At 29.1% G+C, this 60,948-nt stretch overlaps 3 protein-coding genes across 4 annotated transcripts; all 3 read left to right on the top strand.

The window, feature by feature from the left end:
* Positions 1 to 1,594: 1,594 nt before the first annotated feature.
* LOC129975258 (zinc finger protein 227-like) lies at positions 1,595 to 54,196 on the top strand. 2 transcript variants are annotated; one of them, XM_056088307.1, is made up of 2 exons: positions 1,595 to 1,692; positions 51,746 to 54,196. In XM_056088307.1, exon 2 carries the CDS (start codon positions 52,269 to 52,271, stop codon positions 53,853 to 53,855), a length of 1,587 nt encoding a protein of 528 aa, XP_055944282.1. In that variant the 5' UTR covers positions 1,595 to 1,692; positions 51,746 to 52,268; the 3' UTR covers positions 53,856 to 54,196. The 2 variants fall into 2 exon arrangements, with proteins under 2 accessions (XP_055944282.1, XP_055944281.1); XM_056088306.1 differs by lacking the exon at positions 1,595 to 1,692 and adding an exon at positions 39,868 to 39,932.
* LOC129975259 (zinc finger protein 569-like) lies at positions 8,233 to 14,990 on the top strand. The gene is made up of 2 exons (XM_056088308.1): positions 8,233 to 8,276; positions 12,934 to 14,990. The coding sequence occupies exon 2, from the start codon at positions 13,463 to 13,465 to the stop codon at positions 14,714 to 14,716; it is 1,254 nt and encodes a 417-aa protein (XP_055944283.1). The 5' UTR covers positions 8,233 to 8,276; positions 12,934 to 13,462; the 3' UTR covers positions 14,717 to 14,990.
* Positions 23,790 to 28,232, top strand: LOC129975294 (uncharacterized). Its single transcript, XM_056088348.1, has one exon. It carries the CDS (start codon positions 23,790 to 23,792, stop codon positions 28,230 to 28,232), a length of 4,443 nt encoding a protein of 1,480 aa, XP_055944323.1.
* Positions 54,197 to 60,948: the final 6,752 nt, after the last annotated feature.

The following is a 60,948-nucleotide window of genomic DNA, read 5'->3' as shown; positions in this document are numbered from 1 at the left end:
TATAAATTTTTTTATATTAAAAGTATGAATAATTTTATCTTATATTTTTTTTAACAAAGGAAAATCGTTCAGCTTTGATTGAACAGCGAAAATGATTTATCTTTCATTTACGATATCGTTGAAAATCAATATTTAAAAATTTGTTAAAATAAAGAAAGAATATCATAAGATTTTATAATAAAAAAGATATATGTATAAAGATACTTTTATTTTAAAAATGAATTAAAATCTTTTTTAATCTGGAAACGTTTTTGGAAGTTATTGTAGAAAAACATTAAACTTTTTCGCTGTTTTTAAATAATAAAAATTAAAAAATTGCTGTAGCAGACATTACACTTTCCCACACTCCTAAACATATTTATTCTTTTCTGCATAGACATACGCGCGTTCTCTTTTATTAGAAAAAAAAATTTATGTAGTAAAAAATTTATATATATATTATATGGAGAGTCCTTCCAGCCAAATGTTATTTCGAATCGTAATAACATAAAAACATTTATTTATTCAAATTTTGTATGAAAATATTTCTATTATTTTAACGACGTTTGGAGACGTTTTCTTGAAAATGAAAAATAATTATACAATAATAAAATAAATAAAAAATAATAAATAAATGCCTTTATATTTTTAATAAGTTATTTAATAAATAATAATTTTTAGCGAACGTCTTTAAAACATTCTTAATGAATAAATACATTGCAATAAAATAAAGAATGTATTTGCATCAAATTCAATTTAAAGTAAAAAATTATATGATAAATTTCTAAAACAGTGTAAAAGAAACGAGTAAAGTTTCAGAGAGAGTAAAAGAAACGAAACAGTTTGACGATCCAAAGTTTTGGCGGAATAAAATAAAAAACAAAATCGCGTAATATTAAATGAAAAAGATTGGCATAATTCTCCACAAATATGCTTCTTTGCCAAATCTTATAACACCTATTATAGCTAATCCTAGAATTGAGATAGTTCGTGTTAGCGCCTATAGATGGCTGTCGACAGCTGGCGCTGTCAACAGACACTAATTGGAAAATAGCTTGATCCTTCAATACTTTCTCCGGCTAACACTACCCTGACATGACTCGCTAATGACATACATTCCTTTCACTCTACACGCGCCATCTATTTGCAGAATAGAGAACTAAAGTGAACATTTTAAAGAAATAACTTTTTTTTATTCAATTTTTCAGAAAATGGCTCAATACATCAACTAAATTAATAGTTTTGAAAAAAAATTTAAATTAAAAAGTAAGCTGAAATAGATAAATTAATACAATCACACGTTACTTAAAATTGTAAGTTACGTATTAATTACAATTAATAATTTCAATTTAATTTAATTCTAATTTTAATTTCAATTAGTTTTAATTTAATTTAATTCTAATTTTAATTTCAATTAATTTTAATAGTAATTTAATTTTTTAATTATATTTAATTATAATTAATAATTTTTAATTAATAATATGATTGAAATAACAGATATTTGGAACGAATTTTTAAAAATAACAATACCAAAATGATTTGTTATTCAAAAAATCATGGATTATGCATCTCTTGTTCCGTCTAGTTGAATGCCAGTAAAAACTCTTGGAAAACCAACGCTACTAACTGCAACTTTTGGTATACAGAGAAAACATATTTGGTAATAGATGCCATAGTTTGAATTCAACTTCTTTTCTTAGCTTTGAAAAAATAGTAAGTAGGTTTTAATAGATTCAAAACTCATTTTTTATTTCAAAGAGCTTATTTTTTGAGGAATTATAAGTCGTTATATATCGCTAAAATAAGATAGTTGTTGTATTGAAAATTTAGTGCTTGCTTCTTCAGTCAATAAATAGCGCCCGAACTATTGTTTCTATTCTTTTTAAGATATATATATATAATTAATTAATGTAAATGAAGCGAATTCAAATTTTTCTAAGGTTAATAGTTAGATGAAATTAATCGCTGTGAAAATATATCATATAGGCGTAGAACAGTTTACAAATGAGAAAATAATCAATGGTTGCTTTTCCCACACCATGTTATTTACATTCTTTCTCTTACTGTTGTTTTGAAATTATGCTGTATAAATTTCAATTTTCAACTAACAATTTTGATTACTCATATTTTAAAGTTAATCATTTTACATATATTTCAAAATATAAAAACATAGAATGATTAGTGAATGTAAGAAAAATAAAATGTATTAAGTATTTACTTGAATGCCAGAGATGTTATATTTTCTCTTTTATGTAATCCACTGGTAAACTAGAAATATTTCCAAAAATTTTAAGCCCAAATATTATTTAGAATTCCAAAACCTGGAAGAGTTCTCACTGGTCTGTTATAAGAAACTGACTGGCCACAGCAGAAAATAGACGTTTGATTATTCTCGAATAGTAAGTTTGGAAGGGGTTAGTGTTCCAGGACTGTAAAACAACTATATTGTTTCCTCAGAAGTCCCAGTAGTGTCTTGCTCCCCTCTAAGCATGAGAAAATCATTCAATCTGGTTTCTTGTGTCTTCAAGATATGCTAAAAAGATGTGAGAGCTGCAATAAACATTACTAGGATTATATTTGGCAAGAAATAGTCTCCAAATAATTCAAACACTGAGGCTCTCAGTGTAAATTAAACCAAATATATCTGTTATGTAGAATATGTCAGTTCTGTTTCATTAGTTAAGAGACAATATTTCTTTGGAGATTAAGAGCCTAATTTAGAGAAAAGTATTTATCCATCATAATAGTATTAACTATTATAACAATAAAACCTCATTTCCTAAACCTCATTTGATTTAGAGACAGGAAGGTTTTTTTGAAAATTAACAGTATTGCCTTTTTCTGGGGGAAGGTAATTTTTCTGATGTTTGAAAGAGAAACCCATGCATTCCAGAAGAAACTGAGCTCGAATATTGTTAGGAATAAGAGAATTTGAAAACGGTTATTGAAAGTATGAAATGTTACTACATGTGTTTTTTAGAAGTTCTGCATAAGTATCAATTATAAATTTTTATGAAATTTTGATTAAAATAATCACAAAAGAACTATCTGAATTTACATGTTCTCCTGTCAGTCATTGAATGATTAAACTTATTTCAATAGTAATATAATAGCAACTCTTTTAATTATAAAAATAAAAAATTTGCTGTGAAAATATTAAAGCTATTTGAATTATAGTAGCTCATTTCATTCTGCTAGAACAGAATAATCAGTTAATTCTATTATTCTAAGTGATATGGTATCTAATTTTAATCTATCTAATTCTAAGAGAATAAAAACAAGGAATCCAAGTTTAAGAATTTCAGAAATCATACATGTTTGACTTCTTAAATGAAGATGATGATTTCAAGTTGACAAGGATTAATCTGCAAACAAGATACTGAAAATATTTATTTTTTTCTGCCATTAATACTTGTTAAACATTTAACATAAATCACTTCTTTAAACATAAATTTGTGTGTATTTGGAATAATATGGTTGAATTCTTTTGAGATTTAATTATGAAAGCAATTCTGATCTATTTATGATATCAAAATTTGATAACATTCTAGATATAATATGATAGTAGATATTTGTATGGTAATATGAAAATTATTAACTTTCTTATTAACTTCTCTACAATAAGTTTTTTTGTCTTGTTGTTTTTTGGGTTTCTATTCTTTTCTTTAATAACATAAATTGTGGAAACACACACAGAGACACATACACACACATATATATAGATATATATATAGACAGAATAATTTGCACAGATGCATGTCTAAAAAGATAATTCTTTCAGAATAAATTTCAATTTATTTTTTGATGGGAAGGCAAACTTTGTACATGGGTTGAAGTTAGAATGTGTCCATTCTCAACAAAACATATGAGGAAACTGATTTTGCTAAGGAAATCTTATAGAAGTTCTTTGACACATATCAATTTAGAAAATGAAATTTTGATTAACTTTGAAAGGAATGTGTGTTTGTATTTATTATCCTTTTATTTGTAGTGTGGGAAACACAGTATTGCCAATTTTTTCAGGCATGTTTGAAATAATTAAATGAAAAATTATAATTTACACAAGGGAATAAGAGAAAATTCTAGAATTAGGTTAATTTAAGATAAACATTAGGAAAATAATGAGGGTTTAAATTAAGTTCAGATATTATTCAATTATATATATATATTTAAATTCTACTACACACATGCATATATATTTTCATGAATAATGATCTATTTAACGATTAATTGAATTATTTTCAAATTTAAATAATCTGTAATAACATATTCTATTGGGTTTTAAAATGATTTTTGTTTGCTATTATATATTGTAAAACTTGTGACTAGATGTTCATAATGTATATTTTTAGTAAGAATTTGCACTATTAATGTACTCAATTTTCGTTATAAAAATTATTTTGTATTCCTGCATTCTATTAAGAGAATTAAATTCAGTTATTAAGAAGCAGAATTTTTTTTCTTATATAGGTTTTTATCGGTGATAAATTTGTTAATATTTGAAAAATCTTCTATACTTGAGTTTGATTTGATACAAAATAATATAAAATCTCTATCATGTGCTTTTTTTTTTTTTTACACAATACTTGCCATATCTTGTATGCATTGTTTTGTGAATTTAAGCTGATTTATCATCAGGTGAAAACAAAACATACTAGTTTTATATAGTACAAAATCCTACTTTAAAAATTTTGAAATATGCTAATTAGCTGAAGATTTTTCTAACTACAGTTTTTAAAAGTTATATTTATCTTTAATTTGCTTATATTGCATTTTGGTAACCATCTTCAGCTTATCTTATTTGCATTTAAAAAAAAAAAATTAAACTAGATGATCGCTATGAAAAGCAAAATGTATTTATTTTAAAAGGTCAGAAGTGTAGTTTACAAATACTGAAATATGTTAAGGTAATATAAATATAAATAGAGTAGGATGGAGTAAAATGATCTTAAAATTAGTTATTTTCAACTTTATGGAGATCATACCAAAGACGTGGTATAATTTTTTTCTGACAATGTGAGGTTAGGAAAAAAGTCCAAAAATGACCACTTAAAAACGGACAAGCCCTAAGAAGTAGATTGGTATAGAGTATGCTGTATAATTAAAAAAATAATAATAGCTCTTTTGTACTGGATTTAATATTACAGAAGAGTTTTTGCAAACTTGCTAGCTTGTCTGGTTGGAAATGAGTCCTTAGTATATGAAACAGTATGCTGTTTCTCTATCAAGATTTAGTTAAAAAAAAACAAACAAAAAAAAAAAAAAACAATCTTTTCCATGCTATAACGAGCTCTGATTTTTACTGTTACTACTCTTTAAAAGATTTTTGTTGTTGTTGCAAGAGCATTATTTTATTATCATAAAAATTAATCTTTGTTAGTCTTTTAAAATGAAAAAAAAAAAAAATGAACCATTAAAACCGATTACAAAGATTCGATAATGGAAAAAAAAAATGTGGGATAATTATTTCATCATGTATATAAATAAGAGGAGCGCCAATTTTAATGCGCAGATCTCGGGTATTTTTTTAATTGCAAATTGTGGGAGAAAATAATATTTCTATTTTTGTTCACCAGAAACCTGGCACAAAAAGGAATAATTTTGCAATTCATATTTTGTCTAAAGTGTGCAGTATATGATGCTCCAACTTTCATTCTTTCTCTGATCTTTTTCTAACTTGCTGCACTAGGTTTTTTTGCCACTAGATTTTTTAAACACTTTACATTTACATTCTGAGTCCTCTTTTTGAAGACAAGCTGCAACCAGATCTGATGTTAGAACTTCCTTGCATTTTTTTTTCTATTATTTTTGCTTCACTCTAAGCTGGAAGTAATAATTTTGAAAGCATATAGATTTTTGATTCTTTCAAAGAAGATAAAATAGCTGAAATGGCACTATTGTTTGAAAATTTTAATGTACAGTACATGATTTTTTTTTCTTAGCTCCTAAAAGTTTACATTTTTATATAAGATGAAGTCAAGATTTTTTAAGAAAATATAAATACTAAATTATTGAAAATTCAGCTCTTGTTGGTTTGTTTTCTATATCTTTTAATTTTAGAAGACTTCAAAATTTAAGAATATTTTTTCAAAATGGAAAGAAAAGGAAATTACTTAGATTATGAAATTTGTCTGTATAATTGACCCCATTAAAAGAATCGAAGGAATATTTTTCAGACAGTTCAAACAGGTTTATAGTCATTAATTATTGTTATCGAGAACACTCCTCATATGTCTTTACTTTCTAAAATATTAATCAAGAAAAATCATAAACTGACAATATTATTCTGTGTGCAAATAAGAAGCTGCAATTTCATAGCAGATTAGGCAACCCAAATAATTAACTGGAGAAGTTCCAACCGTCTCCCTTTAGCTAATGTATTTACTTTATTATTTTTTCCCCTTCATTATTTAATTGCATATGCACAATATGAAGTTTTGAGATGTCAGGGAACCGTTGAGTCCAATTATTTATGCCATTTTTTAAAATATGACGAAGGGACAAAAAGGTTACATGCACTGTATATCATTTATTTTCTTCCTCCTTCTCCAATGATAATTAATTAATTGCCCATTCATTCATCCCCCCCCCGTCATCAATAAAGGCATCCCATTTGTGAGGTGTAAAATGATTCTTACAAGGGGAAGGGAGAAGATTGTCTTTATAATATCTAATTATTGAAATTGTTTAATGAATCAATTGAATAAATTTGATGCATTCCTCGGCTGCTCGATTATATAATTCAACAATCTTTCAAATATATAATAATTTAGGTTTGCTTTATAATATTATTAAAACATATGATAATCCGACTTCAATTATATTCTACATTCCTAGTAACGTTATTCTTCGTATTAATTACCGAAATATTATACAGAATCTTTCTTTCTTTACAAACCAAAAAAAAAAACAAAACAAAACCATATGACTAAATATTTGACGAAACAGTTGAAGCAATTTGAATTTTTTTGGGACGAACACCATTGTCGTAAATTAGTTAAAATATTTTTAATAAATTGCAAAACTTCGCCGAAGAAATTGGAAGTCTAACAAATTCGTGTGTGTGTTGTTTCTTATGGCACTTGCATGGACAAGTCCGCCGTTACGAAGACAGCGATTAAAGCCGATAGGGGAACGTCTCTTGTTTTAGTAACGCCAACTAGGGCCAAGAGTTCGACCTTGCCTCGCACGCATCACTTATTCGCTTGCACAACCCCTTTTTATAGGAGGGCACATTCACACATCTCACAGATAGAACAGAGGAAGAACAACCATGCCCGAACCGGAACTCGAACCCAGGACGCCCTGATCACGGGGAAGACGCGCAACCCCTATGCCAGGACGCCGGCAACATTTTCGTGACTTGTAAAACACAATTTTTAAAAAGGCAATAAAGTATATTTTAATTGTAAATTAATTGAAATGTTTGTGTGTGGGTTGCTCTTTCCTACCACCGAAAATATTTGAGCCGAATTTAAAGTGCTCAGATCGAACTGTTTGTCTGTACAGCTTATACTTCTCCTCCATTATTCATAGAGATAACACAGATTAATTTAAATTCAATGAGAATGGATGTTTGTGATTTAAAGTCTTGCATAATTTGCTTTCGATCTATTGAATTTCCCCGAGATATACTTCGTTGAAAAACGGTTGGCACCTGTTTTCGTTGTTGTTTTTAATAAAACTGAAATATACTCTTCGGGGTTAATTTCCGCAACTGATATTGTGCAAAAGATGTTTTAAACTTTATTTTTAAATTCTACAGCTTGCCTTGTCGATGAATGCGGGATTTAAAATTCGGTAGTTTACATCATAAAGGTTTAATGAATGCATATCTTTCTGCCCTATTTTTAACAATATTAAATTTTAATTTTTAATATAATATGTAAATTTACATCCCTTTCTTGTAGGAAAATGTATTTGAATTTTTAAAAAAAATTTTACGACTGCCTTCTAGTTTTTCAAAATTAATTCTTTGCATTTTAAACACTATATTTCTGAGTGATCTTTTTTGCACAAGCTGCTTATCGTTTTTAAAAAAACATAGTCTAAATTAATGTGATTTATTTTCTGAATGTATTCATCTATTTAAAAGACAAAATTGTTTATGTATAAAAAATTTTAATATGTATTAAGAAATTAAAAAGTTCTCAATTTGATTCCTTTGTCTACGGTGGTAAGCTGTTGTCATATTATGTTCTAAAATCTAAAAAAAAAATCCTTACAGTTACTCCCTGAAGTGGTGCGAGGAAACTGACGTATACAGCATGTAAATCTTGATAATTTTGTGTATAGAGGTATGTGAATTTTAAATCTTTAGAAGCAAGAATAATGGAAATAGTTGTTTTAGAGAAAAATATATGCAATAAATTACATAATTTTCATATACTTTATGAGTACAAAATTTTGAAAAAGTAATATAAAGTGAGTTATCTCAACGCCGTTGGCTTCATAAATGTGGCTAAATATTTAATGGCCAAAATTGTGGAAAAAATTTTTGGGGATAAAACTCCCCTCATTTTTGAGATTTGATGCCTCACCAGTTATGCTTCAATTTTAAGATCATTTTACCAAGAATTCTCTAAAATAATTTTTGTGATGGATGTTTTTATTGAAAAAAAAAACAGTGGTAAAGAAATAAAAAGGAAACAGAAATAATGACATAAGCAAAAAGTCTTACTTATGACAGTTAATTCTTATTTGGGTAATTTTTAGAACCGATTACGAACTTGAATGTCGTCCCTTGTAGTTCATAAGTGCTTTTAGTTCTTCAGCTGTTATGAGGTGAATCATTATTTCATTAATTGCGTTTTAATAGCTAGATTACTTCTGTGCAACAAGTTTCTTAGTTTGCTTCATAGATTTTCTGTTTGGATAGAGTTGCGAAATACGATTGTCTTGAAGTCAGTTTTTACATACAATCGCTATATAACATAGTTGATTCCTGATAAATTATAAATTCTTCATTACCTGGGAAAGACCACATACAGAAGCCGGCAGTTCTGGAATGAGTATTTCATTTATGAACTCTGGGACATTTATATTTCTCATCAATCACACTAATTCTGCCCATGAATTTGGTTGCCACATAACCCCAGATCATAACACTAACGGGATGTTTAAATCGGTGTCATGTAATCAGGAGTTACTGTTCTTTTTATTATCTTGAGACGACCACTTTTCGACTATTCTATCTTACTAATGGGTTAGACGCGGAAGAAAGTACGCATTTCAGGAATTAGCTTAATTGCTAAATGCAAACACCCCTCCTTTCATCTTTCCTCTCACCCCTGTTTGGCTGAATTAAACCCATGCTAATGCATGGGCAAAAACGCGAATGGTTTTAGAATCCGTTGGCAAACAATGCAACACACAATACAAACAATTAACACTTTGTCATTTTTAATGTACTGAATGGCACATATACGCATGAGAAAGATTCAGTTAGTGTGCAAATAGTATAGCATGCGAAAGAATCGGACTTTGAATAAACATTTGTTTTACTGATCAAAAATATTCTAAGTTTGAGAAATTTCACGTTTTTTCAAGAATAAGCCCCCAAAAGTAATATTTTTTTCATTTAAAGTGATATTTTTTATGTCAATATATTAAATTAGTCTAAAGGCAAGATATAATTAATCTATTGAACAAAAAATAGATTAATTTCAAAAAGAATACAATACAAACAAAATGTACAAGTTATCAGTATCGGAGTTCAATTTGGTTCCCCGGAATAAAATGAAGTGAAGGAAAAGTTTCAAGTTCTGTTGATCAGGAAAGATAAGAAAAGTGTTCGAGTTAAGTGAAAAGCAAGCTATGTTTGGTTAGTTTCCCTCTGACTTCAATCGCAGCATCCACTTTGTTACACATTGAATCCACAAGGTTTTTGTAACACTGTTTTCTTTATTTCATGGTGTCAAACTTTAATTATTGGTTTTTGAAGTTCTCGTTTTATTCTGGAAAGGTTCTGAGATATTTTTTCCCCCATTATACTCTATAAATTCTCAGTGAAATTTAAATTGTTCAACATTCCTGGTGATAAGAAAAAATTAATACAATGTTTTACAAATGGAGTTTTAACAAGAATATCTCGATATAGAGCTCAGAACTGAACTGAAATGAAATTTAAAAGTAATTGTAAAGTTTGTATTATCTTTTTCGATGTATGGTAGGTGACTAGAGTTAGCGGAAATACCGATTTCTGCCTTGGAAACATGTCACGAGCACTACGAAGCAATTGATCCTTCAGTACACCAACATACTTGTCACAATTCATGGTTTCCTCTACAAAATGAAGTTGTCCAATTGACTGATTTGGCATGCACCCCCACACCATTATGCATTCTGGGTGTTATGATGTACAAACTAGGCATTCTGGCTTCATAGTCTCATTTGCTTTACGCCAAACGTGGCCAGGCTTGTCAGATATTAAAGAAAAGTGACTTTCGTCTTGCAAATCTATTTTTATGGCACGATGTTGTCAATGTAGCATCAGCATGTTTAAAAGGAATATCGAACGACCACGTCTAGGCTTTTTTTTATCTATGGTTCCTTCGGTTTTGAATCTCTTAATGGAGCGTGAAACAGTCGACTCATTGCAGTCGCACCGATGAGCAGTCCTAACATTTGAAATTTTTTCTTGGTGCATTAAAATAACGGGCTGGCAATTCTCATGAGTTAATTCAAACTATTTAAGAAGAAATGAACAGTTTAAATTTAAAAGTAATGCACAGCGAACGCACATCGACTGCTCAAAAAATGAAATGAAATCCTTCGCAGTCGGAGCGATTTCATAATAAATTGCCAGGATGACACAATCATTGCAGATGAATGCTTCATAAGGAATGACGCAATAGCTTGAAACCTCTCCACCACATTTATAGTAGAAAATATCATAATGAAAAAATATTACTTTTAACGGCCTTTTTCTTTAAAAAAAAAAAAAAAGTGAAATTTTTCTAACTTGCAATACATTTAACCAGTAGTGTATTTCATTGTACGCAAAGTATTGAGAGAAAATATCCATCAATTTAAGATACTTTGCATATCCTTGATGAATATGATAAGTCTTTTCTTTTGGATTATAATTTAATAAAGACACTTGCTCTGATATAAGAACTTCTTCAGATATTATTTCAAACTAGCCTCTTTTGACGACCATCTGGTGCATGGAGAATATTGACTGTTTTTCGTTTCCAATTCATTATGCATTACTTAATGTTTCATTTTCTGAATACAATATCTTTAGGTACCAAATTGTTGCAGACATTACAGCCGTGTTATTTCAGAATCAATATTTTGTTTTGTTCGTTGCGTATGAAGTTCCATGCGATCATAGTGTTATTAATTTTGGCTTCATTTGTTTTCTAACATTTGTCGTGCTGTAACATCGCTTAGTTATTTCTCAAACACGCTACTCAAGTATTTTACAAAATCATTTTCCGTGATATTGCAACAAAATGCATTATTTCCTTTGCAACAAAATGTATTGTTGAAAAGTAGATATGAAAAAAAAAATTATTTTCATCAAACCAAAAAAAAAAAAAAAGTCGCTACTCATTGGGGGGAAAAACTGCACGTTAAACCAATTGGTATCGTGGAAAAGAAAATTTTTATATTATTATTTTAAAATATTTCATAAATTAGTTTAACAAAATAATATTGTTGAGAGTTTGCAGGAAAAATACCAAAATTTAACTAATTTTTGATATTTTCAATTAATTAAAATTTTAAAAAAGCATTAATTGGTGCATATTCTAACCCGCCAAACAATATTTCTGCCAAATTTCGTTTCCCTTGACCAAACAATTTATCCTGTGGCACGCCAACTCACACATGCGCGTTATCTTTTATTCTAAGTAGATATACAGAGTGCAGTTCATTTATCTCTTATGACACGGGATGTTAATAGTTTAAAGGATGTGCTATTTCTTCTGCAATTATCAAATTTCTTTCAAATGTTGTGCGTGAAAAAAAGGTTATAAAACTCTTATTTCTTTCTTTATTAATCAGTTCCTACTATTAGTTCACACTCTTTCTTTATATATATATATGTTCAAATTTTCAATCGTTAGTAAAATACTTTTTATTCATGCATTCAAGTTCAAATACATTTTTTGAACCTGTAGTGGTTGACACTTGATGTTAATACAGTTTTTTCAAATATTAATTAATTAAATAAATTTGTCCATTAATTTCTATTTGATTGCCAATGTCGCCAAATCTATCGCAAAATTGTCAAGCTCTGAGATTACTGACGAGTAGGAATTCAATTAAAAAAAATTTTACCAATTAATATTGTAATTCTGTCATATTTATATATATATTTATATTAATTCTAATTATTTAATAAAAAGTAACTAAAATAATTTTTTTTGTTGAATTAAGTAGGAATTGAATTAAATTTTTTTATATATATTATTTGTTTCCTTTATTATTTCTCTCGCTCTCTTTGTGCGTACGTTTGCGTGTGCGTGTATATTTTACTAAATTGAACCTTGCTGTTTTTCAGGAATATCTTAACAAAATGTAATTCTACTACGAGTTTCTTTACTTTACCTTAAAATTCAATTGTTTAACATTTACATTAATTGAATTTAATACATAACCTAATTTTAACATATTAAAGCGAATTTTTAGTAAAAATATACTATGAGGGATTTACTTCCTGATGTGAGATTCGATTGATTTTTTTTATATATATTTATGCAAGCATTTATAACTAAGACGTGAAAGTACTGTATGTTTTATCTATAATACATATTATAATAAATAAGTAGCACAATACGTTGGGTGTTAAAAATGTATTGCATAGTGCGTTATATACAAAATATATATTATCATAAATTGTAATAAGTTGTCAAAATATTTTTAATTTCTGTAGGCTTGTAATTTTGTTAATTTTGTGAACGTTTAAATTAAGGTGCAAAAATTAATAAAATTTTCTTTTTTTAGGTTATGGAACCAACGGACAGACCAAAAATATTGCCTATAAGTCATCAAGATTAAATATATGAAAAATAGATTTGACAATTCCTGCTTAGCAGCCAATACGCTTAGGGATAAATATATGCAGTTAGCGCTCTACTTTTTAACAAGGCTTACTATCTCATCCACTCAGTGATTGAGAAGAAAAGTTATGTTATATATGCAAAAAAAACCAAATAGTTCTTTAAAAAATTAAAAATATATTTATTCTTTCGATTTTTGTAAAATATAAATAATGCGCAATATCAGCATATCTAATAGATGCTTTTGCTTAACTTAATACATATGTTTTAACATAATGAAAACTTTTAATCAGATCTAACTTGTGTTGCAAAAGGTTTTCTAAAACGCATGCCTTAGCGAGTCATATTCTAACACCTGTGAAAGAAACACCTATCTGAGGATCATACAATATAAAATATTTATAATCAAAGGACTCAAATTTGGAATATATGCAAAAGAATAGAACGAAAGATATACGAAAGAATTCTGCAAAATGTGTACTAAAATCTTTTCTACGCAGGAATATATAATACCACAAATTTCGACGGAAATTAAAGAGAAACAATTTGTTTGTGTTTGCAATAAAGCGTTTTCTTTACTGGGAACTTTAAAGACACATTTAAGGACGCATACGAAAGAGAAACCGTATGTTTGTGAGATTTGCAATAAAGAATTTTCTCGACGAGCACATTTGAAGACACATTTTAGGAGGACGCATACGAAAGAGAAACCATATGTTTGTAAGGTTTGCAGTAAAGCGTTTTCTGAGCCAGGAAGTTTAAAGAGACATTTAAGAACGCATACCAAAGAGAAACCATATGTTTGTGAGGTTTGCAGTAAAGCGTTTTCTCGACGAAGAAGTTTGAATGTACATTTACTGATACATATAAAAGAGAAACCATATATTTGTGATATATGCAATAAAGCATTTCCTCTACGACAACATTTAGAGACACATTTGAGGATACATACGAAAGAGAAACCATATATTTGTGAGGTTTGCAGTAAAGCGTTTACTCACAATTGTGCTTTAAAGGTACATTTAAGGGCGCATACCAAAGAGAAACCGTATGTTTGTGAGGTTTGCAATAAAGCGTTTTCTCAACGAGGAAGTTTGAATGTACATTTATTGATACATATTCAAGAGAAACCATATATTTGTGAGATTTGTAAGAAAGCGTTTTCTCTACGACAATATTTAAAGACACATTTGAGGACGCACATGAAAGAGAAACCGTTTGTTTGTGAGGTTTGCAGTAAAGCGTTTTCTGATCCAGGAAGATTAAAGATACATTTGAGGACGCATACCAAAGAGAAACCATATGTTTGTGAGGTTTGCAGTAAAGCATTTTCTCAGCGAGGAAATTTGAGATTACATTTATTGACGCATACTAAAGAGAAATTATATATTTGTGAGATTTGCAATAAAGCATTTTCTCGACGTGAATGTTTAAAGGATCATTTACTGACTCATACGAAAGAGAAACCATATATTTGTGAGATATGCAATAAAGCGTTTTCTCAACGGGGAAATTTAAAGACACATTTAAGGACGCATACGAAAGTGACACCACATATTTGTGAGATATGCAATAAAGCATTTTCTCAACGGGGAAATTTAAAGACACATTTAAGGACGCATACGAAAGTGACACCACATATTTGTGAGATATGCAATAAAGCGTTTTCTCAACGGGGAAATTTAAAGAAACATTTAATGACGCATAACAAAACTATAAGTTTGTGAGACTTGCAGTAGAGCGTTTTCTCATAAAGTAAATTTAAAGAAACATTTACTGACGCATACGAAAGAGGAACCGCATTTTTGGAATGTGTGCAATAAAACTTTTTCCGTTGGAAACATTTTTTATTAATATTTCATGACGCATGCGAAACAAAAACCTCTGTGTGTAATAAAGCATTTACTGCAGAAGAAAGTTTGCAGTTCTATTTACCAACCTATTTTAAAGAGTGACTACAAAGAGTGGCTGGAGTGTTTGTGATGGGTGTAATAAAGTATTTTCTGGTCAAAGTGTGTGTCTCTCTGTTTGTGTTTTCATAATTTATGTTATTTAAGAAAAGAAACCCAAACAACAAGATTATAAAAGCTTATTGTAGAGAAATTAATCACAAAATTATTAATTTTCATATTATCATACAAATATCTGCTATCATATTATATCTAGAATATTATCAAATTTTGATACCATAAAAAGATCAGAATTGCTTTCATAATTAAATCTCAAAAGAATTCAACCATATTAATCTAAATACACACAAATTTATGTTTTAAAGAAGTGATTTATGTTAAATGTTTAACAAGTATTGATGGCAGAAAAAATAAATATTTTCAGTATCCTGTTTGCAGATCAATCCTTGTCAACTTGAAATCATCATCTTCATTTAAGAAATCGAATATGATTCCTAAAATTCTTAAACTTGGATTGCTTGTTTTTATTCTCTTAGAATTAGACAGATTAAAATTAGATACCATATCACTTAGAAAAATAGAATTAACTTATTATGTTGTTCTAGCAGAATGAAATGAGCTACTATAATTCAAATAGCTTTAATATTTTTCACAGCAAATTTTTTTATTTTTATAATTAAAAGAGTTGCTATTATATTACTCCTGAAATAAGTTTAATAATTCAATGACTGACAGGATAACATGTAAATTCAGATAGTTCTTTTGTGATTATTTTAATCAAAATTTCATAAAAATTTGTAATTGATATTTATGCAGAACTTCTAAAAAACACATATAGTAACATTTCACACTTTCAATAACCGTTTTCAAATCCTCTTATTCCTAACAATAATCGAGCTCAGTTTCTTCTGAAATGCATGGGTTTCTCTTTGAAACATCAGAAAAATTACCTTCCCCCATAAAACGGCAATATTGTTAATTTCCAAAAAACCTTCCTGTCTCCAAATCAATCTGGGTGAGCATTTTCAATGAACAAATTATATGCCATGGGTATTAATCACATTTAGCTACTGACAGTTTTGATACAGCAAATCAAAAGAAATCTGCATTATTATCTGAAAAATAAATTTTAAAGAAATATGTACAATAGAAAATGAGGTTTTATTGTTATAATAGTTAATACTATTATGATGGATAAATACTTTTCTCTAAATTAGGCTCTTTATCTCCAAAAAATATTGTCTCTTAATTAATGAAACAGAACTGACATATTCTACTTAACAGATATATTCGGTTTCATTTTCACTGAGAGCCTCAGTGTCTGAATTATTTGGGGACTATGTCTTGCCAAATATAATCCTAGTAAATTTTATTGCAGCTCTTACATCTTTTTAGCATATCTTGAAGACACAAGAAGCCGAATTGAATGATTTTGTCATGCTTAGAGGGGAGCAAGACACTACTGGGGCCTCAGAGGACAGTTCAGTTGACAATGCATTCAGATATTGAGTGTTTAATTTTTTTCTCAGTGCTTTGAAAATTTTTTAAAATCTTATATTAGAAACGATGATTGAATATTATATTACTTTTTACTATTTTTATTATTTATCATTATCATTTTTTTATTATGAATGTTATTGAAATATGTTGGTTATATTAAATATAGCACCTTTATAAACTGTCTTGCTAAATAATCACTTGAACAAATATCAAAAAAGAAATTGCATACTATACATAAAAGAAAAGTGCTTCATTTAGAGATATTTGAAAATAACATCATAATATTTATGATTTGTGTAGAATAGTACTTGTGATATGAAATCAGAATAGAAATAAACTTTCCACTTTCTTTTTGTTTCTTATATTAATTCTAAGTAAATTTATGTATTAAGATTTAATTTTTTTAACACATCAAATGAAGAGTTTGTACTATAATAATTCTTAGTATTTTCGATAGGTTTCCTATTCTTTCTTTTATTGACTAATTCTCTGTTTAATTTTAAAATCTTATAGAATTCATTTCAAGTCATTTCTTATTTGTGATTAAATTGGCTAATGATGTATGCTGCCTTGAAACAAATATTTCATATTGAATAGAACATCTATACTTATTTTATAAATAATAAATATGTGTATGTGCAAAAAGATTTGTATTATAAGTTATACTTATGAATTAAAGTGGTCTTTTCAAATATCCAGATAATGTTCTGCCAAATTTTAAACAAATGTTTTCAAGTGAATTACTGATTGAAATTCTTCACCATTTTACATTGGTACTGTTTTAAACAAAACTATTGATACTTCAAATAGAAATAAAGTTCTTCCTGTAATTAATAGCTTATGTATTAAAATAATTTTTAATAAAATTTTAAATATATTATAACTTTTCCTTCTATAAAAGATGAGATTGTAATTTCGATAACATTGTCATTTCTCAAAAAAATTGGTGATATTCCTTAAGTCATATATTATAGTATTATAAAACTATTGTATATTAATAATATAGTTTTATTAATTAAATTTCAAGTTGAAGTGCTTCTGTAACTAACTGAAATGAATTTAAAATGTTGTATTACAGAGGAATTTAAATAAACATTTCATTCATCAGTTATTTTCAAACATGACTCCATTGCTAGAAATTAAATTAAAAAAAAAAAAATACTCTTCTTAAATTATTGTACACTGTAAAAAGTTGCCCCCCCCTCAAGATGTAGATTTAAGTTTTCATTTTGCAAGGAATTTCTCACACTTATATTGTTTCAATGAAATTCCTTTTTCATGTTTGATAATAATTATAAACCCCATGATCATCTAAACAATATGCATGTTACAAATTAACTTTTTTCATCATATATTTTAATAATAATTTTAAAAAAGAATTTGTGTCCTCTTTATTGAATAAAAACATTTGTAGACATTTGAAAAGGAAGAAGAGAAAGGAATGTCATTTGAAACCATCATAATGTACATTAATTTTATTTTATGTATTATTTTATTTTATTTAATTTTTACCAATGAATTTTAAAATGCATAAAGCATTATTTTGTAATAGTGAGTTTTGAAATATAAGGAAATTTTAAGTAGACATTTTTTAGAAAAATATGAAAATTAATGTAAATTAGCTATTTCAGAGAAGTGTAAATGATGAAAAAAAGTATGCCTAATGATTTAAAGGATTAAGGCACTTTTTCTTTCTTTAGAAATACCATACAAAATCATACAACAGAATTTATAAAAACAAAAATAGCTAAATAATAAACAAGCTTTGGTGAAATAATAAGATTAGATAAATTTTATTTCTACTAGCTGGAATTAAGGGTTGCTATAAAGTAAATATTTTGTGAAACTGTCTTAACGAGTTCCTTAACCAAATAATTTTACATTATTGAACATTTACAACATGAAATTTACACATACCATTCTGAGGTCCATTTCTTGTTAACTGTGTATTTCTGCTATTTATTATTCTTTATTAATTATTTCTTAAAACAAATGGTAAAGAATCATAACTATTTTCAATATATTCAGTTTGCATGTTAGGCAGTTGGCTGTCTATGTTTTCATTTATATATGTTTACTTTATATGTTCTCTATGTACACAATTCTTCTCTGACATTTATTTAAACAAAATCTGGAAGATGAAAAGCATACCTTAGTGACAGAGTTTGAATTTGGTTTTGAAGCAGTTGTAGAATGATTCAAAGCTCAAAATGACAAGAATAAGTATTCAAAGAAAGAAAAAAACTAGAAAGCTTATTATTCTAGATTCATTTATATATATATATATATATATATATATATATATATATATATATATATATAAATGAATCTCAAAGAAATAGACCACATTTTTTTTCTAAATTTTACTTATTTATTTATGCAGTTTTTTTTATTACTACTCACTCTAGATTAATGAATTTAGAAAGAAGTATGAGAGAAAAAAAAAACTCCTGTGATGCAAGTGTAAAAAAATCAGAACAATTTACTAATATTGTTTCCAAAGGGACCTCAAACTTCTTATAATCGATCCTACCTATTACCACAACCTTAATTTGCAGTTTGATCAAAGAAAATAAGCTGATGCTTTTATTTTTATGGTTATTATTTTTTAACAATATACCTTCTGCACATCTATATAACTCTCAACAATGATAGATGGAATATCTTAGGATCTTCCTTTCATGGCAATGTCATGAAAAAGTAATAAAATATTCAAAAAAATAGTTTATCAACACTATTTTGAAATACTAGTCACAAGCAATCAAAATTTTCTTCTTTTCTTTTGCTTGTTCAAATTAATTAATCTTGTGAATAGATAAAATGAATGAAATCCACACCTTTTGAATCATATAAACAATCATTGAAAATATAATTTTTTTTATTATTTTCAGTTTTTCAAATCATACAACTATTAACTATTTTCATCTAAATATTACAATGACTCATTTTCACAATAAAGTAATAATAAAGTTGAATTATGAAAAAATGAAATATACTAACCATCAGTGTAGATTTATTTTATAACATTTCGATTTTTTTTCTTTAAATAGGATTAATATTAATTAGTTTTATCTAATATGTATAGAGACTGAAAGAGAAAGGATACTTTCGTAACCAATTGGTTCGCTAAAATTAATGATTGCTAGAAATTACGATCAGATATTTTATATAATATGTCCATGTATACCTTAGCCAAATAATATACCAATATTATTATGTAGTATAACATACATCCCAAATCTTTCTATTTTGATCATTAACAATGGAGGAAAAAAACTGCAATAAAATAACAATAATGAAAATGATTTAAGAACAACATAAAGTATTATTGAAAAGATAATTTTAAAGAATTTTATTATGATATAAAAAATTCTTTTTGTCCTGTAGTATTTTCGTAAATTATTTCAGAAAAACGCAAAAATTTTGTTTAAATTAAAATTTCTAAGGATGAGAAAACTCTCCAAGGGTTTCACTTCTTTAAAATATTTCTCCAAGTTAAGTAGCTCTTGGTGGATTGGTCTGGCCTTTAGAGTAACAACACATGACATTCCTATTTGTGATTATATATAAATAGAGAGAGATTAATAGATACAGGTTTATTTGATAGATAAAATGAGTTGCTTTCTCTTCCATACTAGACCCAGGAGGTGGAAAGTTCTGGTCAGCTTTTTTTTCAAATGAATTGTCAAAATCAAATTTGAAAATTCATCACAGAGGTGTCCCCAATTAGAAATCTAATTAGGCCTAGTCCCCATCATTTGCACAGGTATGCAAATGTTATCACATAAACATAAATTCAAATTATGTCAGCACTCGAAGTTTTCCGTAATAGTTTCAAAGATGAGCTCTCTGAAGTTAGTAGCATCAAAGTTTTCATCGACTTGTAAATTATGGTATTTTTATATGCAAGAAAAAAACAAACAAACAAATGAAGACTTCGCAGTTGTAGCTATCTTTTTGAATCATATGACGTGGAGTAATCAATTTCCAGTGCTCCTTTGTCTTCAAAGGTTATTTAATTAATGCACTCCATTCACGAATTAATATGCCGACATCTTCATTTACATTTGGACCTAATCATATAATTCATCATTAATTCATATCATATAATTCAAGTATTTTTTCTTCTATATTAGCTAATAAAAGAATCCAATGATTATTTAAATTCGCCGGAATTAATAAAAAGTTCATTTTCTGTACATCCTGAATCACTGGAAAGTTCAAGATATCTTTTTTATGGAAGAGTAAAGTTGAATGAATTGAGTCTATTGCTTTAAAGGATTCTAAATCTTTAGTTAATTTGAAAAAAAAAAAGGGGGGTGAGGCATTAATGATTCCATCATTTAACCATCCTATCTTAAATGATGGAGAGAGAGATTGCAAATATTTTTCTTCTTCTGTTGTGACACTTAAGTCAAGCGATTTCAGCATATAAATGGAAATGTTTACATCATTTATTTTAATAATTGTTTCACATGGGTTCTTCGTAATTTTGTTTAGTTTAAAAAAAAACATTATTAGTTTTTTTGCTTGAAGTATCATCCGTTTTTTTTATTGAAACATCACCCGTTAAAGTGTTAAAATAAGTATCACTTTCTTCTTCCAAAATTGGTTGATTCTTACTACTAATTGGAAAATTTTCTACAGAATTAGACATTTCATTTTCAGTTTTATTTCCCCTACTGCCTTCATTCGATATTCGTTTTTTCTTATCGCTAATGATCAAATCATTGGTATTTTTCCTTTTTATAAAAGTTTCAGTTAGATTTTTTTTTTTTTTTTTTTGCTTTTTGTAAACTTTTTTTTATTTCTCTTTTGAGAAGTTCTGTAAAATTTCATCTGGGTCGTCATTTTCTTATTCGATGGCACTGAATAATGAGGCATTGGAGAGCATTTCTTGAGGCTGCTTTTTATTTTTGCGGCTCCATGGTATCCTTCAATGTAGATATAACATTTTTAAGCATTAGTTCCTGAACATCTGGATTTTCTATTAATTTCGTTAATTCAGAACAAAGATTTTGACATTGAATAATTTGTCTTTCTGTAGATTTTATATTTATTTCTTTTGCAGAAATGGTCATATTATCTTCATTGATATTTCTTTCTTCTATTGAAAAAACATTTGATTTTAAAATGGATTTATTTGTAAAAAAGGTAGAATGAATTTTGTGGATATGTTTGCACAAATTATCATCTGGACAAAACCATTTATAAAGATAGCCACATAATGAGTCGCATGCCATATTCGTAGATTTCTCCAAGCAATGCTCTGGTATTGGGCAATTTTCATGAATTTTTACCACTTTATATTCTTTGTTTTTATCTTCATTTGCTGATATATTCCAAGTATTTTTTGAATCTTGATAGGCGTCTTCTGTATTAATTGATTCCTTTTTTATGATTTACTTCAATCCTTGCGGATGACTGAGTTTTGAATGGAAAATCCATACATAATTTGTAAACATGTGTCAGATGTCTATCTTTCACCATTTGCATTAATGTGTTAACTAAATTATCTATTCGCCTATTAAATTTTCTTTTGAAATAAACTGTTCCAAGCAATAAATGAGTTCAATGACAAATAGAACGCTCATGATCTTGAATTATAGTTGATAACTTTTTCCAACTGTTTTAGATACCTATAAATCATGTAGAATTTTCACTTTCGCTAGAAAATAGTGTACAGGAAAAAACAAAATACCTAGTCTTGTGTTTTTGAATAAATCAACCAGCTGCGAAGCTGCATTTCATCATTTGGCCCTTGTAAGACATGCCAATTTTGGCAACCCGTCTCACCCCTGAGAGTAACCCCGCTTGCCTAACGGAAGTGGGGGAAGAGAAAGAAGGAGAGAGAGAACTGGCTGAGAGGCAGCAGAGTAAGGTCGTTCTGCTAGATCGTGATGTTGTTTCTTGTAATATTTTCATAATTTTGTGTCGTAATCTGTGCTGTGTCCCTTATGAACCTGTGAATAAAAATTTTGGGACTAAAAAGGTGTGATCACTGTCTCTACCGCTCATACAAAAGAAACCCCTCGCCAAAGAAAGGGTTTTTACATTGGTGGCAGCTACATGGGATGTGAGCAGAGACAAATCACAGAATAGGTGACCGGTACAGTGACCCTCAATACCCATCGTAATCAATGGAATTCCTGGTCGTCGTAACCAGTGGAATTCTTGGTCTGCAATGGAGTTCTTTCTCATCTTGGTCATCGGCACCAGTGCGGAGTTGTTGAGTTTTCAAGTTTTGGTGCTCAGGAGATTCAGTGCTCAAGAATTCAGAACCTGGCTCCAGAAAAAGATCAGGCCTACTGAATGGTTCTATTTGGGTTCATACGTGTGGGAAGTAATTTTATTACCTCTAATGACAACAAACCGTGAGTACTGTAAACCTTTGTGCAATTATATCTCAAGTGCTGAAGAAGACCCTATTGCTTCGATTTTTTAATGCTAAAAAATAATTAAACGTTGTATTGAAATATAAATTTTCATAGTATACTGATAGTTTGGAAATATTTTGTGTATTTGTAATATGCATGTTTTTTTAATGCTAAAAAAATAATTAAACGTTGTATTGAAATATAAATTTTCATAGTATACTGATGGTTTGGAAATATTTTGTGTATTTGTAATATGCATGTATTTTAATGAAAACTAAAGCAAAGCCAGACAAATTTGGATTCTTCCTGTCTTGAGCTGACGGCCAGTGCGACATTTTGTTGTGGGGGTCAGAAGACCACCCCGCCCAAACAACATCTGGTTTCTGTCTGCCCTGAGCTGGCGCGGATGCATTTTTTTTTGTTTTTGTTTATTTCGTGTAGGGGAGAAACGGATGCACTCTGTTTCCCTTGATATGTTTATTGCTTTGCAGATGTTTGTACGAGGTGATTTTGAAAACATCAGTGTAGTGCTATTTTGTTTCCGGTGATACGTTTAATCTTTGTACTTGTTCTCTATGAGATTAAGAGTGTAATATTTTATTTTATGGATCTATCATTTCCGGTTAGAAGTAATAAATTGCTCTTTTTAGGTATAAAAATACTTAAGTTGGTATTAAAGATAAATTGTGTGATGCAAACCTTTTTATTTTGTTAAAAATAAAGTAAATGAAATTTTGTTAAGCCTGTTTATACATAGTTTAGGGGTATTTTTTTTTAGTTTTGATATATATATTTATGTATGTAAATTATGTATATTGTTATTTCTATTTGCAAACATATAATTTCTTCAAGTATTTAAAATCTAAACTCTTAATAACAGTATCTATAGAACATATCTTCCAGAAATTTCACTGTAAGATTTTTTTTTTTATTTTAGTTCATTTTTTTTAGTTAGTATCTAATTTCGATTTGAATTATTGTAAGGCAATTTGGCATTAGGTTTAGCTTGAAAAATGTCTTTCTTAAATAAAAGTAAAAAGGCAGACCTAATCTGTCTAGCAGAAGATTTAGGTGAGTCGCCAGACGAAACCATGTCTAAAGTAATTCTGAAAGAATTAATTTTAGCTAGTAAACATTATAACGAGGAAGAGGCAAAAGAATATTTAGAAGTTATCGTAGCTGGAAGGTTAGAACAGGAACAAAAACTTGAAAATGAAAATAAACTAAAACAAGAGAGGGAAAAGGAAAAGTTCGCACTCGAAAAACTTCGTCTAGAAGTGGAATTATCCAGGATCAATCAAAATTTGGTTCAAAATAGTGATCAAGTCGTGCGTGCAAAATCATTAGATGAAATAGTTAGGATGGTTAGGCTCTTAACAGTTAAAGTTCCTAGTAAGTCAGACGGATGGGACTATTTCTTTTCAAGCTTAGAAAAGGCATTTGTAAATGAAAATGTTAGTGATGAATTTAAACCAAAAGTGTTGCTTTGTTTATTAGGAGACAAAGTGCCTAATTTGTTAGTTAATATAGAAGAAAGCGAATTAAAAAATTATGAATCTTTGAAGAAAATAGTATTACAGGAATACGAACCTTCACCGAAATTGTGTTTAGAAAATTTTCGCAAAGCTAAACGTAACAACGATGAAACATTTTCTCAATTTGCATCTCGGTTAACATCCATGTGGGTGTATTATTGCAAATCAAGGGGTGCTAGTGATTTTGAGACTGTAAATCAACTCATTGTAGCAGATAAAATGTTCCAAACATTGGATTCCGAAACGGCAACCCATATAGGTGTGCTACAGGGGGAAAGTTGGTTTAAGCCAAAGGAAATGGGTAAACGTTGTGATGTATTCTATGCATCCAAGGGTAAATCCTATGACGGGTCAGTGAGAGCCAAAAGAAATGATTATGATGAAAGAGGTTTTCAGGGTAATTGGGGAAAACAACAGTTCAATGAGAAGAAGACCGATAATAGTAATTTTTGCCCTAAGAAAAATTTTGAAAAATCAAAAATCACAGAAGTTAGAAAGCTAACTTGTTACACTTGTGGCTCCGATAAACATTTTAGACGAGATTGTCCGAAAATTAAGGAAGAAGACTATAAAAAGATTAAGGTAAACAAGGTTTCCGCTGAGGGTGCAGAAGCAGAATCAAAAGGGGAAACAGTAGCTGCTAGGGTGGATGTACTAGGTAGAGTAATTCCTAGGCATACTATTGAAGACAAACTTTGTAAATTGGCAAAGGTATCTGTCAGTGTAGCTGGGAAACTAGCCGAAGCATTAGTGGATTCTGACACGGAAATTACAGTTGTCAAAAGGGACTTAGTTCCTGAAGTTTCAGTCGAAGGTGCTTCTACAATATATTTGAAGGGTATTTTTGGTCCGGCGGTTAAATGTCCTTTAGTGTACGTTCCGTTAAGTCTTGCTACTGGTGGCCAAGTTAATGTGGTGCATCAGCAAGTTTTATGTGCTTTAGCAGATGTTTTGGTGGAGGATGTGTTGCTTCCACCGGATATTCTAAACATGTTGGGAGGGGCCCGGAGTGAAGGAAATTCACTGGCTCAGAACTCTCAGGAATTGAGGGGTGATCTGCAGGAGAAAGCACAGGATAGCATTATCTTTGAGAAAACTCAAAGTGAAATTACTTCATGTGGGAATGAAGTGGGAACGGTTAATAATAAGGATGAGAAAGTAACCACTGAGACGGTTAAGGGAAGCATGGTCGCTGATACTTTTCGCTCTGAGCAGGAACAGTGTGTCGAATTAGCAACGGCTTGGAAGCATGCTAAAGAAGGCAAAAGTAACTACTATGAGGTAGACGGTTATCTGTTTCACAGAGACAAAATACTCGGGGAGAGTATTGGGCAACTGGTAATTCCAAAGTGTAGACGCGGTGAGGTACTCAGACTTGCTCATACCTCAGTGTTTAGTTGTCATATGGGTTCTAAAAAGACTCTAGAACGAATCAAGTACTCTTTCTTCTGGGAACGTATGAGGACGGAAGTCAAAAAATTTTGCGACTCATGTAAAGAGTGTCAACTCACTCAGACTGTTAAAACTAGTGACAGAACGCCAATTACGCCTGTCGTGAGGCCTGAATTACCATTTCAGGTAGTGAATGTAGACCTGATAGGTCCAATTGATCCTCCTAGTGCGAAAGGACATAAATACATATTATGTCTGGTTGATCAACATACTAGGTGGGGCGAAGCCATACCGTTGACTAGTCTGAATGCTAAGGCAACATGTGAAGCTTTGTTAAGTATATTTTCAAGGACAGGTATTCCTAATGTTATCGCGTCTGATAACGGGACCAATTTCACGGCCGAACTGACTAAAGAGTTTGAAAAACGAATAGGGAGCAGTCCAAGATTCTCTACCCCTGGATATCCACAATCAAATGGGTTGGTGGAGAGGTTTAATAGAACTTTAAAAAACATGTTGCATAATGTAGTCAGGGAAGAAGGTAGGGGATGGCATTTACAAATTCCTTATGTGCTGTGGGCGTACAGAGAAATACCTCATTCAACTACAGGTGTGTCGCCATTTCAGTTACTCTATGGTAGACCACCACAAGGTCTTTTGTCTATCCTAAAATCTACTTGGACAGGAAAATTTAATAATGTACAATTAAATAGTACTTCCATTTCCAAATACCTGGAAAATTTAAAATCAAAACTAGAGAAGGCTGCAGAGCAGGCTAAGCTTGTTTCAGCAGTACAACAGGAAAATGCGGCGTATTATCACAATTTAAGATCGTCTAACCGAGTGTACAAAGTTGGAGATCAGGTGATAGTATTAATACCTGATTCGACTAATAAATTATTTGCCAGATGGCAAGGTACTGCAACTATCGTTGAGAAACGTAATCCCCATTCTTTTTCAGTTAAAATGTCGGATGGTTCTACCAAGCACATTCATCAAAATAAGTTAAAACATTACATAGCTAGTTCTAACTCTATAAATGTCATTTTTGAGGAAGAAAAAGAATTCGGGCATGTTGAAACTTTACCAACCGCTACCAAAGAATCTAAATTTTTCGAAATTCTTGATAATCTTGAAATTAAACATGTAGACAATTCTCAGTTAGAAACTCTTAAAAATTTAATCGTTAAATTTAAACGCATCTTTACTAAACCCGTGCAACCAGCTGCGGTTGGCACTCATAAAATTGAACTATTGCCCAATACGGTACAGAAAAAGCCTCATTGTTATAGTGTTCCTATTGCATACAGAAAGGAAGTTGAACGTCAAGTTCAAGAACTTTTAGAATTAGACTTGATTGAACCTTCGGTATCCGAAATTGCTCATCCGATTGTTTGCGTTGCTAAAAAGGATTCTTCAATGAGAATGTGCATTGATTTTAGAGCGTTAAATGCAGTCACCAAAGTTCCAGTCTTTCCCATGAAAGATTTGCAAGAACTGATATTCACTGCAGGGTCAGGCCATTGGTTAAGTAGCTTAGATCTTTTAAAGGGATATTGGCAAATAAAAATGGACGAGGAAAGTAAACGGTTGACGGCGTTTGCTACGCATAATGCTGTGTACCAGTGGAAGACCATGCCTTTCGGTCTGGCGGGAGCATCTGGTACTTTTCAACGTGAAATGAACCGTGCCTTGAAATCTCATTCAGAGTATGCGCAGGCGTACATGGATGATGTAGTCATTTATTCTAGATCTTTTAAAGAGCATCTGTTTCATTTAAAACTTATACTGACAGAATTAGATGAATTAGGATTTTCTGTACGGCTGGATAAATGTACTTTCGCCACCAAACAAATAAAATATTTAGGCCATATTATAGGTGGAGGTAGACATGGTCCAGATAAAGACAAAATTCTAGCAATACAGAAATTAACTAGACCTACGTCTAAAAAAGAGGTCAGGTCCGTATTAGGATTAATGGGATTTTACCGCACATATATACCAAAATTTGCGGAAATATCCACTCCACTCACGGAATTAACCAAGAAGAATAAGCCAAACAAGGCAAGTTGGGGGGAAGAAGAACAAAACTCGTTTGAGAAACTGAAAGAATTACTCTGTGAGGTTACTAGTCTTGCTACCCCTGATGCCAACTTGCCATTCCAGATACACTGTGATGCATCTGATCATGGTGTAGGATGCTGTTTAACTCAGCAAGATGCTGACGGATCTTACAAACCAATAGCCTTTGCCAGCCAAAAATTCAACGCTGCACAAAAGAACTGGGCAAGCATTGAGAAAGAGGCTTGGGCAGTGCTATATGGTCTGAATAAATTCGATAAGTGGATTTATGGTGCTAAGGTGGAGATCATATCTGATCACAATCCTCTTAAATATCTGAACCAAACCACTCCTAAAAGTCCAAAGCTAACCCGTTGGGCTCTAGCTCTACAAAGGTGGAATCATTCCATCACACATAGACCTAGTGTACAGCATCGAGGTGCGGACGCCCTATCACGACTGAAATAATTCATTACTTGTACAAAAAAAAAGAAGTTATGTCTGTATTTTTGATATTTGCATATGTATGAAACCAGTATACATGTTATATTAGTTTTTATCTTTTTGAATTTATTTGTTTTTGATTTTGTTAGTAGGTTATAGTGTTTTTGTATATTTATATATTATTCATGAATGTAATAAAATCAGCCACTGTGGGCTAATTTTATGCTTAGGTGGGGCGTGTAAGACATGCCAATTTTGGCAACCCGTCTCACCCCTGAGAGTAACCCCGCTTGCCTAACGGAAGTGGGGGAAGAGAAAGAAGGAGAGAGAGAACTGGCTGAGAGGCAGCAGAGTAAGGTCGTTCTGCTAGATCGTGATGTTGTTTCTTGTAATATTTTCATAATTTTGTGTCGTAATCTGTGCTGTGTCCCTTATGAACCTGTGAATAAAAATTTTGGGACTAAAAAGGTGTGATCACTGTCTCTACCGCTCATACAAAAGAAACCCCTCGCCAAAGAAAGGGTTTTTACAGCACTTTTTTTTAAAAAGTAGTAAGTAATGGAAAATGATCTGCCTTCAGCATTCTTAGCAAAAACTCTTTTGTGATTGTACAGGTCTGTTTTTAACACAAAACATTTTAAATTGATCAATTATAATGCTTGTTCACAAACCTGAATCACTTATATGCACTTGATCAGATTTTTATTGACATCGTCGCTTTTTATGATTCAATCATATTTGTATAAACATAGGGTTCTTTAAAGAGTTTCACCGTTTCTACACTTTCATTGCAAAATTGTGTAGTTTGTGCGGAATGTTCTTCGCCAGTTGAAGTTTGAATTGTAACTTCTGAAGTCGAAGCAATTTCATAACCAGTATTACTTCGTAGACGAGAAAACAGATATACTCATGGCTTTTTTAAATTTTGCACAAAAGAAGAAAAGCTAATTTTATTTTTGGAAACTGAGTCTTGACACCCAGAGAAATATTTCCTTAACATGGACATGATTAGATCTAACAATATAAAACATTTTATAATATGAATTATCAAAGTAATATATGCGATATAACCTGGTAGGTGAGGTAAATGACCGTACTTTATAATATGTTGCACTCTTGCACTAAACTGTCATATATCTGTAAACTTCGTACATTTCAAAACCCGTCGATTGTTCCAGTTTAATTTCTACCGCTCTTCTTTCGATCGCTATTTCCGCTCATAACATTATTTTAGCTCTTGATCATGTTGATCCCCGGTCCATAGCATCCCCCGCACCCCGCAGATGACCGGCCCTGGAAGTACTGTTAATACTTGCGCAACGTTCACTAAATTTCAGATAAGAAACAAAATCGAACAATTTTCCTAAAAATTCTAAATGTATCCGTATATACAAATTTAGCAAGATCATTATTTTGTAAAGCAGACTACAAAATAATAATTTCGTTGCTTTCTATTCGTCCATTCGTCACAATTTAAATATTAGAAGTTTTTATTTTAGAGGAAGGGGCGCTTTGAGAATTTCAAAAGTAACGATTTTGGGCGCATGTTTTCTTTGGAGGGGAGATCAATGTGAAAAGCGACTACGGCTTGATGGTTGGGTTGACGGGGCGCCTAGCCCCGGCAGGGGCTTATCCCCGGTAAGGAGAGACTTCACAGTGCTTTGCTGTCTATACTTTGCCGTGGCCGTCTTCGACGAGATTTGGAGATGGCGAGTGTCAGGACTCATTGTGAATGTCTGATATTAGGGTGAGGGTGGGAGGGGGGTACGCTGCCATTGGGCTTAGTAAGTTTTTACTGCTTGTGAGCTAGAATTGGCTATTAAGATACTGTTTAATTTGGGTTTGAAAAAATAAAAGTTAAGAAGAAAAACTAAAGGGCTGAGATAAATTAAAGTAGTATATTACGGGGTCTTGGGTCTTCTAGAGTTTGTAGATGGTTTATATTTAGGGATTTTAGCTATTGCTTCATTTTCATTCTTATCCAGGTTTTTAAAGAAGTTAGTGGCTAGATTTTTAATGAATTTTTTAAGAGGGGGATAGTCTAGGCATAAGTACATATTTGTATTGGGCATGTAGTATTTCATATTGCAGAAATTTCTAATTAAGTTATTTTTCTGGCGTTCAATAAGTCTAAGATTAGTCTTGGCAGCATATCCCCACACAGGGCAGGCATAAGTTAATACTGGACGCAAGTAGGCTGAGTAAATAAGCATTTTATTTTGTCTACTCATTTTGGAGTTTTGAGAAATTAAGGGATACAATTTACGAGTAAGGTCTCGAAACTTTTTAGCTGTGTAAATAAAGTGGGGTTTCCAAGTTAATTTACTGTCTAGAATAACGCCTAAATATTTGCATTCCTTAGACCACGGGACAATTTGATTTTTAATTTTAACTGGGGAGAAATTCTTTTTACAGTTATTTTTATTAGAAAATATAGCTTCAGTTTTACTAGCATTTATTTCAATTTCCCATTCGACGAACCAGTCCTCAAGAGATTTAATATGTCGGTTTAAAGCTATGGTAATGAAATTTTGATTTTTGTTTCTAGCTAGTATTGCAGTGTCATCAGCGTACATGCACAACATAGTGTTAAATTGCTTGGGGATAAAGCGACTACAGCATCGTAGAAGGTCTGTTTTATCTCTGACGGTAGTGGCTTTTTCTCAGCCGACTCCCCTGTACCTTAAGGCGGAAGGGGTCGGGGAGGCACTCAATTATTAGGCTTGCGCAATTTTTGTGTTTCCAAAGGGTTTTGGTGTCTATATTCCTGTATTGTTAGCTCAAAATAGGGAAGATTTTATGGCTATTTACTAAAAGAAATGTTTTCCACTGCTTTCCTAACGATGAATGATATGTAAGAATACCGACACGTTCTTTATTTTTCCGATAAATGCTAGACACTCTTTTCAGGCTTTGTAAGGATATATTAGCAAACTGTTGGATTTTCACTCCGGCAAATTATGAGCAGTTTTCTCATGAAATATATTGTGAATCTTGTTATTGCGAAGGAAGTCATCATCTTATTCTGTAAAAGAGTTAGGAAGATCCCACCCAAATGTTAACATAGGAAGATCCCAAAAACTTCAAACTGCCGTGGTTTATGTATATATAGAGAGAGACTCATTAGTAATAAATACCAAGTTAAAAGGAAAGAAAAAATAGAATCAAAATTAAACCAAATAAATACAGTTTTTTTTGTTTTTGTTTGATACCGATATAATTTTTTTTATTTTTTTATTATAATATGTTATATATATATATATATATATATATATATATATATATATATATATATATATATATAATGATTACATATAAGAAAAAAAGTGCTATTCTGAAAATTTTTATTTAGTTCTGAATTGTTACTTTATATTTTACGTATTTTGAATCGATTTTTGAAGTTATCGAAGTAATTTTTGCATTATGAACCAAAGAAAGCATGAAATCACTAAAGAAGATATTAAAGCAATTTTGCTTGCTTCTAATGAAAGTGATGATAATTTGATGAGAAATTGATGATTGACCAAAACAAAGATAATTTAGCTTATCTTCCATGTATCTCAATAAAGAATATGAATTGAAACTATCGAGAATTATTTTGGAAAAAATTGGATTTTACTGGATTGGAATAAATTTTTGGAAATATTATATGAAACTTTAGCCCAAAAACTTATCTTAATAATATTATACAAAACCTCAAATTACCTTTTAAGAAATTCAATACGCAAAAATCAAAAAGCATAGCGACTTATACTAAAAAAGTAATGCTTATGGCGAACTAAAGTAAATTTTTAGGTTGAAAGCTTGCAAAGTGTATTTTCAAAATATATTTCGATTCCGAATTTTATTTAGCACACTTTTGTATTTCAATATTAAATGAAGATTTAAAAATTTATTATTTCGTCTATCGAATAGTTTTGATAGAAATAAAATTTTGAAAGCATAATATATGACATTATCTCTTGGTTTGACAAAATTTGAAAAATTAAGAAGATTAAATAGATTAGTAAATCTATTTAATCTTCTAGTAGATTAGTAATCTACTTAATGATTAAGTAGATTAAGAGATTAGTATAAATAAGTTGCAAGTTAAAGATGTTTTTGGAATATATATTTGTCTCAAATTCCTTTCTAATGATTTAGTTCAAAATAAGAATGAATAACTTTTTAGAAATATAATGTGTAAACTTCTTTAAAAATGTAATTAAAATTCTAAGAAAAAAACTCTTAGTATTGCTTTAGAAAATTCCAAATCGTGTTTTATAATGAAAAATTCAACTTTAAAAAATCAATAAACATAATGGATTATTCTGAAGATGCAATACGGAAGATAATTAGAGTAAAATTTTAAACCGAATGTCGTAAGAAATATTATTTTCGAAATGAATAAAATGTTTCAAAAAGTGTTATTTCTTATTGGTTACTTAGTAGGTTCCGTTATTTCGGTATGAAATGAGGATTTAAAACATTATCATCTCTATTATTGAATCGCATTTGACAAATAACAAAATTCTTATATGGTAATACATGATCTGTTATTTAAATTTTGCAAAAATTTTTTTATTAATAATTTCAAAGCTTAGTAAAATATAGATGAAAAATAATGTTTTTAAAATGGGTATTAATGTCAGTTTTCATTTCAACGCATTAAAACCAAATAACAATGTTCGAAAGCATCATATGAAACTTTTTTTTATACATTTATTCACTAAGTTATAATGTAAAATTTAAAATTTGTTGTATTGAAAGAAAAAAAAATGCCCCCCAAAAATCAATGTGCGAAATGCTTCATGCTAAAAAACTTAAATACACTTGAGTAAGACTCTTAGGCTGAAAGAAAATGCAAGCTCGTTGTTGAAAAACCGCAAGGCAATTCATTGTTTAAAGTAGATTTATTATTTCGAATTAAAGTAGATTTATTATTCGACGGGTTTCTTCCATATAAAATCAAAAAATTATGTACAATTTAATATTCGAAATACGAAAATTACTGTACAAATGAAGCTCAATGAATAAGTATAACTTTCGAGTAAACTCTCTAATAAAAGCATCACCTCCCTCCCCAAATAAAATCATGGGCATTAGACAGTACTGTAAAGTCTCGATCCAATAAAAGGTAGCGTTGTGATCAAATTCTTTATTTACAGCTTTATTTACATAAATTTACAGTTCATCATCTAGGTTAAATGAGTTCTAGGTTAAATGATTCTTATCCGACACAACAAGGACAGTTCCTCGAATATTTTCGGAGAAACCTCTCAAGGTAACAGCTAGCCGATTCTTTAGCGTTCTCGCAAACAGGCCGTAGCTCCAGGGATCCACTGAATCTTCTCAGGTGGAATTTTCGTCGGACACTCCAGCTCTCTGCCTCCTTCTCCACAATTCTCCCCTCTTTTCCAATCTCCTCGCACTTTTATCCTGTTCCCACCCTCATTCACATCGGACCATTTTCCCGGTTATCCAAGAGTCGTTCAGCAACAACTTCACCGCTCTACCGTCGACCATGGGAATCAGTTGGGGAGTCACCCTCCACAATGTAAAGAATGCAGGTTTACATCTGTTTCAAATACAATGCAGGTGGGATCCCTTATCTGGACTCGCACTAATTCCCAGATGTCCTTACTTTAAAGGGGCTGACCACCTGGCACTTCTGGAAGTACTTACACTGCGGTAGGGCGTCGCCATTGCTGATACTGCTGCCTGGATGCTAATTATGGAGCTTGGGAAAAGAAACATCACCATAGTCAAGCAGGGAAGAAGCTGAATCATTACAGTACCGTCAACGCCACAAATGCACAGATTTTTATTTTTAGACAATGGCATATGAGTTTTGTGCTTCCCAGTACGGTGAAGAAAACCAAATATGTATTGCGAATGGCCTTTTTTCAACCAACTGAAATCAAAATTCAACGCAGAATGCATTTTTAATATCGCGATCATATGCTAAATTTTATTTATCTAAGTCGTTGTGTTTTTATATTATCGCGTTCGGACCAACTAACGTTCAACTCTTTGACGGATTGAATTCAAAATTCGATAAGTATCTAATTTAAATGTTAAATTTTTATGCCGATTTTATTCGTATAGCTATTTACTGTCTATCATATTCGTTTAAATTCGAATAGCCAAATAGACAGACTTCACATCAATGGATTTGATAGGAATCATCAAATTTGTTGAAAGAACATGCAACCAAATTTCAATTTGTCTTGCTGAAGACGCTTTTGAGTTATTGTGTTCACAGACTTATGAACAGACATAGTTCCCAAACTGTGCTTTATGGACTCGGGAAATTAATTAAAACGAAGATATTGAGATTAGTTTTATCGAGTTTTTATCGAGTTGGATTTTTGACGATTACAATACTTTCTCTTTGCATACTTCGTTATACTAGTAAGTAAAAATCGGCTTGACTTCATAAATCACTCAATTCTTTTATGAATTATAATAAATTTTATTATAAACAGATAACTATTCTGGGAAATTTTTATATCCTTTCTGAACTTCGAATTGAAATAAACAATATCAGCTTTCAAGAACTCGAAGGGCATATTCTATAATCTAGCATATCTTCTGATAAAGAAATATTTATTTGAAATAACAAACAAAATTAAATTCAATTTTAGAGGGAGGTACAAAAGTGCATAATAAGTCGCAATAAATTTATATTTTTAATATAATACTTTAAAAAAAATCTGAAAATAAAATTTAACAAACATAGAAACAGATATCGAAAGACATAAAAATATCAAAATGTTACTTTTCTTGTTTTAAACTGCGAAAATTTGTCTATATTTCTTTGATAATATCAGTTTGAATAAATAACGGAGACAACTGAATCATACTATTCCACAAACAGTTCTCAACTTTTTTAGAAAAAAAAAACCGGTCTCTTTCAACTTGCATTACAGATTCGGTATTTATCTCCGTTAGATTTCAATCCGGAAGAAAACTAAATGAAAAACAAAGAATCTTTACTTAAATATTCAATCACCATTTATAACCTATTGAATTTAGAATGTTTCTATTAATTTAGAAAAAGAAATATATTAATATTATTCTCATCAATTTAAGTGATCTGACATTTTTAAAATGGAGGTACTCGCCTTCAGCAATGACATTTTCGATGGAAAGGTGGGTGGGTGGGTGGAAATCCCCTGATTATTGGCATGTTTGATTCAAGCAGAAAAGAAGAATCACACTATAGCATTAGAATTCGACGTTTGAGGTAAATATTATTCAAAATTAAGCCATTTCATTAAATAAACAAAAGACTGATAGATATTCTTTTAGCTTAAAAGAAACTAACCGCCTTCGGTGATCAGTTGTTCACCTTTCATATTAAAAGTAATAATTTAGCCCTTCAACTACAGAAACAGATAATCAGCTGAGAAAGACGAAATTTTAGTAATAATTTTACACTTTGGTACCTAATCCGTAGAAAATAAAAGATAAGAAAATTAATAAAGGAAGTAACAGGAAACCCATATTGAAAGGGAGAGGAATTAAATTAGAGTAGATGACCATGAAATTGAGTTAGGATTTCAGGATTACTTTTATACTATATAAAGTAGGATAATCATCCAAGTTCTTCTACATGGAAAGCAAAGGGGGAAACGTGTATCAGTAATTAGTATTTATATTTTTATCTTTCGAAAGCTATACCTTCTCATTGTGAATTCTATTTAATAATAAAAATTAAAAAAAAACAGTAGTACAGATTTTTCGAGTCCCAATTTCCAGAATGCATTAAAAATAATTTCATATTAAAATACATATTTAATAATTTTAAAAAATAGAATTAAATGAACTTCTTATGGTAGGCATTTCAATTGTGTGTTTCTGACAATTTTTGCTAAGTTAAATATTAAAGCGAAATATTGATTAGTAATTTTACAAAATCATATTAATTTTATTATTAATAATTATCTAGAATAATTAATATTCATTAACTAATAAATAGGAATAATTATTTCATATTCTAATTCGTTTTCTTAGTACTCAATGTTAAATGCATTTATAATCATCTCAGAATTATGGCATTTATTCTATTTTTTGAAAATATCAATTTATATAACAAATAAAAATACATTTAAAATCCATATAATACAAATTAAATAACCTCAATTTAAAAATGGAAATTTTTTTAAAAAAAAGTTTAAAAAATTTGCAGGAGTAGCTCAAAATATTTACATATATGGCATTTTTTGAATTAGTTTTAAAGAATGAAATAATAGCATTTCAATTTTCTATTGTAAATATATCAAAACTGAATATACACATATTATTAATAATCATGCTACTATTTAAAATTTTTTAAAAGAGTTATTTGGGAAGGCAGATCACAGATCTCAATACAATATGAAAATCAATATTACACTAAGATGCATGAGAATAATTTATTGGCATATCCATTCAAGAAGATCTATCACAGCTGCGATGCATGCAAATAACTGCTATCACAGATGAACAAATCTTCTACTTTGCCATGGCTGCCAGCTGGATTTTCTTCCTTAGCAAATCTTCCACTTTCTTATCCAATACTTTGAAGTTGGATATTATCAAACATCAATACTGCAATATTGTATCAATTTTTGAACATGAGATATTTAGAAAACAGAGATATAATCACTGAAAAAACACATACAAAATTATATTATAGACACCAAATGAAAAATAAATAAATGGCTCAAAACCTAGTATTGTAACTTAAAATCTAAAAGAACATGACTTTTTTATAAAATCATTGTCAATCAGGTAACTATTATATATTATATTTTGTTAAGTTAGAAAAAATTTACATAATAACAAATAAATTTGTTATGAATGATTGGAGGTAAACAAAACTAAATATTGATTTTTAGATTGAATAATATTATGTATAAATAAAGCTACAGGGCAATGAAAAGTACATAAATGCTGTTAAAGTAAATGCAAACATAACATCACAACTTAACAATAAAAGAAAATTACATTGCTTTACACTCGATGAAGCAAGAGGAAATAATGCATCGTAAAAATTGTCATAAATAAAACAGCTTAAAATAAAATGGAAAACTAAATTATAAATATTGCTTTTTATTCCTCACAATGCTATGCAAAAATAAAATTAGAATTCATTGAAAAGTAAGACATAATTATTGATAAAATTAATCTAAAAACAGAAGAGATTCATATAAAATTTGAGTCAGAGCTATTTTAAAGACTCAAATTATTTATTTGACTGATTCTAAAATCTCTTTTTTGAACTTGTGTAAAATAAGTAGGGATGAACTAGATGTTTCCTATAATGCATACTGTGAGTTTCTAGCAAGTTTCTTTGAACCCGTACGATATAATAATCATTATAGAAAATTTTGCAAGATTAGATTGGCTATTAAAAATCATACTAGCCATGTAAAATTATACACACAAAAAAAAATAATAACTGTAAAATTACATATAAATCTGAATCTTATTTACCAAATATATGTGATAAATATGTTGAAATAGTCACTGACATACATTTATTGTCAATCTTTCTTCCTTAGAACCATTTCAAATTTTAATATTAAAATTTTCAAGACCTGTATTCACCTTTTTATTATAAGACAAATAACTATATATGTTATAAACAGCCTTTAAATAACTTTTATATTTATTATTCATAAAAAAATGCCCTTTTTTTAAATGAATCCAAAATAATGTTATAATAACTATAGTGTAAAACTGCATAATATATAAAACATATTAATTTATTTACAAATTATTGAATAAACTACATATATAAATTAAGTATTTGGATATTAACTGCATGCTGTTGATGAATATAGTCAAGATTTAATTATGAAAGAATTTATGAGCAATGATCCTTGGCAATTAATTGTTAGCATGTGGTTAATATACAACTGAAAACTAAAGTTTTCTTCAAACATATCATCTTTTGTATTATATTTATTATTGAGATTCATAATTATTTAATAAATGAAAGAAAATGATACATACAATCATATCATTGCAAAATATTTAGAGAATATATTTTCAGAATGAGATATAAAAAATTTCCTAACAACGGACGACACTTGCTCCAATAATTCTCTAGCATTATCTAAATATAGGGGAGAAAATATATGTTCAGATTATTCAGTTGATTTTAAAATGTAAAATGCACAATAAAAAAATTAACTTGCATATAAAAAGATTTTTCTATATCATTTTGCTTATACTTCATAAGAAAGAATCATACAAAATGTTGATTAGTTTTTCATTGCTTCTTGTATCATTATTTCACTCGCACAAAATTTCTACCTTTCTTTTAATTCGGTCTACCTATTTTATGTTGAGTATGTCTTAAATTGTTTTGTTAATTTAGCAAAGTACAAACATGGTTAATTGCTCCTAATGAAATTAACCATAAAAGTAAATTCAATAGAATAAAGAATTTAAAGCAAAAGAAAGAAATGTCAAGGCTGGCAAATTTGGATATCTGCAAAGTCTAACAGAGCAAAAGAAAGTGAATGATATTTATACACAGTTAAAGAGTATTAGTCATTAAAAAAAAAACAACACATAGTGATTGATGAAAATAGTAAGCATGGAAGGTGGAATATTATAAGACAATATTTTTTGAAGGTTCCGAATGTTAAATCGACCTTGATTAGAAAGATTTATGCGAGTCCATAATTAGTTAACAAAAAGATAAAGATATGTAATAAATTTTCACTTCTGAATAAAAAAGCATATAACAATTTCTTGATACATATTTACTATCATGAATTTGCTATCATGAGTAAATAAGAAAATAAAACGTATGCAATAAGTTTTAGCCCTAAATAAACATAACAAGGAAGAATTTTTTTTTCCATACTCATCTATTAACCTGAATGTATAAACAATGTTCAGAAAGCATATTATATGCCATTATTAAAATTCAGTAGAAAGGAATTTAAAAAGAAACCAGAATATTCTTATATGATAACCAGAATATATTATACTCAGGGCAAAGCTTAGCATGTCGATCTAGAAATGTATCGTGTAATGTAAACATAAGCACCAAATCTAGGCATCGGCAAGCTCATGTCAACCTTCAGGAGTCCAATCACAGCGCAGTTCACATCAGTCTGATACTTTTATAAGATGCGCTGTGATTGTACTCCTTTAGGTTGCCTTGGTCTGGCCGATTTCTTGAGAGTGTCAAATTTCACTTTCACTCTACACGCGCTATCTATTTGCAGAATAGAGAACTAAAGTGAACATTTTAAAGAAATAACTTTTTTTTATTCAATTTTTCAAAAAATGGCTTACTCCAATACATAAACTAAATTAATAGTTTTGAAAAAAAATTAAATTAAAAAGTAAGCTGAAATAGATAAATTAATACAATCACATGTTACTTAAAATAGTAAGTTACGTATTAATTACAATTGATAATTTAAATTTAATTTAATTCTAATTTTAATTTAATCTTTTAATTATATTTAATAATAACTAATAATTTTTAATTAATAATATGATTGAAATAACAGATATTTGGAACGAATTTTTAAAAATAACGATAGCAAAATAATTTGTTATTTAAAAAATCATGGATTATGCATCTCTTGTTGCGTCTAGCTGAATGCCAGTAAAAACTCTTGGAAAACCAATGCTACTAACTGCAACATTTGGTATACAGAGAAAACAAATTTGGTAATAGATGCCATAGTTTGTTTAAATTCAACTTCTTTTCTTAACTTTGAAAAAATAGTAAGTAGGTTTTTAATAGATTCAAAACTCATTTTCTATTTGAAAGAGCTTATTTTTTGAGAAATTATAAGTCGTTATATATCGCTAAAATAAGATAGTTGTTGTATTGAAAATGTAATGCTTGCTTTTTCAGTAAATAAATAGCGGCAGAACTATTGTTTCTATTCTTTTTAAGATATATATATATATATAATCAAGTAATGTAAAAGAAGCCAATTCAGATCTTTGTAATATTTATAGTTAGATGAAATTAATCGCTGTGAAAATATATCATATAGGCGTAGAACAGTTTACAAATGAGAAAAATAATCAATGGTTGCTTTTCCCACACCATGTTATTTACATTCTTTCTCCTACTGTTGTTTTGAAATTATGTTGTATAAATTTCAATTTTCAACTAACAATATTGATTACTCATATTTTAATTTTAATCATTTTACATAGATTTCAACATATAAAAACATAGAATGATTAGTGAATGTAAGAAAAATAAAATTTATTAAGTATTTACTTGAATGTCAGAGATGTTATATTTACTGTTTTATGTAATCCACTGGTAAACTAGAAATATTTCCAAAAATTTTAACCCCAAATATTATTTAGAATTCCAAAACCTGGAAGAGTTCTCACTGGTCTGTTATAAGAAACTGACTGGCCACAGCAGAAAATAGACGTTTGATTATTCTCGAATAGTAAGTTTGGAAGGGGTTAGTGTTCCAGACCTATAAAACAACTATATTGTTTCCTCAGAGGTCCCAGTAGTGTCTTGTTTCCCTCTAAGCATGAGAAAATAATTCAATGTGGCTTCTTGTGTCTTCAAGATATGCTAAAAAGATGCGAGAGCTGCAATAAACATTACTAGGATTATATTTGGCAAGAAATAGTCTCCAAATAATTCAAACACTGAGGCTCTCAGTGTAAATGAAACCAAATATATCTGTTAAGTAGAATATGTCAGTTCTGTTTCATTAATTAAGAGACAATATTTCTTTGGAGATAAAGAGCCTAATTGAGAGAAAAGTATTTATCCATTATAATAGTATAAACTATTATAACAATAAAACCTCATTTCCTACTGTGCATTTTTCTTTTAAATTTATTTTTAAAATAATAATGCAGATTTCTTTTGATTTACTGTATGAAAACTCTCAGTAGCCAAATGTGATTGAGTTAATACCCATGGCATATAATTTGTTCATTAAAAATGCTCACCCAGATTGATTTGGAGACAAGAAGGTTTTTTGAAAATTAACAATATTGCCTTTTTATGAGGGAAGGTAATTTTTCTGATGTTTGAGAGAGAAACCCATGCATTCCAGAAGAAACTGAGCTCGAATATTGTTAGGAATAAGAGAATTTGAAAACGGTTATTGAAAGTGTGAAATGTTACTACATGTGTTTTTTAGAAGTTCTGCATAAGTATCAATTACAAATTTTTATGAAATTTTAATTAAAATAATCACAAAAGAACTATCTGAATTTACATGTTCTCCTGTCAGTCATTGAATTATTAAACTTATTTCAGTAGTAATATAATAGCAACTCTTTTAATTATAAAAATAAATAATTTGCTGTGAAAAATATTAAAGCTATTTGAATTATAGTAGCTCATTTCATTCTGCTAGAACAATATAATCAGTTAATTCTATTATTCTAAGTGATATGGTATGTAATTTTAATCTAACTAATTCTAAGAATAAAAACAAGGAATCCAAGTTTAAGAATTTCAGACATCATACATATTTAACTTCTTAAATGAAGATGATGATTTCAAGTTGACAAAGATTGATCTGCAAACAAGATACTGAAAATATTTATTTTTTTCTGCCATTAATACTTGTTAAACATTTAACATAAATCACTTCTTTAAAACATAAATTTGTGTGTATTTGGAATAATATGGTTGAATTCTTTTGAGATTTAATATGAAAGCAATTCTGATCTATTTATGATATCAAAATTTGAAAACATTCTCGATATAATATAATGTATGATAATATGAAAATTATTAACTTTCTGATTAACTACAAGAAGTTTTTTTGTCTTGTTATTTTTGGGTTTCTATTCTTTTCTTTAATAACATAAATTGTGAAAACACACAGACAGACACACACATATCTATATATATATAGAGAGAGAGAATAATTTGCACAGATCTGTGTCTAAACAGATAATTCTTTTAGAATAAATTTCAATTTATTTTTTTATGGGAAGGCAAACATTGTACATGGGTTGAAGTTAGAATGTGTCCATTCCCAACAAAACATATGAGGAAACTGATTTTGCTAAGGAAATCTTATAGAAGTTCTTTGACACATATCAATTTAGAAAATGAAATTTTGATTAACTTTGAAAGGAATGTGTGTTTGTATTTATTATCCTTTTATTTTTAGTGTGGGAAACACAGTATTGCCAATTTTTTCAGGCGTGTTTGAAATAATTAAATGAAAAATTATAATTTACATAAGGGAATAAGAGAAAATTCTAGAATTAGATAATCAGGTTAATTTAAGATACACATTAGGAAATTAATGAGGGTTTAAATTAAGTTCAAATATTATTGCAATATATATTTATTTATTTATTTAAATTCTACTACACACATGCATATATATTTTCATGAATAATGATCTATTTAACCATTAATTGAATTAAATTCAAATTTAAATAATCTATAATAACATATTCTATTGGGTTTTAAAATGATTTTTGTTTGCTATTATATATTGTAAAACTTGTGACTAGATGTTCATAATGTATATTTTTTGTAAGAATTTGCACTATTAATCTACACAATTTTCATTATAAAAATTATTTTGTATTCCTGCATTCTATTAAGAGAATTAAATTCAGCTATTAAGAAGCTGAATTTTTTTCTCATATAGGTTTTTATCGGTTCTGAATTTGTTAATATTTGAAAAATCATCTATACTTTAGTTTTATTTGATACAAACTAATAGAAAATCTCTACCATGTGCTTTTTTTTTTTTTTTTTACACAATACTTGCCATATCTTGTATCCATTTTTTTCTGAATTTAAGCTGATTTATCATCAGCTGAATACAAAACATACTAATTTTATATAGTACAAAATCCTACTTTAAAAGTTCTGAAATATGCTAATTAGCTGAAGATTTGTTTAACTACAGTTTTTAAAAGTTATATTTATCTTTAATTTGCTGATATTGCATTTTGGTAACCATCTTCAGCTTATCTTATTTGCATTTAAAAAAAAAATTAAACTAGATGATTGCTATGAAAAACAAAATGTATTTATTTTAAAAGGTCAGAAGTGTACTTTACAAATACTGAAATATGCTAAGGTAATATAAATATAAATAGAGTAGGATGGAGTAAAATGATCTTAAAATTAGTTATTTTCAACTTTATAGAGATCATACCATAGGAGCGGTGAGATTTCTTTCTGACAATGTGCAGGTAAAAAAAAACTGTAAAAATGACCACTTAAAAAAAGGACAAGCCCTAAGAAGTAGATTGGTATAGAGTATGCTGTATAATTTAAAAAAAAATAAAAATAGCTCTTTTGTACTGGATTTAATATTACAGAAGAGTTTTTGCAAACTTGCCAGCTTGTCTGGTTGGAAATGAGTCCTTAGTATATGAAACAGTATGCTGTTTCTCTATCAAGATTTAGTTTAAAAAACAAAACAAATAAAAAACAATCTTTTCCATGTAATAACGAGCTCTGATTTTTACTGTTACTACTCTTAAAAAGATTTTTTTTTCTGTTGCAAGAGCATTATTTTACTATCATAAAAATTGATCTTTGTTAGTCTTTTAAAATGAAAAAAAAAAAAATATTTTGAACCATTAAAACCGATTACAAATATTAGATAAGGGGGAAAAAAATGTGGAATTTGATGACCACAGGCAAATGAGGGCACTCATGCCTTTTCCTGAATTTATGTGTTTTGGGATACTTATTTCATCATGTATATGAATAAGAGAAGCACCAATTTTAATGTGCAGATCTCAGATATTTTTTTAATTGCAAATTGTGGGAGAAAACAATATTTCTATTTTTGTTCACCAAAGACCTGGCACAAAAATGAATAATTTTGCAATTCATATTTTGTCTAAAGTGTGCAGTATATGATGCTTCAACTTTCATTCTTTCTCTGATCTTTTTCTGACTTGTTGCACTAGGCTTTTTTTGCCACTAGATTTTTTTAAACACTTTACATTTACATTCTGATCAGTCTTTATGAAGGCAAGCTGCAACCAAATGTGATGTTAGAACTTCCTTGCATTTTTTTTTTCTAATATTTTTGCTTCACTCTAAGCTGGAAGTAATAATTTTGAAAGCATATAGATTTTTGATTCTTTCAAAGAAGATAAAATAGCTTTTGAAAGAATTGAAATTTTATCGGATTCTTTTGAAACTGAGTTCGTTTCACTATCTCCTGTTTAAGTTGTAGCAAGTATATTGTTTAGCGTGTCTTTACTGTTCATTTCTTTATTCCAACTTTACTGACCAAGTAAAGTGTGTCTTAAATATGAAAATTAATTATTTATGTTTAAATACATATAATTTGTTTTAATTCTAAAATTTGGCTGAAGTCTATTCCAGTAAAAAAAAAAAAAAAAAAATGATGTTTATTGTAAATATTTATTGAGGTGGGGGAGAAATTTTTAACCTGCACTTGGTTTTTGTAATTTGTAGATAATGATTTCTTTTATTAATTTTCTGACACTGTATATTTATTTTCAATCTATTATTTTAATAATTTTCATGCTTTATCCTCTTTTTGAGCTGCATATTTTTATTCAAATGGCACTATTGTTTGTTAATTTTAATGTACAGCACATGATTTTTTTTTTCTTAGCTCCTAAAAGTTTACATTTTTATATAAGATGAAGTCAAGATTTTTTAAGAAATTATAAATACTAAATTATTAAAATTTCAGCTCTTGTTGGTTTGTTTTTTATATCTTTTAATTTTAGAAGACTTCAAAATTTAAGAATATTTTTTCAAAATGGAAAGAAAAGGAAATTACTTAGATTATGAAATTTATCTGTATAATTGATCCCATTAAAAGAATCGAAGGAATATTTTTCAGACAGTTCAAGGAGGTTTGTAGTCATTAATTATTGTTATCCAGAACAATCCTCATATGTCTTTACTTTCTAAAATATTAATCAAGAAAAATCATAAACTGACAATATTATTCTGTGTGCAAATAAGAAGCTGCTATTTCATAGCAGATTAGGCAACCCAAATAATTAAATGGAGAAGTTCCAACCGTCTCCCTTTAGCTAATGTATTTACTTTATTATTTCTTTCCCTTCATTATTTAATTGCATATGCACAATATGAAGTTTTGAGATGTCGGGGAACCGTTGAGTCCAATTATTTATGCTATTTTTTAAAATATGACGAAGGGACAAAAAGGTTACGTGCACTGTATATCATTTATTTTCTTCCTCCTTCTCCAATGATAATTAATTAATTGCCCATTCATTCATCCCCCCCCGTCATCAATAAAGGCATCCCATTTGTGAGGTGTAAAATGATTCTTACAAGGGGAAGGGAGAAGATTGTCTTTATAATATCTAATTATTGAAATTGTTTAATGAATCAATTGAATAAATTTGATACATTCCTCGGCTGCTGGATTATATAATTCAACAATCTTTTAAATATATATTAATTTAGGTTTGCTTTATAATATTATTAAAATATATGATAATCCGACTTCAATTATATTCTACATTCCTAGTAACGTTTTTCTTCGTATTAATTACCTAAATATTATACAGAATCTTTCTTTCTTTACAAACCGAAACAACAAAAGAAAACCATATGACTAAATATTTGACGAAACAGTTGAAGCAATTTGAATTTTTTTGGCACGAACACCATTGCCGTAAATTAGTTAAAATATTTTTAATAAATTGCAAAACTTCGCCGAAGAAATTGGAAGTCTAACAAATTCGTGTGTGTGTTGTTTCTTATGGCACTTGCATGGACAAGCCCGCTGTTACTGAGACAGCGATTAAAGCCGATAGGGGAGCGTGTCTTGTTTTAGTAACGCCAACTAGGGCCAAGAGTTCGACTTTGCCTCGCATGCATCACTTATTCGCTTGCACAACACCTTTTTATAGGAGGGCACATTCACACATCTCACAGATAGAACAGAGGCAGAACAACCATGCCCGAACCGGGACTCGAACCCAGGACGCCCTGATCACGGGGAAGACGCGCAACCCCTATGCCAGGACGCCGGCAACATTTTCGTGACTTGTAAAACACAATTTTTAAAAAGGCAATAAAGTATATTTTAATTGTAAATTAATTGAAATGTTTGTGTGTGGGTGGAAGGCCACATTCGAAGTTGCTCTTTCCTACCACCGAAAATATTTGAGCCGAATTTAAAGTGCTCAGATCGAACTGTTTGTCTGTACAGCTTATACTTCTCTTCCATTATTCATAGAGATAACACAGATTAATGTAACTTCAATGAGAATTTATGTTTGTGATTTAAAGGCTTGCATAATTTGCTGTCGATCTATCGATTTTCGCCGAGGCATACTTCGTTGAAAAACGGTTGGCACCTGTTTTCGTTGTTGTTTTTAATAAAATTGAAATATACTCTTCGGGGTTAATTCCCGCAACTGATATTGTGCAAAAGATGTTTTAAACTTTATTTTTAAATTCTACAGCTTGCGTTGTCGATGAATGCGGGATTTAAAATTCGGTAGTTTACATCATAAAGGTTTAATGAATGCAAATCTTTCTTCCCTGTTTTTAACAATATTAAAAATCAATTTTTATTATAATATGTAAATTTAGATCATTTTCTTGTAGAAAAATTTATTTGAATTTTTAAAAAAGAATTTACGACAGCCTTCTAAATTTTCAAATTTAATTCTTTGCATTTCACACACTATATTTCTGAGTGATCTTTTTTGCACAAGCTGCTTATCGTTTTTAAAAAAAACATAGTCTAAAATAATGTGATTTCTCTTTTGAATTCATCTTTTTAAAAGACAAAATTGTTTATGTATAAAAAATTTTAATATTATGTATTAAAAAATTAAAAAGTTCTCAATTTGATTCCTTTGTCTACGGTGGTAAGCTGTTGTCATATTATGTTCTAAAATCTCAAAAAAAAAAAAAAAAAAAATCCTTACAGTTATCCGCTGAAGTGGTGCGAGGAGACTGACGTATACAGCATGTAAATCTTGATAATTTTGTGTATATAAATAATATAATAAAGTAATATAAAATGAGTTATCTCAACGCCGTTGGATTCACAAATATGGCTAAATATTTAATTGCCAAATTGTAGAAAATTTTTTTGGGGATAAAACTCCTCTCATTTTTGAGATTTGATGCCTCACCAGTTATGCTTCAATTTTAAGATCGTTTTACCAAGAATTCTCTAAAATAATTTTTGTGATAGATGTTTTTATTGAAAAAAAAAAAAAACGGTAAAGAAATAAAAAGGAAACAGAAATAATGACATAAGCAAAAAGTCTTACTTATGACAGTTAATTCTTATTTGGGTAATCTTTAGCACCGATTACGAACTTGAATGTCGTCCCTTGTAGTTCATCAGTGTTTTTAGTTCTTCAGCTGTTATGAGGTGAATCATTATTTCATTAATTGCGTTTTGATAGCTAGATTACTTCTGTGTAACAAGTTTCTTAGTTTGCTTCATAGATTTTCTATTTGGATAGAGTTGCGAAATACGATTGTCTTGAAGTCAGTTTTTACATACAATTGCTATATAACATAGTTGATTCCTGATAAATTATAAATTCTTCATTACCTGGGAAAGACCACATACAGAAGCCGGCAGTTCTGGAATGAGTATTTCATTTATGAACTCTGGGACATTTATATTTCTCATCAATCACACTAATTCTGCCCATGAATTTTGTTGCCACATAACCCCAGATCATAACACTAACGGGGTGTTTAACATCGGTGTCATGTAATCAGGAGATACTATTTGTTTTCTTATCCTTAGACTACCACTTTTCGACTTTTCTATCTAACTCATGGGTGAGACGCGGAAGAAAGTACTCATTTCCGGAATTAGCTTAATTGCTAAATGCAAACACCCCTCCTTTCATCTTTCCTCTCACCCCTGTTTGGCTGAATTAAACCCATGCTAACGCATGGGCAAAAACGCGAATGGTTTTAGAATCCGTTGGCAAACAATGCAACACACAATACAAACAATTAACACTTTGTCATTTTTAATGTACTGAATGGCACATATATTCATGAAAAAAATTCAATTAGTGTGCGAATAGTATAGCATGCGAAAGAATCAGACTTTGAATAAACATTTGTATTACTGATCAAAAATATTGCAAGTTTGAGAAATTTCACGTTTTTTTCAAGAATAAGCCCCCAAAAAGTAATATTTTTTTCATTTAAAGTGATATTTTTTTATGTCAATATATTAAATTAGTCTAAGGGTAAGATATAATTAAGCTATTGAACAAAAAATAGATTAATTTCAAAAAGAATACAATACAAACAAAATGTACAGGTTATCAATATCGGAGTTCATTTTGGTTCCCCGGAATAAAATGAGGTGAAGGAAAAATTTCAAGTTCTGTTGATCAGGAAAGATAATAAAAGTGTTCGATTTAAGTGAAAAGCAAGCTATATGTGGTTAGGTTCCCCCTGACTTCAATCGCAGCATCCACTTTGTTAGACATTGAATCCACAACGTTTTTGCAACATTTTTTTTTTTTATTTCATGGTGTCAAACTTTAATTATTGGTTTTTGAAGTTCTCGTTTTATTCTGGAATGGTTCTGAGATATTTTCGTTCCCGTTATACTCCATAAATTCTCAGTGAAGTTTAAATTGTTCAACATTCCTGGTGATGCGAAAAAATTAATACTATGTTTTACAAATACAGTTTTAACCTAAAATAACGAATATCTCGATTTAGAGCTCAGAACTGAACTGAAATGAAATTTAAAAGTAATTGTAAAGTTTGTCTTATCGTTTTCGATGTATGGTAGGGTACTTGAGTTTGCGGAAATACCAATTTCTGCCTTGGGAACATGTCACGAGCACTACGAAGCAATTGATCCTTCAGTACACTAACATACTTGTCACAATTCATGGTTTCCTCTACGAAATGAAGTTGTCCAATTGACTGATTTGGCATGCACCCCCACACCATTATGCTTTCTGGGTGTTTTGATGTACAAACTAGTCATTCTGGCTTCATAGTCTCCTTTGCTTTACGCCAAACGTGGCCAGGCTTGTCAGATATTAAAGAAAAGTGACTTTCGTCTTGCAAATCTATTTTTATGGCACAATGTTGTCAATGTAGCATCAGCATGTTTAGAAGGAATCTCGAACGACCACGTCTAGGCTTTTTATCTACGGTTCCTTCGGTTTTGAATCTCTTTATGAAGCGTGAAACAGTCAACTCATTGCAGTCGCACCGATCAACAGTTCTAACATTTGAAATTTTTTCTTGATGCATTAAAATAACGAGCTGGCAATTCTCATGAGTTAATTCAAACTATTTAAGAAGAAATGAACAGTTTAAATTTAAAAGTAATGCACAGCGAACGCACATCGACTGCTCAACACACGAAATGAAATCCTTCGCAGTCGGAGCGATTTCATAATAAATTGTCAGGATGACACAATCACTTCATATGATTGCTTCATAATGAATGACGCGATAGCTTGAAACCTCCCCACCACATTTATAGTAGAAAATATCATAATGAAAAAATAGTATTTTTGACGGCCTTTTTCTTAAAAAAAAAAAAAAAAAAAAAAAAAACGTGAAATTTCTCTAACTTGCAATACATTTAACCAGTAGTGTATTTCATTGTACGCAAAGTATTGAGAGAAAATATCCATCAATTTAAGATACTTTGCATATCCTTGATGAATATGATAAGTATTTTCTTTTGGATTATAATTTAATAAAGACACCTGCTCTGATATAAGAACTTCTTCAGATATTATTTCAAACTAGCCTCTTTTGACGACCATCTGGCGCATGGAGATTATTGACTGTATCTCGTTCCAATTCATTATGCATTACTTAATGTTTCATTTTCTGAATACAATATCTTTAGGTACCAAATTGTTGCAGACATTACAGCCGTGTTATTTCAGAATCAGTATTTTGTTTTGTTCGTTGCCTATGAAGTTCCATGCGATCATAGTGTTATTAATTTTGACTTCATTTGTTTTCTAACAATTGTCGTACTGTAACTTCGCTTAGTTATTTCTCAAACACGCTACTTAAGTATTTAACAAAATCATTTTCCTTGATATTGCAACAAAATGTATTGTTGAAAAGTAGATATGAAAAGAAAATTATTTTCATCAAACCAAAAGAAAAAAAAAAAAAAGTCGCTACTCATTGAGGAAAAAAACGGCACGTTAAAACAATTGGTATCGTAAAAAAGAAAACTTTTATATTATTATTTTTAAATATATCATAAATTTGTTTAACAAAATAATATTGAGAGTTTATAGGAAAAACACAAAAATTTAACCAAATTTTGATATTTTCAATTAATTAAAATTTAAAAAAAAGCATTAATTGGTGCATATTCTAACCCGCCAAACAATATTTCTGCCAAATTTCGTCTCCCTTGACCAAACAATTTATCCTGTAGCACGCCAACTCACACATGCGCGTTATCTTTTATTCTAAGTAGATATACAGAGCGCAGTTCATTTATCTCTTATGACACGGGATGTTAATAGTTTAGAGGATGTGTTATTTCTTCTGCAACTATCAAATTTCTTTCAAATGTTGTACATGAAAAAACGTTATAAAACTCTTATTTCTTTCTTTATTATTCAATTCCTACTATTAGTTCACACTCTTTCTTTATATATATATATGTTCAAATTTTCAATCGTTAGTAAAATACTTTTTATTCATCCATTCAAGTTCAAATACATTTTTTAAACTTGTAGTGGATGACACTTGATGTTAATACAGTTTTTTCAAATATTAATTAATTAAATAAATTTGTCCATTAATTTCTATTTGATTGCCAATGCCGCCAAATCTATCGCAAAATTGTCAAGCTCTGAGATTACTGACGCGACACCCGATCATAAATAATATAAGCCATATATAAATAATATAAGAAAATAAGTAGGAATTCAATTAAAAAATTTTTACCAATTAATATTGTAATTCTGTCATATTTATATATATATTTATATTAATTCTAATTATTTAATAAAAAGTAACTGAAATAATTTTTGTTGTTGATTTAAGTAGGAATTGAATTAAATTTTTTTTATATATATTATTTGTTTTCTTTATTATTTCTCGTGCTCTCTTTGTGCGTGTATATTTTACTAAATTAAACTCTGCTGTTTTTCAGGAATATCTTAACAAAATGTAATTCTACAACGAGTTTCTTTACTTTAGCTTAAAATTCAATAGTTTAACATTTACATTAATTGAATTTAATACATAACCTAATTTTAACATATTAAAGCAAATTTTTAGTAAAATATACTACGAGGGATTTACTTCTTGATGTGAGATTCGATTGAATTTTTTTTTTTTTTCCATATTTATACAAACATTTATTACTAAGACGTGAAAGTACTGTATGTTTTATCTATAATACACATTATAATAAATAAGTAGCATAATACGTTGGGTGTTAAAAATGTATTGCATAGTGCGTTATATACAAAATATATATTATAATAAATTGTAATACGTCAAAATATTTTTAATTTCTGTAGGCTTGTAATTTTGTTAATTTTGTGAACGTTTAAATTGAGGTGCAAAAATTAATAAAATTTTCTTTTTTTAGGTTATGGAACCAACGGACAGACCAAAAATATTGCCTATAAATCATCAAGATTAAATATATGAAGAATAGAAGTTTGACAATTCCTGCTTGGCAGCCAATACGCTTAGGGATAAATATATGCAGTTAGCGCTCTACTTTTTAATAAGGCTTACTATCTCATCCACTCAGAGATTGAGAAGAAAAGTTATGTTATATATGCAAAAAAAGCAAATAGTTCTCTAAAAAATATATATATTCTTTCGATTTTTGTAAAATATATATAATGCGCAATATCATCATATCTAATAGATGCTTTTCGTTAACTTAATACACATGTTTTAACATAATGAAAACTTTTAATCAGATCTAACTTGTGTTGCAAAAGATTTTCTAAAACGCATGCCCTAGTGAGTCATATTCTAACACCTGTGAAAAAAAAGCCTATCTGAGGATCATACAATATAAAATATTTATAATCAAATTACTCAAATTTGGAATATATGCAAAAGAATAGAACAAAAGATATACAAAAGAATTCTGCAAAATGTGTACTAAAATCTTTTCTACGCAGGAATATATAATACCACAAATCTCGACACAAATTAAAGAGAAACAATTTGTTTGTGTTTGCAATAAAGCGTTTTCTTTACTGGGAACTTTAAAGACACATTTAAGGACGCATACGAAAGAGAAACCGTATGTTTGTGAGATTTGCAATAAAGCGTTTTCTGTGCTAGGAGTTTTAAAGAATCATTTAAGGACGCATATCAAACAGAAACAGTATATTTGTGAAATTTGCAATAAAGCGTTTTCTCGACCAGCACATTTAAAGATACATTTGAGGAGGACGCATACGAATGAGAAACCGTATGTTTGTGAGGTTTGCAGAAAAGCGTTTTCTGAGCCAGGAAGTTTAAAGAGACATTTAAGGACGCATACCAAAGAGAAACCGTATATTTGTGAGATTTGCAATAAAGCTTTTTCTGAACGAAGGAATTTGAATGTACATTTACTGATACATATAAAAGAGAAACCATATATTTGTGAAATATGCAATAAAGCATTTTCTCTACGACGACATTTAGAGACACATTTGAGGATACATGCAAAAGAGAAACCGTATATTTGTGAGGTTTGCAGTAAAGCGTTTACTCAAAATTGTAGTTTACAGATACATTTAAGGGTGCATACCAAAGAGAAACCGTATGTTTGTGAGATTTGCAATAAAGCGTTTTCTACACGAGGAAGTTTGAATGTACATTTACTGACACATATAAAAGATAAACCATATATTTGTGAGATATGCAATAAAGTGTTTTCTCTACTACGACATTTAAAGAGACATTTGAGGACGCATACGAAAGAGAAACCGTTTGTTTGTGAGGTTTGCAGTAAAGCGTTTTCTGAGCCAGGAAGATTAAAGATACATTTGAGGACGCATACCAAAGAGAAACCATATGTTTGTGAGGTTTGCAGTAAAGCATTTTCTCACCGAGGAAATTTGAATTTACATTTATTGAAGCATACTAAAGAGAAATTATATATTTGTGAGATTTGCAATAAAGCATTTTCTCGACGTGATTGTTTGAAGGATCATTTACTGATTCATACGAAAGAGAAACCATATATTTGTGAGATATGCAATAAAGCGTTTTCTCAACGGGGAAATTTAAAGACACATTTAAGGACGCATACGAAAGAGACACCACATATTTGTGAGATATGCAAGAAAGCGTTTTCTCAACTAGGAACTTTAAAGACACATTTAAGGACGCATACCAAAGAGAAACCATATGTTTGTGAGATTTGCAGTAAAGCATTTTCTCAACGATCAAATTTGAATGTACATTTACTGACGCATACTAAAGAGAAACTATATATTTGTGAGATTTGCAATAAAGCATTTGCTCGAAGTGATTCTTTAAAGGACCATTTACTGATTCATACGAAAGAGAAACCATATATTTGTGAGATATGCAATAAAGCGTTTTCTCAACGGGCAAATTTAAAGACACATTTAAGGACACATACGAAAGAGACACCACATATTTGTGAGATATGCAATAAAGCGTTTTCTCAACGGGGAACTTTAAGGACACATTTAAGGACGCATACCAAAGAGAAACTATAAGTTTGGGAGGCTTGTAGTAGAGCATTTTCTCATCAAGTAAATTTAAAGAAACATTTACTGACGCACACGAAAGAGGAACCGCATTTTTGGAATGTGTGCAATAAAACTTTTTCCGTTGGAAACATTTTTTATTAATATTTTCTGACGCATGCGAAACAAAAATCTCTATGTGTAATAAAGCATTTACTGCAGAAGAAAATTTGGAGTTCTATTTACCAACCGATACTTGTAATAAAGCATTTACTGCAGAAGAAAATTTGCAGTTCTGTTTACCAACCTATTTTAAAGTGTCGCTACAAAGAGTGTTTGTGGTGGGTGTAATAAAGTATTTTCTGATCGAAGTGTGTGTCTCTCTGTGTTTTCATAATTTATGTTATTAAAGAAAAGAAACCCAAAAAACAACAAGATTATATAAGCTTATTGTAGAGAAATTAATCAGAAAGTTATTAATTTTCATATTATCATAGAAATATCTGCTATCATATTATATCTAGAATATTATCAAATTTTGATACCATGAAAAGATCAGAATTGCTTTCATAATTAAATCTCAAAAGAATTCAACCATATTAATCGAAATACACACAAATTTATGTTTTAAAGAAGTGATTTATGTTAAATGTTTAACAAGTATTGATGGCAGAAAAAATAAATATTTTCAGTATCCTGTTTGCAGATCAATCATTGTCAACTTGAAATCATCATCTTCATTTAAGAAGTCAAATATGTATGATTTCTGAAATTCTTAAACTTGGATTGCTTGTTTTTATTCTCTTAGACAGATTAAAATTAGATACCATATCACTTAGAAAAATAGAATTAACTTATTATGTTGTTATAGCAGAATGAAATGAGCTACTATATTGCAAAAAGCTTTAATATTTTTCACAGCATTTTTTTTTTTTTTTTTTTGATTCTTATAATTAAAAGATTTGCTATCTTATTACTACTCAAACGGGTTTAGTAATTCAATGACTTACAGGAGCAACGTGAAAGTTCATATAGTTCTTATGTGATTATTTTATTCAAAATTTCATAAAAATTTGAAATTGATAGTAATGCAGAACTTCTAAAAAACACATGTAGTAACATTTCACACTTTCTATAACCGTTTTCAAATCCTCTTATTCCTAACAATATTCGAGATCAGTTTCTTCTGGAATGCATGGGTTTCTCTTTCAAACATCAGAAAAATTGCCTTCCCCCACAAAAAAAGCAATATCCAGAATTTTCAAAAACTTTCCTGTCTCCAAATCAATCTGGGTGAGCATTGTTAATGAACAAATTATATGCCATGGGTATTAACTCAAGCACATTTAGCTACTGACAGTTTTGATACAGCAAATCAAAAGAAATCTGCATTATTATTTTAAAAATAAATTTTAAAGAAATATGCATAGTAGGAAATGAGGTTTTATTGTTATAATAGTTAATACTATTATGATGGATAAATACTTTTCTCTAAATTAGGCTCTTTATCTCCAAAGAAATATTGTCTCTTAATTAATGATTAGAACTGACATATTCTACTTAACAGATATATTCAGTTTCATTTTCACTGAGAGGCTCAGCATTTGAATTATTTGGGGACTATTTCTTGCCAAATATAATCCTAGTAATTTTTATTGCAGCTCTGACATCTTTTTAGCATATCTTGAAGACACAAGAAGCCGGATTGAATGATTTTCTCATGCTTAGAGGGGAATAAGACACTACTGGGGCCTCAGAGGACAGTTCAGTTGACAATGCATTCAGATATTGAGTGTTTAACTTTTCTCTCAGTGCTTTGAAAATTTTTTAAAATCTTATATTAGAAAGAATGATTGAATATTATATTTCTCTTTACTATTTTTATATGGTTATATTTTTTTATTATGAATGTTATTGAAATATGTTGGTTATATTAAATATAGCACCTTTATAAACGGTCTTGCTAAATAATCACTTGAACAAATATCAAAAAAGAAATTGCATACTATACATAAAAGAAAAGTGCTTCATTTAGAGATATTTGAAAATAACATCATAAAATTTATGATTTGTGTAGAATAGTACTTGTGATATGAAATCAGAATAGAAATAAACTTTCCACTTTCTTTTTGTTTCTTATATTAATTCTAAGTAAATTTATGTATTAAGATTAATTTTTTTAACACATCAAATGAAGAGTTTGTACTATAATAATTCTTAGTATTTTCGATAGGTTTCCTATTCTTTCTTTTATTGACTAATTCTCTGTTTAATTTTAAAATCTTATAGAATTCATTTCAAGTCATTTCTTATTTGTGATTAAATTGCCTAATGATGTATGCTGCCTTGAAATAAATATTTCATATTGAATAGAACGTCTATACTTATATTCATTTTATAAAAAATAAATATGTGTATGTGCAAAAAGATTTGTATTATAAGTTATACTTATGAATTAAAGTGGTCTTTTCAAATATAAAGATAATGTTTTGGCAAATTTTAAACAAATGTTTTCGAGTGAATTACTGATTGAAATTCTTCACCATTTTACATTGGTATTGTTTTAAACAAAATCATTGGTACTTCAAATAGAAATAAAGTTCTTCCTGTAATTAATAGCTTATGTATTAAAATAATTTTTAATAAAATTATAAATATATTATAACTTTTCCTTCTATAAAAGATAAGATTGTAATTTCGATAACATTGTCATTTCTCAAAAAAATTGGTGATATTCTTTAAGTCGTATATTAACATAACTCCATTGCTTGAAATTAAATTAAAAAAAAATAATAATACTTCTTAAATTATTGTACACCGTGAAAAGTCCCCCCCCCCCCTCAAGATGTAGATTTAAGTTTTCATTTTGCAAGGAATTTCTCACACTTATATTGTTTCACTGAAATTCCTTTTTCATGTTTGATAATAACTATAAATCCCATGATCATCTAAAAAACATGCATGTTAAAAATTAACTTTTTTCATCATATATTTTAATAATAATTTTTAAAAAGAATTTGTGTCCTCTTTATTGAATAAAAACATTTGTAGACATTTGAAAAGGAAGAAGAGAAAGGAATGGCATTTGAAACCATCATAATGTATATTAATTTTATTTTATGTATTATTTTATTTTATTTAATTTTTACCAGTGAATTTTAAAATGCATAAAGCATTATTTTGTAATAGTGAGTTTTGAAATGTAAGGAAATTTTAAGTAGACATTTTTTAGAAAAATATAAAAATTAATATAAATTAGCTATTTGCAGAGAAGTGTAAATGATGAAAAAAAGTATGCCTAATGATTTAATGGATTAAGGCACTTTTTCTTTCTTTAGAAATACCATACAAAATCATACAACAGAATTTATAAAAGCAAAAATAGTAAATAAAAAACAAGCTTTGATGAAACAATAAGATTAGATAAATTTTATTTCTACTAGCTGGAATTAAGGGTTGCTATAAAGTAAATATTTTGTGAAACTGTCTTAACGAGTTCCTTAACCAAATAATTTTACATTATTGAACATTTACAACATGAAATTTACACATACCATTCTGAGGTCCATTTCTTGTTAACTGTGTATTTCTGCTATTTATTATTCCTTATTAATTATTTCTTAAAACAAATGGTAAAGAATCATAACTATTTTCAATATATTCAGTTTGCATGTTAGGCAGTTGGCTGTCTATGTTTTCATTTATATATGTTTACTTTATATGTTCTCTATGTACACAATTCTTCTCTGACATTTATTTAAACAAAATCTGGAAGATGAAAAGCATACCTTAGTGACAGAGTTTGAATTTGGTTTTGAAGCAGTTGTAGAATGATTCAAAGCTCAATATGGCAAGAATAAGTATTGAAAGAAAGAAAAAAACTAGAAAGCTTCATTCATTTATATATATATATATATAATGTCAAAGAAATAAACCACATTTTTTTTCTAAATTTTACTTATTTATTTATGCAGTTTTTTTTATTACTACTCACTCTAGATTAATGAATTTAGAAAGAAGTATGAGAGAAAAAAAACTCCTGTGATGCAAGTGTAAAAAAATCAGAACAATTTACTAATATTGTTTCCAAAGGCACCTCAAACTTCTTATAATCGATCCTACCTATTACCACAACCTTAATTTGCAGTTTGATTAAAGAAAATAAGCTGATGCTTTCATTTTTATGGTTATTATTTTTTAACAATATACCTTCTACACATCTATATAACTCTCAACAATGATAGATGGAATATCTTAGGATCTTCCTTTCATGGCAATGTCATGAAAAAGTAATAAAATATTCAAAAAAATATTTTATCAACACTATTTTGAAATACTAGTCACAAGCAATCAAAATTTTCTTCTTTTCTTTTGCTTGTTCAAATTAATTAATCTTGTGAATAGATAAAATGAATGAAATCCACACCTTTTGAATCATATAAACAATCATTGAAAATATAATTTTTTTTATTATTTTCAGTTTTCCAAATCATACAACTATTAACTATTATCATCTAAATATTAGAATGACTCATTTTCACAATAAAGTAATAATAAAGTTGAATTATGAAAAAATGAAATATACTAACCATCAGTGTAGATTTATTTTATAACATTTCGATTTTTTTTCTTTAAATATGATTAATATTAATTAGTTTTATCTAATATGTATAAAGATAGAGACAGAAAGAGAAAGGATACTTTCGTAACCAATTGGTTCGCTAAAATTAATGATTGCTAGAAATTACGATCAGATATTTTATATAATATGTCCATGTATACCTTAACCAAATAATATACCAATATTATTATGTAGTATACCATACATGCCAAATCTTTCTATTTTGATCATTAACAATGGAGGAAAAAAACTGCGATAAAATATCAATAACAATAATGAAAATGATTTAAGAACAACATAAAGTATTATTAAAAAGATAATTTTAAAGAATTTTATTATGATATAAAAAATTCTTTTTGTCCTGTAGTATTTTCGTAAATTATTTCAGAAAAACGCAAAAATTTTGTTTAAATTAAAATTTCTAAGGATGAGAAAACTCTCCAAGGGTTTCACTTCTTTAAAATATTTCTCCAAGTTAAGTAGCTCTTGGTGGATTGGTCTGGCCTTTAGAGTAACAACACATGACATTCCTATTTGTGATTATATATAAATAGAGAGAGATTAATAGATACAGGTTTATTTGATAGATAAAATGAGTTGCTTTCTCTTCCATACTAGACCCAGGAGGTGGAAAGTTCTGGTCCGCTTTTTTTTCAAATGAATTGTCAAAATCAAATTTGAAAATTCATCACAGAGGTGTCCCCAATTAGAAATCTAATTAGGCCTAGTCCCCATCATTTGCACAGGTATGCAAATGTTTCACATAAACATAAATTCAAATTATGTCAGCACTCGAAGTTTTCCGTAATAGTTTCAAAGATGAGCTCTCTGAAGTTAGTAGCATCAAAGTTTTCATCGACTTGTAAATTATGGTATTTTTATATGCAAGAAAAAAACAAACAAACAAATGAAGACTTCGCAGTTGTAGCTATCTTTTTGAATCATATGACGTGGAGTAATCAATTTCCAGTGCTCCTTTGTCTTCAAAGGTTATTTAATTAATGCACTCCATTCACGAATTAATATGCCGACAGCTTCATTTACATTTGGACCTAATCATATAATTCATCATTAATTCATATCATATAATTCAAGTATTTTTTCTTCTATATTAGCTAATAAAAGAATCCAATGATTATTTAAATTCGCCGGAATTAATAAAAAGTTCATTTTCTGTACATCCTGAATCACTGGAAAGTTCAAGATATCTTTTTTATGGAAGAGTAAAGTTGAATGAATTGAGTCTATTGCTTTAAAGGATTCTAAATCTTTAGTTAATTTGAAAAAAAAAAGGGGGGGTGAGGCATTAATGATTCCATCATTTAACCATCCTATCTTAAATGATGGAGAGAGAGATTGCAAATATTTTTCTTCTTCTGTTGTGACACTTAAGTCAAGCGATTTCAGCATATAAATGGAAATGTTTACATCATTTATTTTAATAATTGTTTCACATGGGTTCTTCGTAATTTTGTTTAGTTTAAAAAAAAAACATTATTAGTTTTTTTGCTTGAAGTATCATCCGTTTTTTTTATTGAAACATCACCCGTTAAAGTGTTAAAATAAGTATCACTTTCTTCTTCCAAAATTGGTTGATTCTTACTACTAATTGGAAAATTTTCTACAGAATTAGACATTTCATTTTCAGTTTTATTTCCCCTACTGCCTTCATTCGATATTCGTTTTTTCTTATCGCTAATGATCAAATCATTGGTATTTTTCCTTTTTATAAAAGTTTCAGTTAGATTTTTTTTTTTTTTTTTTTTTTTTTTTTTGCTTTTTGTAAACTTTTTTTTATTTCTCTTTTGAGAAGTTCTGTAAAATTTCATCTGGGTCGTCATTTTCTTATTCGATGGCACTGAATAATGAGGCATTGGAGAGCATTTCTTGAGGCTGCTTTTTATTTTTGCGGCTCCATGGCATCCTTCAATGTAGATATAACATTTTTAAGCATTAGTTCCTGAACATCTGGATTTTCTATTAATTTCGTTAATTCAGAACAAAGATTTTGACATTGAATAATTTGTCTTTCTGTAGATTTTATATTTATTTCTTTTGCAGAAATGGTCATATTATCTTCATTGATATTTCTTTCTTCTATTGAAAAAACATTTGATTTTAAAATGGATTTATTTGTAAAAAAGGTAGAATGAATTTTGTGGATATGTTTGCACAAATTATCATCTGGACAAAAACATTTATAAAGATAGCCACATAATGAGTCGCATGCCATATTCGTAGATTTCTCCAAGCAATGCTCTGGTATTGGGCAATTTTCATGAATTTTTACCACTTTATATTCTTTGTTTTTATCTTCATTTGCTGATATATTCCAAGTATTTTTTGAATCTTGATAGGCGTCTTCTGTATTAATTGATTCCTTTTTTATGATTTACTTCAATCCTTGCGGATGACTGAGTTTTGAATGGAAAATCCATACATAATTTGTAAACATGTGTCAGATGTCTATCTTTCACCATTTGCATTAATGTGTTAATTAAA

Source organism: Argiope bruennichi, chromosome 7 (genome assembly GCF_947563725.1).
Source record: "Argiope bruennichi chromosome 7, qqArgBrue1.1, whole genome shotgun sequence".
Classification (NCBI taxonomy): Eukaryota; Metazoa; Arthropoda; class Arachnida; order Araneae; family Araneidae; genus Argiope; species Argiope bruennichi.
This window is presented reverse-complemented; position numbering and strand designations above follow the sequence as displayed.

Bases quoted from the DNA above. Each gene is read 5' to 3' on its own strand.
- LOC129975259 (XM_056088308.1), top strand. From the start codon at position 13,463: ATGTGTACTAAAATCTTTTCTACGCAGGAATATATAATACCACAAATT.
- LOC129975294 (XM_056088348.1), top strand. From the start codon at position 23,790: ATGTCTTTCTTAAATAAAAGTAAAAAGGCAGACCTAATCTGTCTAGCA.
- LOC129975258 (XM_056088307.1), top strand. From the start codon at position 52,269: ATGTGTACTAAAATCTTTTCTACGCAGGAATATATAATACCACAAATC.